The sequence below is a fragment of the Stegodyphus dumicola genome, chromosome 4 (assembly GCF_044657685.1).
Source record: "Stegodyphus dumicola isolate Sdum_Otavi_A_Nest chromosome 4, ASM4465768v1".
Taxonomy (NCBI): Eukaryota; Metazoa; Arthropoda; class Arachnida; order Araneae; family Eresidae; genus Stegodyphus; species Stegodyphus dumicola.
The window spans coordinates 251,911,810-251,982,244 of record NC_140771.1 but is presented as its reverse complement, the minus strand read 5'-3'; the positions used below and the strand labels follow the sequence as shown (position 1 = coordinate 251,982,244).

Genomic DNA, 70,435 nt, shown 5'->3' with positions numbered 1-70,435 from the left:
TTTATCTACATCTTCTAACATTCTCGTCTCCTGTTAATTCTTCAGATTGTAACTTTTTTGTGGCTATATACGGTATAGAAAAAAAGTGTTTCCAATTCTGCAAGATCATTCCAAGGTCTTTCTTTTAGTGAAACACTAAGGTTATCTACACCTTCTAAGATTCTCGTCTCCTGTTAATTCTTCAGATTGTAGCTTTTTTGTGGCTATATACGGTGTAGAAAGAAGGATTTCCAGTTCTTCAAGATCATTCCACAGTCTTTCTGTTAGTGAAACATTAAGTTTATCTACACCTTCTAAGGTTCTCCTCTCCTGTTAGTTCTTCAGATTGTAGCTTTTTTGTGGCTATATACGGTGTAGAAAGAAGGATTTCCAGTTCTGCAAGATCATTCCACAGTCTTTCTGTTAGTGAAACATTAAGGTTATCTACACCTTCTAACATTCTCGTCTCCTGTTAATTCTTCAGCATGTAGACTTTTTGTGGCTATCTACGGTGTAGAAAGAAGGATTTCCAGTTCTGCAAGATCATTCCACAGTCTTTCTGTTAGTGAAACATTAAGGTTATCTACACCTTCTAACATTCTCGTCTCCTGTTAATTCTTCAGCTTGTAGCTTTTTTGTGGCGATATACGGTGTAGAAAGAAGGATTTCCAGTTCTTCAAGATCATTCCACAGTCTTTTTGTTAGTGAAACATTAAGGTTATCTACACCTTCTAAGATTCTCGTCTCCTGTTAAGTCTTCAGATTGCAGCTTTTTGGTGGCTATATACGGTGTAGAAAGAAGAATTTCCAGTTCTGCAAGATCATTCCACAGTCTTTCTGTTAGTGAAACATTAAGGTTATCTACACCTTCTAACATTCTCGTCTCCTGTTAATTCTTCAGCTTGTAGCTTTTTTGTGGCGATATACGGTGTAGAAAGAAGGATTTCCAGTTCTTCAAGATCATTCCACAGTCTTTTTGTTAGTGAAACATTAAGGTTATCTACACCTTCTAAGATTCTCGTCTCCTGTTAAGTCTTCAGATTGTAGCTTTTTTGTGGCTATCTACGGTGTAGAAAGAAGGATTTCCAGTTCTGCAAGATCATTCCACAGTCTTTCTGTTAGTGAAACATTAAGGTTATCTACACCTTCTAAGATTCTCGTCTCCTGTTAATTCTTCAGATTGTAGCTTTTTTGTGGCTATATACGGTGTAGAAAGAAGGATTTCCAGTTCTGCAAAATCATTCCACAGTCTTTCTGTTAGTGAAACGTTAAGGTTATCTACACCTTCTAAGATTCTCGTCTCCTGTTAATTCTTCAGATTGTAGCTTTTTTGTGGCTATATACGGTGTAGAAAGAAGGATTTCCAGTTCTTCAAGATCATTCCACTGTCTTTCTGTTAGTGAAACATTAAGGTTATCTACACCTAAAATTCTCGTCTCCTGTTAATTCTTCAGCTTGTAGCTTTTTTGTGGCTATATACGGTGTAGAAAGTAGGATTTCCAGTTCTGCAAGATCATTCCACAGTCTTTCTGTTAGTGAAACATTATGTTTATCTACATCTTCTAACATTCTCGTCTCCTGTTAATTCTTCAGATTGTAGCTTTTTTGTGGCTATATACGGTATAGAAAAAAAGTGTTTCCAATTCTGCAAGATCATTCCAAGGTCTTTCTTTTAGTGAAACACTAAGGTTATCTACACCTTCTAAGATTCTCGTCTCCTGTTAATTCTTCAGATTGTAGCTTTTTTGTGGCTATATACGGTGTAGAAAGAAGGATTTCCAGTTCTTCAAGATCATTCCACAGTCTTTCTGTTAGTGAAACATTAAGGTTATCTACACCTTCTAAGGTTCTCGTCTCCTGTTAATTCTTCAGATTGTAGCTTTTTTGTGGCTATATACGGTGTAGAAAGAAGGATTTCCAGTTCTGCAAGATCATTCCACAGTCTTTCTGTTAGTGAAACATTAAGGTTATCTACACCTTCTAACATTCTCGTCTCCTGTTAATTCTTCAGCATGTAGACTTTTTGTGGCTATCTACGGTGTAGAAAGAAGGATTTCCAGTTCTGCAAGATCATTCCACAGTCTTTCTGTTAGTGAAACATTAAGGTTATCTACACCTTCTAACATTCTCGTCTCCTGTTAATTCTTCAGCTTGTAGCTTTTTTGTGGCGATATACGGTGTAGAAAGAAGGATTTCCAGTTCTTCAAGATCATTCCACAGTCTTTCTGTTAGTGAAACATTAAGGTTATCTACACCTTCTAAGGTTCTCCTCTCCTGTTAGTTCTTCAGATTGTAGCTTTTTTGTGGCTATATACGGTGTAGAAAGAAGGATTTCCAGTTCTGCAAGATCATTCCACAGTCTTTCTGTTAGTGAAACATTAAGGTTATCTACACCTTCTAACATTCTCGTCTCCTGTTAATTCTTCAGCATGTAGACTTTTTGTGGCTATCTACGGTGTAGAAAGAAGGATTTCCAGTTCTGCAAGATCATTCCACAGTCTTTCTGTTAGTGAAACATTAAGGTTATCTACACCTTCTAACATTCTCGTCTCCTGTTAATTCTTCAGCTTGTAGCTTTTTTGTGGCGATATACGGTGTAGAAAGAAGGATTTCCAGTTCTTCAAGATCATTCCACAGTCTTTTTGTTAGTGAAACATTAAGGTTATCTACACCTTCTAAGATTCTCGTCTCCTGTTAAGTCTTCAGATTGTAGCTTTTTTGTGGCTATCTACGGTGTAGAAAGAAGGATTTCCAGTTCTGCAAGATCATTCCACAGTCTTTCTGTTAGTGAAACATTAAGGTTATCTACACCTTCTAAGATTCTCGTCTCCTGTTAATTCTTCAGATTGCAGCTTTTTGGTGGCTATATACGGTGTAGAAAGAAGAATTTCCAGTTCTGCAAGATCATTCCACAGTCTTTCTGTTAGTGAAACATTAAGGTTATCTACACCTTCTAATATTCTCGTCTCCTGTTAAATCTTCAGCTTGTAGCTTTTTTGTGGCTATATACGGTGTAGAAAGAAGGATTTCCAGTTCTGCAAGATCATTCCACAGTCTTTCTGTTAGTGAAACATTAAGGTTATCTATACCATCTAAGATTCTCGTCTCCTGTTAATTCTTCAGATTGTAGCTTTTTTGTGGCTATATACGGTGTAGAAAGAAGGATTTCCAGTTCTGCAAAATCATTCCACAGTCTTTCTGTTAGTGAAACGTTAAGGTTATCTACACCTTCTAAGATTCTCGTCTCCTGTTAATTCTTCAGATTGTAGCTTTTTTGTGGCTATATACGGTGTAGAAAGAAGGATTTCCAGTTCTTCAAGATCATTCCACTGTCTTTCTGTTAGTGAAACATTAAGGTTATCTACACCTAAAATTCTCGTCTCCTGTTAATTCTTCAGCTTGTAGCTTTTTTGTGGCTATATACGGTGTAGAAAGTAGGATTTCCAGTTCTGCAAGATCATTCCACAGTCTTTCTGTTAGTGAAACATTATGTTTATCTACATCTTCTAACATTCTCGTCTCCTGTTAATTCTTCAGATTGTAGCTTTTTTGTGGCTATATACGGTATAGAAAAAAAGTGTTTCCAATTCTGCAAGATCATTCCAAGGTCTTTCTTTTAGTGAAACACTAAGGTTATCTACACCTTCTAAGATTCTCGTCTCCTGTTAATTCTTCAGATTGTAGCTTTTTTGTGGCTATATACGGTGTAGAAAGAAGGATTTCCAGTTCTTCAAGATCATTCCACAGTCTTTCTGTTAGTGAAACATTAAGGTTATCTACACCTTCTAAGGTTCTCGTCTCCTGTTAATTCTTCAGATTGTAGCTTTTTTGTGGCTATATACGGTGTAGAAAGAAGGATTTCCAGTTCTGCAAGATCATTCCACAGTCTTTCTGTTAGTGAAACATTAAGGTTATCTACACCTTCTAACATTCTCGTCTCCTGTTAATTCTTCAGCATGTAGACTTTTTGTGGCTATCTACGGTGTAGAAAGAAGGATTTCCAGTTCTGCAAGATCATTCCACAGTCTTTCTGTTAGTGAAACATTAAGGTTATCTACACCTTCTAACATTCTCGTCTCCTGTTAATTCTTCAGCTTGTAGCTTTTTTGTGGCGATATACGGTGTAGAAAGAAGGATTTCCAGTTCTTCAAGATCATTCCACAGTCTTTCTGTTAGTGAAACATTAAGGTTATCTACACCTTCTAAGATTCTCGTCTCCTGTTAAGTCTTCAGATTGTAGCTTTTTTGTGGCTATATACGGTGTAGAAAGAACGATTTCCAGTTCTGCAAGATCATTCCACAGTCTTTCTGTTAGTGAAACATTAAGGTTATCTACACCTTCTAACATTCTCGTCTCCTGTTAATTCTTCAGCATGTAGACTTTTTGTGGCTATCTACGGTGTAGAAAGAAGGATTTCCAGTTCTGCAAGATCATTCCACAGTCTTTCTGTTAGTGAAACATTAAGGTTATCTACACCTTCTAAGATTCTCGTCTCCTGTTAATTCTTCAGATTGCAGCTTTTTTAGGCTATATACGGTGTAGAAAGAAGAATTTCCAGTTCTGCAAGATCATTCCACAGTCTTTCTGTTAGTGAAACATTAAGGTTATCTACACCTTCTAATATTCTCGTCTCCTGTTAAATCTTCAGCTTGTAGCTTTTTTGTGGCTATATACGGTGTAGAAAGAAGGATTTCCAGTTCTGCAAGATCATTCCACAGTTTTTCTGTTAGTGAAACATTAAGGTTATCTATACCATCTAAGATTCTCGTCTCCTGTTAATTCTTCAGCTTGTAGCTTTTTTGTGGCTATATACGGTGTAGAAAGAAGGATTTCCAGTTCTGCAAGATCATTCCACAGTCTTTCTGTTAGTGAAACATTAAGGTTATCTACACTTTCTAACATTCTCGTCTCCTGTTAATTTTTCAGCTTGTAGCTTTTTTGTGGCTATATACGGTGTAGAAAGAAGGATTTCCAGTTCTGCAAGATCATTCCACAGTCTTTCTGTTAGTGAAACATTAAGGTTATCTACACCTTCTAAGATTCTCGTCTCCTGTTAATTTTTCAGATTGTAGCTTTTTTGTGGCTATATACGGTGTAGAAAGAAGGATTTCCAGTTCTGCAAGATCATTCCACAGTCTTTCTGTTAGTGAAACATTAAGGTTATCTACACCTTCTAACATTCTCGTCTCCTGTTAATTCTTCAGATTGTAGCTTTTTTGTGGCTATATACGGTATAGAAAAAAAGAGTTTCCAATTCTGCAAGATCATTCCAAGGTCTTTCTTTTAGTGAAACACTAAGGTTATCTACACCTTCTAAGATTCTCGTCTCCTGTTAATTCTTCAGATTGTAGCTTTTTTGTGGCTATAGACGGTGTAGAAAGAAAGATTTCCAGTTCTTAAAGATCATTCCACAGTCTTTCTGTTAGTGAAACATTAAGGTTATCTACACCTTCTAAGGTTCTCGTCTCCTGTTAATTCTTCAGATTGTAGCTTTTTTGTGGCTATATACGTTTGTAGAAAGAAGGATTTCCAGTTCTGCAAGATCATTCCACAGTCTTTCTGTTAGTGAAACATTAAGATTATCTACACCTTCTAACATTCTCGTCTCCTGATAATTCTTCAGATTGCAGCTTTTTGGTGGCTATATACGGTGTAAAAAGAAGAATTTCCAGTTCTGCAAGATCATTCCACAGTTTTTCTGTTAGTGAAACATTAAGGTTATCTACACCTTCTAACATTCTCGTCTCCTGTTAATTCTTCAGCTTGTAGCTTTTTCGTGCCTATATACGGTGTAGAAAGAAGGATTTCCAGTTCTGCAAGATCATTCCGCATTCTTTCCGTTGGTGAAACATTAAGGTTATCTACGCCTTCTAACATTCTCGTCTCCTGTTAATTCTTCAGATTGTAGCTTTTTTGTGGCTATATACGGTGTAGAAAGAAGAATTTCCAGTTCTGCAAGATCATTCCACAGTCTTTCTGTTAGTGAAACATTAAGGTTATCTACACCTTCTAACATTCTCGTCTCCTGTTAATTCTTCAGCTTGTAGCTTTTTTGTGGCTATATACGGTATAGAAAAAAAGAGTTTCCAATTCTGCAAGATCATTCCAAGGTCTTTCTTTTAGTGAAACACTAAGGTTATCTACACCTTCTAAGATTCTCGTCTCCTGTTAATTCTTCAGATTGTAGCTTTTTTGTGGCTATAGACGGTGTAGAAAGAAAGATTTCCAGTTCTTAAAGATCATTCCACAGTCTTTCTGTTAGTGAAACATTAAGGTTATCTACACCTTCTAAGGTTCTCGTCTCCTGTTAATTCTTCAGATTGTAGCTTTTTTGTGGCTATATACGTTTGTAGAAAGAAGGATTTCCAGTTCTGCAAGATCATTCCACAGTCTTTCTGTTAGTGAAACATTAAGATTATCTACACCTTCTAACATTCTCGTCTCCTGATAATTCTTCAGATTGCAGCTTTTTGGTGGCTATATACGGTGTAAAAAGAAGAATTTCCAGTTCTGCAAGATCATTCCACAGTTTTTCTGTTAGTGAAACATTAAGGTTATCTACACCTTCTAACATTCTCGTCTCCTGTTAATTCTTCAGCTTGTAGCTTTTTCGTGCCTATATACGGTGTAGAAAGAAGGATTTCCAGTTCTGCAAGATCATTCCGCATTCTTTCCGTTGGTGAAACATTAAGGTTATCTACGCCTTCTAACATTCTCGTCTCCTGTTAATTCTTCAGATTGTAGCTTTTTTGTGGCTATATACGGTGTAGAAAGAAGAATTTCCAGTTCTGCAAGATCATTCCACAGTCTTTCTGTTAGTGAAACATTAAGGTTATCTACACCTTCTAACATTCTCGTCTCCTGTTAATTCTTCAGCTTGTAGCTTTTTTGTGGCTATATACGGTGTAGAAAGAAGGATTTCCAGTTCTTCAAGATCATTCCACAGTCTTTCTGTTAGTGAAACATTAAGGTTATCTACACCTTCTAAGATTCTCGTCTCCTTTTAATTCTTCAGATTGTAGCTTTTTTGTGGCTATATACGGTGTAGAAAGAACGATTTCCAGTTCTGCAACATCATTCCACAGTCTTTCTGTTAGTGAAACATTAAGGTTATCTACACCTTCTAACATTCTCGTCTCCTGTTAATTCTTCAGATTGTAGCTTTTTTGTGGCTATATACGCTGTAGAAAGAAGGATTTCCAGTTCTGCAAGATCATTCCACAGTCTTTCTGTTAGTGAAACATTAAGGTTATCTACACCTTCTAACATTCTCGTCTCCTGATAATTCTTCAGATTGCACCTTTTTGGTGGCTATATACGGTGTAAAAAGAAGAATTTCCAGTTCTGCAAGATCATTCCACAGTTTTTCTGTTAGTGAAACATTAAAGTTATCTACACCTTCTAACATTCTCGTCTCCTGTTAATTCTTCAGCTTGTAGCTTTTTCGTGGCTATATACGGTGTAGAAAGAACGATTTGCAGTTCTGCAAGATCATTCCACAGTCTTTCTGTTAGTGAAACATTAAGGTTATCTACACATTCTAAGATTCTCGTCTCCTGTTAATTCTTCAGATTGCAGCTTTTTGGTGGCTATATACGGTGTAGAAAGAAGGATTTCCAGTTCTGCAAGATCATTCCACAGTCTTTCTGTTAGTGAAACATTAAGGTTATCTACACCTTCTAACATTCTCGTCTCCTGTTAATTCTTCAGATTGTAGCTTTTTTGTGGCTATATACGCTGTAGAAAGAAGGATTTCCAGTTCTGCAAGATCATTCCACAGTCTTTCTGTTAGTGAAACATTAAGGTTATCTACACCTTCTAACATTCTCGTCTCCTGATAATTCTTCAGATTGCAGCTTTTTGGTGGCTATATACGGTGTAAAAAGAAGAATTTCCAGTTCTGCAAGATCATTCCACAGTTTTTCTGTTAGTGAAACATTAAAGTTATCTACACCTTCTAACATTCTCGTCTCCTGTTAATTCTTCAGCTTGTAGCGTTTTCGTGGCTATATACGGTGTAGAAAGAAGGATTTCCAGTTCTGCAAGATCATTCCGCATTCTTTCCGTTGGTGAAACATTAAGGTTATCTACGCCTTCTAACATTCTCGTCTCCTGTTAATTCTTCAGATTGTAGCTTTTTTGTGGCTATATACGTTTGTAGAAAGAAGGATTTCCAGTTCTGCAAGATCATTCCACAGTCTTTCTGTTAGTGAAACATTATGGCTATCTACACCTAAAATTCTCGTCTCCTGTTAATTCTTCAGCTTGTAGCTTTTTTGTGGCTATATACGGTGTAGAAAGAAGGATTTCCAGTTCTGCAAGATCATTCCACAGTCTTTCTGTTAGTGAAACATTAAGGTTATCTACACCTTCTAATATTCCCGTCTCCTGTTAATTCTTCAGATTGTAGCTTTTTTGTGGCTATATACGGTGTAGAAAGAAGAATTTCCAGTTCTGCAAGATCATTCCACAGTCTTTCTGTTAGTGAAACATTAAGGTTATCTACACCTTCTAACATTCTCGTCTCCTGTTAATTCTTCAGCTTGTAGCTTTTTTGTGGCTATATACGGTGTAGAAAGAAGGATTTCCAGTTCTTCAAGATCATTCCACAGTCTTTCTGTTAGTGAAACATTAAGGTTATCTACACCTTCTAAGATTCTCGTCTCCTGTTAATTCTTCAGATTGTAGCTTTTTTGTGGCTATATACGGTGTAGAAAGAACGATTTCCAGTTCTGCAAGATCATTCCACAGTCTTTCTGTTAGTGAAACATTAAGGTTATCTACACCTTCTAACATTCTCGTCTCCTGTTAATTCTTCAGCATGTAGACTTTTTGTGGCTATCTACGGTGTAGAAAGAAGGATTTCCAGTTCTGCAAGATCATTCCACAGTCTTTCTGTTAGTGAAACATTAAGGTTATCTACACCTTCTAAGATTCTCGTCTCCTGTTAATTCTTCAGATTGCAGCTTTTTGGTGGCTATATACGGTGTAGAAAGAAGAATTTCCAGTTCTGCAAGATCATTCCACAGTCTTTCTGTTAGTGAAATATTAAGGTTATCTACACCTTCTAAGATTCTCGTCTCCTGTTAATTCTTCAGATTGTAGCTTTTTGGTGGCTATATACGGTATAGAAAAAAAGTGTTTCCAATTCTGCAAGATCATTCCAAGGTCTTTCTTTTAGTGAAACACTAAGGTTATCTACACCTTCTAAGATTCTCGTCTCCTGTTAATTCTTCAGATTGTAACTTTTTTGTGGCTATATACGGTGTAGAAAGAAGGATTTCCAGTTCTTCAAGATCATTCCACAGTCTTTCTGTTAGTGAAACATTAAGGTTATCTACACCTTCTAAGGTTCTCGTCTCCTGTTAATTCTTCAGATTGTAGCTTTTTTGTGGCTATATACGGTGTAGAAAGAAGGATTTCCAGTTCTGCAAGATCATTCCACAGTCTTTCTGTTAGTGAAACATTAAGGTTATCTACACCTTCTAACATTCTCGTCTCCTGTTAATTCTTCAGCATGTAGACTTTTTGTGGCTATCTACGGTGTAGAAAGAAGGATTTCCAGTTCTGCAAGATCATTCCACAGTCTTTCTGTTAGTGAAACATTAAGGTTATCTACACCTTCTAACATTCTCGTCTCCTGTTAATTCTTCAGCTTGTAGCTTTTTTGTGGCGATATACGGTGTAGAAAGAAGGATTTCCAGTTCTTCAAGATCATTCCACAGTCTTTCTGTTAGTGAAACATTAAGGTTATCTACACCTTCTAAGATTCTCGTCTCCTGTTAAGTCTTCAGATTGTAGCTTTTTTGTGGCTATCTACGGTGTAGAAAGAAGGATTTCCAGTTCTGCAAGATCATTCCACAGTCTTTCTGTTAGTGAAACATTAAGGTTATCTACACCTTCTAAGATTCTCGTCTCCTGTTAATTCTTCAGATTGCAGCTTTTTGGTGGCTATATACGGTGTAGAAAGAAGAATTTCCAGTTCTGCAAGATCATTCCACAGTCTTTCTGTTAGTGAAACATTAAGGTTATCTACACCTTCTAATATTCTCGTCTCCTGTTAAATCTTCAGCTTGTAGCTTTTTTGTGGCTATATACGGTGTAGAAAGAAGGATTTCCAGTTCTGCAAGATCATTCCACAGTCTTTCTGTTAGTGAAACATTAAGGTTATCTATACCATCTAAGATTCTCGTCTCCTGTTAATTCTTCAGATTGTAGCTTTTTTGTGGCTATATACGGTGTAGAAAGAAGGATTTCCAGTTCTGCAAAATCATTCCACAGTCTTTCTGTTAGTGAAACGTTAAGGTTATCTACACCTTCTAAGATTCTCGTCTCCTGTTAATTCTTCAGATTGTAGCTTTTTTGTGGCTATATACAGTGTAGAAAGAAGGATTTCCAGTTCTTCAAGATCATTCCACTGTCTTTCTGTTAGTGAAACATTAAGGTTATCTACACCTAAAATTCTCGTCTCCTGTTAATTCTTCAGCTTGTAGCTTTTTTGTGGCTATATACGGTGTAGAATGTAGGATTTCCAGTTCTGCAAGATCATTCCACAGTCTTTCTGTTAGTGAAACATTATGTTTATCTACATCTTCTAACATTCTCGTCTCCTGTTAATTCTTCAGATTGTAGCTTTTTTGTGGCTATATACGGTATAGAAAAAAAGTGTTTCCAATTCTGCAAGATCATTCCAAGGTCTTTCTTTTAGTGAAACACTAAGGTTATCTACACCTTCTAAGATTCTCGTCTCCTGTTAATTCTTCAGATTGTAGCTTTTTTATGGCTATATACGGTGTAGAAAGAAGGATTTCCAGTTCTTCAAGATCATTCCACAGTCTTTCTGTTAGTGAAACATTAAGGTTATCTACACCTTCTAAGGTTCTCGTCTCCTGTTAATTCTTCAGATTGTAGCTTTTTTGTGGCTATATACGGTGTAGAAAGAAGGATTTCCAGTTCTGCAAGATCATTCCACAGTCTTTCTGTTAGTGAAACATTAAGGTTATCTACACCTTCTAACATTCTCGTCTCCTGTTAATTCTTCAGCTTGTAGCTTTTTTGTGGCGATATACGGTGTAGAAAGAAGGATTTCCAGTTCTTCAAGATCATTCCACAGTCTTTCTGTTAGTGAAACATTAAGGTTATCTACACCTTCTAAGATTCTCGTCTCCTGTTAATTCTTCAGCATGTAGACTTTTTGTGGCTATCTACGGTGTAGAAAGAAGGATTTCCAGTTCTGCAAGATCATTCCACAGTCTTTCTGTTAGTGAAACATTAAGGTTATCTACACCTTCTAAGATTCTCGTCTCCTGTTAATTCTTCAGATTGCAGCTTTTTTAGGCTATATACGGTGTAGAAAGAAGAATTTCCAGTTCTGCAAGATCATTCCACAGTCTTTCTGTTAGTGAAACATTAAGGTTATCTACACCTTCTAATATTCTCGTCTCCTGTTAAATCTTCAGCTTGTAGCTTTTTTGTGGCTATATACGGTGTAGAAAGAAGGATTTCCAGTTCTGCAAGATCATTCCACAGTTTTTCTGTTAGTGAAACATTAAGGTTATCTATACCATCTAAGATTCTCGTCTCCTGTTAATTCTTCAGCTTGTAGCTTTTTTGTGGCTATATACGGTGTAGAAAGAAGGATTTCCTGTTCTGCAAGATCATTCCACAGTCTTTCTGTTAGTGAAACATTAAGGTTATCTACACTTTCTAACATTCTCGTCTCCTGTTAATTTTTTAGCTTGTAGCTTTTTTGTGGCTATATACGGTGTAGAAAGAAGGATTTCCAGTTCTGCAAGATCATTCCACAGTCTTTCTGTTAGTGAAACATTAAGGTTATCTACACCTTATAAGATTCTCGTCTCCTGTTAATTCTTCAGATTGTAGCTTTTTTGTGGCTATATACGGTGTAGAAAGAACGATTTCCAGTTCTGCAAGATCATTCCACAGTCTTTCTGTTAGTGAAACATTAAGGTTATCTACACCTTCTAACATTCTCGTCTCCTGTTAATTCTTCAGCATGTAGACTTTTTGTGGCTATCTACGGTGTAGAAAGAAGGATTTCCAGTTCTGCAAGATCATTCCACAGTCTTTCTGTTAGTGAAACATTAAGGTTATCTACACCTTCTAAGATTCTCGTCTCCTGTTAATTCTTCAGATTGCAGCTTTTTGGTGGCTATATACGGTGTAGAAAGAAGAATTTCCAGTTCTGCAAGATCATTCCACAGTCTTTCTGTTAGTGAAATATTAAGGTTATCTACACCTTCTAAGATTCTCGTCTCCTGTTAATTCTTCAGATTGTAGCTTTTTGGTGGCTATATACGGTATAGAAAAAAAGTGTTTCCAATTCTGCAAGATCATTCCAAGGTCTTTCTTTTAGTGAAACACTAAGGTTATCTACACCTTCTAAGATTCTCGTCTCCTGTTAATTCTTCAGATTGTAGCTTTTTTGTGGCTATATACGGTGTAGAAAGAAGGATTTCCAGTTCTTCAAGATCATTCCACAGTCTTTCTGTTAGTGAAACATTAAGGTTATCTACACCTTCTAAGGTTCTCGTCTCCTGTTAATTCTTCAGATTGTAGCTTTTTTGTGGCTATATACGGTGTAGAAAGAAGGATTTCCAGTTCTGCAAGATCATTCCACAGTCTTTCTGTTAGTGAAACATTAAGGTTATCTACACCTTCTAACATTCTCGTCTCCTGTTAATTCTTCAGCATGTAGACTTTTTGTGGCTATCTACGGTGTAGAAAGAAGGATTTCCAGTTCTGCAAGATCATTCCACAGTCTTTCTGTTAGTGAAACATTAAGGTTATCTACACCTTCTAACATTCTCGTCTCCTGTTAATTCTTCAGCTTGTAGCTTTTTTGTGGCGATATACGGTGTAGAAAGAAGGATTTCCAGTTCTTCAAGATCATTCCACAGTCTTTCTGTTAGTGAAACATTAAGGTTATCTACACCTTCTAAGATTCTCGTCTCCTGTTAAGTCTTCAGATTGTAGCTTTTTTGTGGCTATCTACGGTGTAGAAAGAAGGATTTCCAGTTCTGCAAGATCATTCCACAGTCTTTCTGTTAGTGAAACATTAAGGTTATCTACACCTTCTAAGATTCTCGTCTCCTGTTAATTCTTCAGATTGCAGCTTTTTGGTGGCTATATACGGTGTAGAAAGAAGAATTTCCAGTTCTGCAAGATCATTCCACAGTCTTTCTGTTAGTGAAACATTAAGGTTATCTACACCTTCTAATATTCTCGTCTCCTGTTAAATCTTCAGCTTGTAGCTTTTTTGTGGCTATATACGGTGTAGAAAGAAGGATTTCCAGTTCTGCAAGATCATTCCACAGTCTTTCTGTTAGTGAAACATTAAGGTTATCTATACCATCTAAGATTCTCGTCTCCTGTTAATTCTTCAGATTGTAGCTTTTTTGTGGCTATATACGGTGTAGAAAGAAGGATTTCCAGTTCTGCAAAATCATTCCACAGTCTTTCTGTTAGTGAAACGTTAAGGTTATCTACACCTTCTAAGATTCTCGTCTCCTGTTAATTCTTCAGATTGTAGCTTTTTTGTGGCTATATACAGTGTAGAAAGAAGGATTTCCAGTTCTTCAAGATCATTCCACTGTCTTTCTGTTAGTGAAACATTAAGGTTATCTACACCTAAAATTCTCGTCTCCTGTTAATTCTTCAGCTTGTAGCTTTTTTGTGGCTATATACGGTGTAGAATGTAGGATTTCCAGTTCTGCAAGATCATTCCACAGTCTTTCTGTTAGTGAAACATTATGTTTATCTACATCTTCTAACATTCTCGTCTCCTGTTAATTCTTCAGATTGTAGCTTTTTTGTGGCTATATACGGTATAGAAAAAAAGTGTTTCCAATTCTGCAAGATCATTCCAAGGTCTTTCTTTTAGTGAAACACTAAGGTTATCTACACCTTCTAAGATTCTCGTCTCCTCTTAATTCTTCAGATTGTAGCTTTTTTATGGCTATATACGGTGTAGAAAGAAGGATTTCCAGTTCTTCAAGATCATTCCACAGTCTTTCTGTTAGTGAAACATTAAGGTTATCTACACCTTCTAAGGTTCTCGTCTCCTGTTAATTCTTCAGATTGTAGCTTTTTTGTGGCTATATACGGTGTAGAAAGAAGGATTTCCAGTTCTGCAAGATCATTCCACAGTCTTTCTGTTAGTGAAACATTAAGGTTATCTACACCTTCTAACATTCTCGTCTCCTGTTAATTCTTCAGCTTGTAGCTTTTTTGTGGCGATATACGGTGTAGAAAGAAGGATTTCCAGTTCTTCAAGATCATTCCACAGTCTTTCTGTTAGTGAAACATTAAGGTTATCTACACCTTCTAAGATTCTCGTCTCCTGTTAATTCTTCAGCATGTAGACTTTTTGTGGCTATCTACGGTGTAGAAAGAAGGATTTCCAGTTCTGCAAGATCATTCCACAGTCTTTCTGTTAGTGAAACATTAAGGTTATCTACACCTTCTAAGATTCTCGTCTCCTGTTAATTCTTCAGATTGCAGCTTTTTTAGGCTATATACGGTGTAGAAAGAAGAATTTCCAGTTCTGCAAGATCATTCCACAGTCTTTCTGTTAGTGAAACATTAAGGTTATCTACACCTTCTAATATTCTCGTCTCCTGTTAAATCTTCAGCTTGTAGCTTTTTTGTGGCTATATACGGTGTAGAAAGAAGGATTTCCAGTTCTGCAAGATCATTCCACAGTTTTTCTGTTAGTGAAACATTAAGGTTATCTATACCATCTAAGATTCTCGTCTCCTGTTAATTCTTCAGCTTGTAGCTTTTTTGTGGCTATATACGGTGTAGAAAGAAGGATTTCCTGTTCTGCAAGATCATTCCACAGTCTTTCTGTTAGTGAAACATTAAGGTTATCTACACTTTCTAACATTCTCGTCTCCTGTTAATTTTTCAGCTTGTAGCTTTTTTGTGGCTATATACGGTGTAGAAAGAAGGATTTCCAGTTCTGCAAGATCATTCCACAGTCTTTCTGTTAGTGAAACATTAAGGTTATCTACACCTTATAAGATTCTCGTCTCCTGTTAATTTTTCAGATTGTAGCTTTTTTGTGGCTATATACGGTGTAGAAAGAAGAATTTCCAGTTCTGCAAGATCATTCCACAGTCTTTCTGTTAGTGAAATATTAAGGTTATCTACACCTTCTAAGATTCTCGTCTCCTGTTAATTCTTCAGATTGTAGCTTTTTGGTGGCTATATACGGTATAGAAAAAAAGTGTTTCCAATTCTGCAAGATCATTCCAAGGTCTTTCTTTTAGTGAAACACTAAGGTTATCTACACCTTCTAAGATTCTCGTCTCCTGTTAATTCTTCAGATTGTAGCTTTTTTGTGGCTATATACGGTGTAGAAAGAAGGATTTCCAGTTCTTCAAGATCATTCCACAGTCTTTCTGTTAGTGAAACATTAAGGTTATCTACACCTTCTAAGGTTCTCGTCTCCTGTTAATTCTTCAGATTGTAGCTTTTTTGTGGCTATATACGGTGTAGAAAGAAGGATTTCCAGTTCTGCAAGATCATTCCACAGTCTTTCTGTTAGTGAAACATTAAGGTTATCTACACCTTCTAACATTCTCGTCTCCTGTTAATTCTTCAGCATGTAGACTTTTTGTGGCTATCTACGGTGTAGAAAGAAGGATTTCCAGTTCTGCAAGATCATTCCACAGTCTTTCTGTTAGTGAAACATTAAGGTTATCTACACCTTCTAACATTCTCGCCTCCTGTTAATTCTTCAGCTTGTAGCTTTTTTGTGGCGATATACGGTGTAGAAAGAAGGATTTCCAGTTCTTCAAGATCATTCCACAGTCTTTCTGTTAGTGAAACATTAAGGTTATCTACACCTTCTAAGATTCTCGTCTCCTGTTAAGTCTTCAGATTGTAGCTTTTTTGTGGCTATCTACGGTGTAGAAAGAAGGATTTCCAGTTCTGCAAGATCATTCCACAGTCTTTCTGTTAGTGAAACATTAAGGTTATCTACACCTTCTAAGATTCTCGTCTCCTGTTAATTCTTCAGATTGCAGCTTTTTGGTGGCTATATACGGTGTAGAAAGAAGAATTTCCAGTTCTGCAAGATCATTCCACAGTCTTTCTGTTAGTGAAACATTAAGGTTATCTACACCTTCTAATATTCTCGTCTCCTGTTAAATCTTCAGCTTGTAGCTTTTTTGTGGCTATATACGGTGTAGAAAGAAGGATTTCCAGTTCTGCAAGATCATTCCACAGTCTTTCTGTTAGTGAAACATTAAGGTTATCTATACCATCTAAGATTCTCGTCTCCTGTTAATTCTTCAGATTGTAGCTTTTTTGTGGCTATATACGGTGTAGAAAGAAGGATTTCCAGTTCTGCAAAATCATTCCACAGTCTTTCTGTTAGTGAAACGTTAAGGTTATCTACACCTTCTAAGATTCTCGTCTCCTGTTAATTCTTCAGATTGTAGCTTTTTTGTGGCTATATACAGTGTAGAAAGAAGGATTTCCAGTTCTTCAAGATCATTCCACTGTCTTTCTGTTAGTGAAACATTAAGGTTATCTACACCTAAAATTCTCGTCTCCTGTTAATTCTTCAGCTTGTAGCTTTTTTGTGGCTATATACGGTGTAGAATGTAGGATTTCCAGTTCTGCAAGATCATTCCACAGTCTTTCTGTTAGTGAAACATTATGTTTATCTACATCTTCTAACATTCTCGTCTCCTGTTAATTCTTCAGATTGTAGCTTTTTTGTGGCTATATACGGTATAGAAAAAAAGTGTTTCCAATTCTGCAAGATCATTCCAAGGTCTTTCTTTTAGTGAAACACTAAGGTTATCTACACCTTCTAAGATTCTCGTCTCCTGTTAATTCTTCAGATTGTAGCTTTTTTATGGCTATATACGGTGTAGAAAGAAGGATTTCCAGTTCTTCAAGATCATTCCACAGTCTTTCTGTTAGTGAAACATTAAGGTTATCTACACCTTCTAAGGTTCTCGTCTCCTGTTAATTCTTCAGATTGTAGCTTTTTTGTGGCTATATACGGTGTAGAAAGAAGGATTTCCAGTTCTGCAAGATCATTCCACAGTCTTTCTGTTAGTGAAACATTAAGGTTATCTACACCTTCTAACATTCTCGTCTCCTGTTAATTCTTCAGCTTGTAGCTTTTTTGTGGCGATATACGGTGTAGAAAGAAGGATTTCCAGTTCTTCAAGATCATTCCACAGTCTTTCTGTTAGTGAAACATTAAGGTTATCTACACCTTCTAAGATTCTCGTCTCCTGTTAATTCTTCAGCATGTAGACTTTTTGTGGCTATCTACGGTGTAGAAAGAAGGATTTCCAGTTCTGCAAGATCATTCCACAGTCTTTCTGTTAGTGAAACATTAAGGTTATCTACACCTTCTAAGATTCTCGTCTCCTGTTAATTCTTCAGATTGCAGCTTTTTTAGGCTATATACGGTGTAGAAAGAAGAATTTCCAGTTCTGCAAGATCATTCCACAGTCTTTCTGTTAGTGAAACATTAAGGTTATCTACACCTTCTAATATTCTCGTCTCCTGTTAAATCTTCAGCTTGTAGCTTTTTTGTGGCTATATACGGTGTAGAAAGAAGGATTTCCAGTTCTGCAAGATCATTCCACAGTTTTTCTGTTAGTGAAACATTAAGGTTATCTATACCATCTAAGATTCTCGTCTCCTGTTAATTCTTCAGCTTGTAGCTTTTTTGTGGCTATATACGGTGTAGAAAGAAGGATTTCCTGTTCTGCAAGATCATTCCACAGTCTTTCTGTTAGTGAAACATTAAGGTTATCTACACTTTCTAACATTCTCGTCTCCTGTTAATTTTTCAGCTTGTAGCTTTTTTGTGGCTATATACGGTGTAGAAAGAAGGATTTCCAGTTCTGCAAGATCATTCCACAGTCTTTCTGTTAGTGAAACATTAAGGTTATCTACACCTTATAAGATTCTCGTCTCCTGTTAATTTTTCAGATTGTAGCTTTTTTGTGGCTATATACGGTGTAGAAAGAAGAATTTCCAGTTCTGCAAGATCATTCCACAGTCTTTCTGTTAGTGAAATATTAAGGTTATCTACACCTTCTAAGATTCTCGTCTCCTGTTAATTCTTCAGATTGTAGCTTTTTGGTGGCTATATACGGTATAGAAAAAAAGTGTTTCCAATTCTGCAAGATCATTCCAAGGTCTTTCTTTTAGTGAAACACTAAGGTTATCTACACCTTCTAAGATTCTCGTCTCCTGTTAATTCTTCAGATTGTAGCTTTTTTGTGGCTATATACGGTGTAGAAAGAAGGATTTCCAGTTCTTCAAGATCATTCCACAGTCTTTCTGTTAGTGAAACATTAAGGTTATCTACACCTTCTAAGGTTCTCGTCTCCTGTTAATTCTTCAGATTGTAGCTTTTTTGTGGCTATATACGGTGTAGAAAGAAGGATTTCCAGTTCTGCAAGATCATTCCACAGTCTTTCTGTTAGTGAAACATTAAGGTTATCTACACCTTCTAACATTCTCGTCTCCTGTTAATTCTTCAGCATGTAGACTTTTTGTGGCTATCTACGGTGTAGAAAGAAGGATTTCCAGTTCTGCAAGATCATTCCACAGTCTTTCTGTTAGTGAAACATTAAGGTTATCTACACCTTCTAACATTCTCGCCTCCTGTTAATTCTTCAGCTTGTAGCTTTTTTGTGGCGATATACGGTGTAGAAAGAAGGATTTCCAGTTCTTCAAGATCATTCCACAGTCTTTCTGTTAGTGAAACATTAAGGTTATCTACACCTTCTAAGATTCTCGTCTCCTGTTAAGTCTTCAGATTGTAGCTTTTTTGTGGCTATCTACGGTGTAGAAAGAAGGATTTCCAGTTCTGCAAGATCATTCCACAGTCTTTCTGTTAGTGAAACATTAAGGTTATCTACACCTTCTAAGATTCTCGTCTCCTGTTAATTCTTCAGATTGCAGCTTTTTGGTGGCTATATACGGTGTAGAAAGAAGAATTTCCAGTTCTGCAAGATCATTCCACAGTCTTTCTGTTAGTGAAACATTAAGGTTATCTACACCTTCTAATATTCTCGTCTCCTGTTAAATCTTCAGCTTGTAGCTTTTTTGTGGCTATATACGGTGTAGAAAGAAGGATTTCCAGTTCTGCAAGATCATTCCACAGTCTTTCTGTTAGTGAAACATTAAGGTTATCTATACCATCTAAGATTCTCGTCTCCTGTTAATTCTTCAGATTGTAGCTTTTTTGTGGCTATATACGGTGTAGAAAGAAGGATTTCCAGTTCTGCAAAATCATTCCACAGTCTTTCTGTTAGTGAAACGTTAAGGTTATCTACACCTTCTAAGATTCTCGTCTCCTGTTAATTCTTCAGATTGTAGCTTTTTTGTGGCTATATACGGTGTAGAAAGAAGGATTTCCAGTTCTTCAAGATCATTCCACTGTCTTTCTGTTAGTGAAACATTAAGGTTATCTACACCTAAAATTCTCGTCTCCTGTTAATTCTTCAGCTTGTAGCTTTTTTGTGGCTATATACGGTGTAGAATGTAGGATTTCCAGTTCTGCAAGATCATTCCACAGTCTTTCTGTTAGTGAAACATTATGTTTATCTACATCTTCTAACATTCTCGTCTCCTGTTAATTCTTCAGATTGTAGCTTTTTTGTGGCTATATACGGTATAGAAAAAAAGTGTTTCCAATTCTGCAAGATCATTCCAAGGTCTTTCTTTTAGTGAAACACTAAGGTTATCTACACCTTCTAAGATTCTCGTCTCCTGTTAATTCTTCAGATTGTAGCTTTTTTATGGCTATATACGGTGTAGAAAGAAGGATTTCCAGTTCTTCAAGATCATTCCACAGTCTTTCTGTTAGTGAAACATTAAGGTTATCTACACCTTCTAAGGTTCTCGTCTCCTGTTAATTCTTCAGATTGTAGCTTTTTTGTGGCTATATACGGTGTAGAAAGAAGGATTTCCAGTTCTGCAAGATCATTCCACAGTCTTTCTGTTAGTGAAACATTAAGGTTATCTACACCTTCTAACATTCTCGTCTCCTGTTAATTCTTCAGCTTGTAGCTTTTTTGTGGCGATATACGGTGTAGAAAGAAGGATTTCCAGTTCTTCAAGATCATTCCACAGTCTTTCTGTTAGTGAAACATTAAGGTTATCTACACCTTCTAAGATTCTCGTCTCCTGTTAAGTCTTCAGATTGTACCTTTTTTGTGGCTATATACGGTGTAGAAAGAACGATTTCCAGTTCTGCAAGATCATTCCACAGTCTTTCTGTTAGTGAAACATTAAGGTTATCTACACCTTCTAACATTCTCGTCTCCTGTTAATTCTTCAGCATGTAGACTTTTTGTGGCTATCTACGGTGTAGAAAGAAGGATTTCCAGTTCTGCAAGATCATTCCACAGTCTTTCTGTTAGTGAAACATTAAGGTTATCTACACCTTCTAAGATTCTCGTCTCCTGTTAATTCTTCAGATTGCAGCTTTTTTAGGCTATATACGGTGTAGAAAGAAGAATTTCCAGTTCTGCAAGATCATTCCACAGTCTTTCTGTTAGTGAAACATTAAGGTTATCTACACCTTCTAATATTCTCGTCTCCTGTTAAATCTTCAGCTTGTAGCTTTTTTGTGGCTATATACGGTGTAGAAAGAAGGATTTCCAGTTCTGCAAGATCATTCCACAGTTTTTCTGTTAGTGAAACATTAAGGTTATCTATACCATCTAAGATTCTCGTCTCCTGTTAATTCTTCAGCTTGTAGCTTTTTTGTGGCTATATACGGTGTAGAAAGAAGGATTTCCTGTTCTGCAAGATCATTCCACAGTCTTTCTGTTAGTGAAACATTAAGGTTATCTACACTTTCTAACATTCTCGTCTCCTGTTAATTTTTCAGCTTGTAGCTTTTTTGTGGCTATATACGGTGTAGAAAGAAGGATTTCCAGTTCTGCAAGATCATTCCACAGTCTTTCTGTTAGTGAAACATTAAGGTTATCTACACCTTATAAGATTCTCGTCTCCTGTTAATTTTTCAGATTGTAGCTTTTTTGTGGCTATATACGGTGTAGAAAGAAGGATTTCCAGTTCTGCAAGATCATTCCACAGTCTTTCTGTTAGTGAAACATTAAGGTTATCTACACCTTCTAACATTCTCGTCTCCTGTTAATTCTTCAGATTGTAGCTTTTTTGTGGCTATATACGGTATAGAAAAAAAGAGTTTCCAATTCTGCAAGATCATTCCAAGGTCTTTCTTTTAGTGAAACACTAAGGTTATCTACACCTTCTAAGATTCTCGTCTCCTGTTAATTCTTCAGATTGTAGCTTTTTTGTGGCTATAGACGGTGTAGAAAGAAGGATTTCCAGTTCTTAAAGATCATTCCACAGTCTTTCTGTTAGTGAAACATTAAGGTTATCTACACCTTCTAAGGTTCTCGTCTCCTGTTAATTCTTCAGATTGTAGCTTTTTTGTGGCTATATACGTTTGTAGAAAGAAGGATTTCCAGTTCTGCAAGATCATTCCACAGTCTTTCTGTTAGTGAAACATTAAGATTATCTACACCTTCTAACATTCTCGTCTCCTGATAATTCTTCAGATTGCAGCTTTTTGGTGGCTATATACGGTGTAAAAAGAAGAATTTCCAGTTCTGCAAGATCATTCCACAGTTTTTCTGTTAGTGAAACATTAAGGTTATCTACACCTTCTAACTTTCTCGTCTCCTGTTAATTCTTCAGCTTGTAGCTTTTTCGTGCCTATATACGGTGTAGAAAGAAGGATTTCCAGTTCTGCAAGATCATTCCGCATTCTTTCCGTTGGTGAAACATTAAGGTTATCTACGCCTTCTAACATTCTCGTCTCCTGTTAATTCTTCAGATTGTAGCTTTTTTGTGGCTATATACGTTTGTAGAAAGAAGGATTTCCAGTTCTGCAAGATCATTCCACAGTCTTTCTGTTAGTGAAACATTATGGCTATCTACACCTAAAATTCTCGTCTCCTGTTAATTCTTCAGCTTGTAGCTTTTTTGTGGCTATATACGGTGTAGAAAGAAGGATTTCCAGTTCTGCAAGATCATTCCACAGTCTTTCTGTTAGTGAAACATTAAGGTTATCTACACCTTCTAATATTCCCGTCTCCTGTTAATTCTTCAGATTGTAGCTTTTTTGTGGCTATATACGGTGTAGAAAGAAGAATTTCCAGTTCTGCAAGATCATTCCACAGTCTTTCTGTTAGTGAAACATTAAGGTTATCTACACCTTCTAACATTCTCGTCTCCTGTTAATTCTTCAGCTTGTAGCTTTTTTGTGGCTATATACGGTGTAGAAAGAAGGATTTCCAGTTCTTCAAGATCATTCCACAGTCTTTCTGTTAGTGAAACATTAAGGTTATCTACACCTTCTAAGATTCTCGTCTCCTGTTAATTCTTCAGATTGTAGCTTTTTTGTGGCTATATACGGTGTAGAAAGAACGATTTCCAGTTCTGCAAGATCATTCCACAGTCTTTCTGTTAGTGAAACATTAAGGTTATCTACACCTTCTAACATTCTCGTCTCCTGTTAATTCTTCAGCATGTAGACTTTTTGTGGCTATCTACGGTGTAGAAAGAAGGATTTCCAGTTCTGCAAGATCATTCCACAGTCTTTCTGTTAGTGAAACATTAAGGTTATCTACACCTTCTAAGATTCTCGTCTCCTGTTAATTCTTCAGATTGCAGCTTTTTGGTGGCTATATACGGTGTAGAAAGAAGAATTTCCAGTTCTGCAAGATCATTCCACAGTCTTTCTGTTAGTGAAATATTAAGGTTATCTACACCTTCTAAGATTCTCGTCTCCTGTTAATTCTTCAGCTTGTAGCTTTTTTGTGGCTATATACGGTGTAGAAAGAAGGATTTCCAGTTCTGCAAGATCATTACAAGGTCTTTCTTTTAGTGAAACACTAAGGTTATCTACACCTTCTAAGATTCTCGTCTCCTGTTAATTCTTCAGATTGTAGCTTTTTTGTGGCTATATACGGTGTAGAAAGAAGGATTTCCAGTTCTTCAAGATCATTCCACAGTCTTTCTGTTAGTGAAACATTAAGGTTATCTACACCTTCTAAGGTTCTCGTCTCCTGTTAATTCTTCAGATTGTAGCTTTTTTTGTGGCTATATACGGTGTAGAAAGAAGGATTTCCAGTTCTGCAAGATCATTCCACAGTCTTTCTGTTAGTGAAACATTAAGGTTATCTACACCTTCTAACATTCTCGTCTCCTGTTAATTCTTCAGCATGTAGACTTTTTGTGGCTATCTACGGTGTAGAAAGAAGGATTTCCAGTTCTGCAAGATCATTCCACAGTCTTTCTGTTAGTGAAACATTAAGGTTATCTACACCTTCTAACATTCTCGTCTCCTGTTAATTCTTCAGCTTGTAGCTTTTTTGTGGCTATATACGGTGTAGAAAGAAGGATTTCCAGTTCTTCAAGATCATTCCACAGTCTTTCTGTTAGTGAAACATTAAGGTTATCTACACCTTCTAAGATTCTCGTCTCCTGTTAATTCTTCAGATTGTAGCTTTTTTGTGGCTATATACGGTGTAGAAAGAACGATTTCCAGTTCTGCAAGATCATTCCACAGTCTTTCTGTTAGTGAAACATTAAGGTTATCTACACCTTCTAACATTCTCGTCTCCTGTTAATTCTTCAGCATGTAGACTTTTTGTGGCTATCTACGGTGTAGAAAGAAGGATTTGCAGTTCTGCAAGATCATTCCACAGTCTTTCTGTTAGTGAAACATTAAGGTTATCTACACCTTCTAAGATTCTCGTCTCCTGTTAATTCTTCAGATTGCAGCTTTTTTAGGCTATATACGGTGTAGAAAGAAGAATTTCCAGTTCTGCAAGATCATTCCACAGTCTTTCTGTTAGTGAAACATTAAGGTTATCTACACCTTCTAATATTCTCGTCTCCTGTTAAATCTTCAGCTTGTAGCTTTTTTGTGGCTATATACGGTGTAGAAAGAAGGATTTCCAGTTCTGCAAAATCATTCCACAGTTTTTCTGTTAGTGAAACATTAAGGTTATCTATACCATCTAAGAATCTCGTCTCCTGTTAATTCTTCAGCTTGTAGCTTTTTTGTGGCTATATACGGTGTAGAAAGAAGGATTTCCAGTTCTGCAAGATCATTCCACAGTCTTTCTGTTAGTGAAACATTAAGGTTATCTACACTTTCTAACATTCTCGTCTCCTGTTAATTTTTCAGCTTGTAGCTTTTTTGTGGCTATATACGGTGTAGAAAGAAGGATTTCCAGTTCTGCAAGATCATTCCACAGTCTTTCTGTTAGTGAAACATTAAGGTTATCTACACCTTCTAAGATTCTCGTCTGCTGTTAATTTTTCAGATTGTAGCTTTTTTGTGGCTATATACGGTGTAGAAAGAAGGATTTCCAGTTCTGCAAGATCATTCCACAGTCTTTCTGTTAGTGAAACATTAAGGTTATCTACACCTTCTAACATTCTCGTCTCCTGTTAATTCTTCAGATTGTAGCTTTTTTGTGGCTATATACGGTATAGAAAAAAAGAGTTTCCAATTCTGCAAGATCATTCCAAGGTCTTTCTTTTAGTGAAACACTAAGGTTATCTACACCTTCTAAGATTCTCGTCTCCTGTTAATTCTTCAGATTGTAGCTTTTTTGTGGCTATAGATGGTGTAGAAAGAAGGATTTCCAGTTCTTAAAGATCATTCCACAGTCTTTCTGTTTGTGAAACATTAAGGTTATCTACACCTTCTAAGGTTCTCGTCTCCTGTTAATTCTTCAGATTGTAGCTTTTTTGTGGCTATATACGTTTGTAGAAAGAAGGATTTCCAGTTCTGCAAGATCATTCCACAGTCTTCCTGTTAGTGAAACATTAAGGTTATCTACACCTTCTAACATTCTCGTCTCCTGTTAATTCTTCAGCATGTAGACTTTTTGTGGCTATCTACGGTGTAGAAAGAAGGATTTCCAGTTCTGCAAGATCATTCCACAGTCTTTCTGTTAGTGAAACATTAAGGTTATCTACACCTTCTAACATTCTCGTCTCCTGTTAATTCTTCACCTTGTAGCTTTTTCGTGGCTATATACGGTGTAGAAAGAAGGATTATCCAGTTCTGCAAGATCATTCCGCAGTCTTTCTGTTGGTGAAACATTAAGGTTATCTACACCTTCTAACATTTTCGTCTCCTGTTAATTCTTCAGATTGTAGCTTTTTTGTGGCTATATACGTTTGTAGAAAGAAGGATTTCCAGTTCTGGAAGATCATTCCACAGTCTTTCTGTTAGTGAAACATTATGGTTATCTACACCTTCTAACATTCTCGTCTCCTATTAATTCTTCAGATTGTAGCATTTTTGTGGCTACATACGGTATAGAAAAAAAGAGTTTCCAGTTCTGCAAAATCATTTAAAGTTCTTTCTTTTAGTGAAACATTAAGGTTATCTACATCTTCTAAGATTCTCGTCTCCTGTTAATTCTTCAGATTGTAGCTTTTTTTCTGGCTATATACGGTGTAGAAAGAAGGATTTCCAGTTCTGCAAGATCATTCCACAGTCTTTCTGTTAGTGAAACATTAAGGTTATCTACACCTTCTAACATTCTCGTCTCCTGTTAATTCTTCAGCATGTAGACTTTTTGTGGCTATCTACGGTGTAGAAAAAAGGATTTCCAGTTCTGCAAGATCATTCCACAGTCTTTCTGTTAGTGAAACCTTAAGGTTATCTACACCTTCTAACATTCTCGTCTCCTGTTAATTCTTCAGCTTGTAGCTTTTTCGTGGCTATATACGGTGTAGAAAGAAGGATTATCCAGTTCTGCAAGATCATTCCGCAGTCTTTCTGTTGGTGAAACATTAAGGTTATCTACACCTTCTAACATTTTCGTCTCCTGTTAATTCTTCAGATTGTAGCTTTTTTGTGGCTATATACGTTTGTAGAAAGAAAGATTTCCAGTTCTGGAAGATCATTCCACAGTCTTTCTGTTAGTGAAACATTATGGTTATCTACACCTTCTAACATTCTCGTCTCCTGTTAATTCTTCAGATTGTAGCATTTTTGTGGCTACATACGGTATAGAAAAAAAGAGTTTCCAGTTCTGCAAAATCATTTAAAGTTCTTTCTTTTAGTGAAACATTAAGGTTATCTACATCTTCTAAGATTCTCGTCTCCTGTTAATTCTTCAGATTGTAGCTTTTTTTCTCGTCTCCTGTTAATTCTTCAGATTGCAGCTTTTTGGTGGCTATATACGGTGTAGAAAGAAGAATTTCCAGTTCTGCAAGATCATTCCACAGTCTTTCTGTTAGTGAAACATTAAGGTTATCTACACCTTCTAATATTCTCGTCTCCTGTTAAATCTTCAGCTTGTAGCTTTTTTGTGGCTATATACGGTGTAGAAAGAACGATTTCCAGTTCTGCAAGATCATTCCACAGTCTTTCTGTTAGTGAAACATTAAGGTTATCTACACCTTCTAACATTCTCGTCTCCTGTTAATTCTTCAGCATGTAGACTTTTTGTGGCTATCTACGGTGTAGAAAGAAGGATTTCCAGTTCTGCAAGATCATTCCACAGTCTTTCTGTTAGTGAAACATTAAGGTTATCTACACCTTCTAAGATTCTCGTCTCCTGTTAATTCTTCAGATTGCAGCTTTTTGGTGGCTATATACGGTGTAGAAAGAAGAATTTCCAGTTCTGCAAGATCATTCCACAGTCTTTCTGTTAGTGAAACATTAAGGTTATCTACACCTTCTAATATTCTCGTCTCCTGTTAAATCTTCAGCTGGTAGCTTTTTTGTGGCTATATACGGTGTAGAAAGAAGGATTTCCAGTTCTGCAAGATCATTCCACAGTCTTTCTGTTAGTGAAACATTAAGGTTATCTATACCATCTAAGATTCTCGTCTCCTGTTAATTCTTCAGATTGTAGCTTTTTTTGTGGCTATATACGGTGTTGAAAGAAGGATTTCCAGTTCTGCAAGATCATTCCACAGTCTTTCTGTTAGTGAAACATTAAGGTTATCTACACTTTCTAACATTCTCGTCTCCTGTTAATTTTTCAGCTTGTAGCTTTTTTGTGGCTATATACGGTGTAGAAAGAAGGATTTCCAGTTCTGCAAGATCATTCCACAGTCTTTCTGTTAGTGAAACATTAAGGTTATCTACACCTTCTAAGATTCTCGTCTCCTGTTAATTTTTCAGATTGTAGCTTTTTTGTGGCTATATACGGTGTAGAAAGAAGGATTTCCACTTCTGCAAGATCATTCCACAGTCTTTCTGTTAGTGAAACATTAAGGTTATCTCCACCTTCTAACATTCTCGTCTCCTGTTAATTCTTCAGATTGTAGCTTTTTTGTGGCTATATACGCTGTAGAAAGAAGGATTTCCAGTTCTGCAAGATCATTCCACAGTCTTTCTGTTAGTGAAATATTAAGGTTATCTACACCTTCTAAGATTCTCGTCTCCTGTTAATTCTTCAGATTGCAGCTTTTTGGTGGCTATATACGGTGTACAAAGAAGAATTTCCAGTTCTGCAAAATCATTCCACAGTCTTTCTGTTAGTGAAACGTTAAGGTTATCTACACCTTCTAAGATTCTCGTGTCCTGTTAATTCTTCAGATTGTAGCTTTTTTGTGGCTATATACGGTGTAGAAAGAAGGATTTCCAGTTCTTCAAGATCATTCCACAGTCTTTGTGTTAGTGAAACATTAAGGTTATCTACACCTAAAATTCTCGTCTCCTGTTAATTCTTCAGCTTGTATCTTTTTTGTGGCTATGTACGGTGTAGAAAGAAGGATTTCCAGTTCTGCAAGATCATTCCACAGTCTTTCTGTTAGTGAAACATTAAGTTTATCTACATCTTCTAACATTCTCGTCTCCTGTTAATTCTTCAGATTGTAGCTTTTTTGTGGCTATATACGGTATAGAAAAAAAGTGTTTCCAATTCTGCAAGATCATTCCAAGGTCTTTCTTTTAGTGAAACACTAAGGTTATCTACACCTTCTAAGATTCTCGTCTCCTGTTAATTCTTCAGATTGTAGCTTTTTTGTGGCTATATACGGTGTAGAAAGAAGGATTTCCAGTTCTTCAAGATCATTCCACAGTCTTTCTGTTAGTGAAACATTAAGGTTATCTACACCTTCTAAGGTTCTCGTCTCCTGTTAATTCTTCAGATTCTAGCTTTTTTGTGGCTATATACGGTGTAGAAAGAAGGATTTCCAGTTCTGCAAGATCATTCCACAGTCTTTCTGTTAGTGAAACATTAAGGTTATCTACACCTTCTAACATTCTCGTCTCCTGTTAATTCTTCAGCATGTAGACTTTTTGTGGCTATCTACGGTGTAGAAAGAAGGATTTCCAGTTCTGCAAGATCATTCCACAGTCTTTCTGTTAGTGAAACATTAAGGTTATCTACACCTTCTAACATTCTCGTCTCCTGTTAATTCTTCAGCTTGTAGCTTTTTTGTGGCTATATACGGTGTAGAAAGAAGGATTTCCAGTTCTTCAAGATCATTCCACAGTCTTTCTATTAGTGAAACATTAAGGTTATCTACACCTTCTAAGATTCTCGTCTCCTGTTAATTCTTCAGATTGTAGCTTTTTTGTGGCTATATACGGTGTAGAAAGAACGATTTCCAGTTCTGCAAAATCATTCCACAGTCTTTCTGTTAGTGAAACATTAAGGTTATCTACACCTTCTAACATTCTCGTCTCCTGTTAATTCTTCAGCATGTAGACTTTTTGTGGCTATCTACGGTGTTGAAAGAAGGATTTCCAGTTCTGCAAGATCATTCCACAGTCTTTCTGTTAGTGAAACATTAAGGTTATCTACACCTTCTAAGATTCTCGTCTCCTGTTAATTCTTCAGATTGCAGCTTTTTGGTGGCTATATACGGTGTAGAAAGAAGAATTTCCAGTTCTGCAAGATCATTCCACAGTCTTTCTGTTAGTGAAATATTAAGGTTATCTACACCTTCTAATATTCTCGTCTCCTGTTAAATCTTCAGCTTGTTGCTTTTTTGTGGCTATATACGGTGTTGAAAGAAGGATTTCCAGTTCTGCAAGATCATTCCACAGTCTTTCTGTTAGTGAAACATTAAGGTTATCTACACTTTCTAACATTCTCGTCTCCTGTTAATTTTTCAGCTTGTAGCTTTTTTGTGGCTATATACGGTGTAGAAAGAAGGATTTCCAGTTCTGCAAGATCAATCCACAGTCTTTCTGTTAGTGAAACATTAAGGTTATCTACACCTTCTAAGATTCTCGTCTCCTGTTAATTTTTCAGATTGTAGCTTTTTTGTGGCTATATACGGTGTAGAAAGAAGGATTTCCAGTTCTGCAAGATCATTCCGCAGTCTTTCTGTTAGTGAAACATTAAGGTTATCTACACCTTCTAACATTCTCGTCTCCTGTTAATTCTTCAGATTGTAGCTTTTTTGTGGCTATATACGCTGTAGAAAAAGGATTTCCAGTTCTGCAAGATCATTCCACAGTCTTTCTGTCAGTGAAATATTAAGATTATCTACACCTTCTAAGATTCTCGTCTCCTGTTAATTCTTCAGATTGCAGCTTTTTGGTGGCTATAGACGGTGTACAAAGAAGAATTTCCAGTTCTGCAATATCATTCCACAGTCTTTCTGTTAGTGAAACGTTAAGGTTATCTACACCTTCTAAGATTCTCGTCTCCTGTTAATTTTTCAGATTGTAGCTTTTTTGTGGCTATATACGGTGTAGAAAGAAGGATTTCCAGTTCTGCAAGATCATTCCACAGTCTTTCTGTTAGTGAAACATTAAGGTTATCTATACCATCTAAGATTCTCGTCTCCTGTTAATTCTTCAGATTGTAGCTTTTTTTGTGGCTATATACGGTGTTGAAAGAAGGATTTCCAGTTCTCCAAGATCATTCCACAGTCTTTCTGTTAGTGAAACATTAAGGTTATCTACACTTTCTAACATTCTCGTCTCCTGTTAATTTTTCAGCTTGTAGCTTTTTTGTGGCTATATACGGTGTAGAAAGAAGGATTTCCAGTTCTGCAAGATCATTCCACAGTCTTTCTGTTAGTGAAACATTAAGGTTATCTACACCTTCTAAGATTCTCGTCTCCTGTTAATTTTTCAGATTGTAGCTTTTTTGTGGCTATATACGGTGTAGAAAGAAGGATTTCCACTTCTGCAAGATCATTCCACAGTCTTTCTGTTAGTGAAACATTAAGGTTATCTCCACCTTCTAACATTCTCGTCTCCTGTTAATTCTTCAGATTGTAGCTTTTTTGTGGCTATATACGCTGTAGAAAGAAGGATTTCCAGTTCTGCAAGATCATTCCACAGTCTTTCTGTTAGTGAAATATTAAGGTTATCTACACCTTCTAAGATTCTCGTCTCCTGTTAATTCTTCAGATTGCAGCTTTTTGGTGGCTATATACGGTGTACAAAGAAGAATTTCCAGTTCTGCAAAATCATTCCACAGTCTTTCTGTTAGTGAAACGTTAAGGTTATCTACACCTTCTAAGATTCTCGTGTCCTGTTAATTCTTCAGATTGTAGCTTTTTTGTGGCTATATACGGTGTAGAAAGAAGGATTTCCAGTTCTTCAAGATCATTCCACAGTCTTTGTGTTAGTGAAACATTAAGGTTATCTACACCTAAAATTCTCGTCTCCTGTTAATTCTTCAGCTTGTATCTTTTTTGTGGCTATGTACGGTGTAGAAAGAAGGATTTCCAGATCTGCAAGATCATTCCACAGTCTTTCTGTTAGTGAAACATTAAGTTTATCTACATCTTCTAACATTCTCGTCTCCTGTTAATTCTTCAGATTGTAGCTTTTTTGTGGCTATATACGGTATAGAAAAAAAGTGTTTCCAATTCTGCAAGATCATTCCAAGGTCTTTCTTTTAGTGAAACACTAAGGTTATCTACACCTTCTAAGATTCTCGTCTCCTGTTAATTCTTCAGATTGTAGCTTTTTTGTGGCTATATACGGTGTAGAAAGAAGGATTTCCAGTTCTTCAAGATCATTCCACAGTCTTTCTGTTAGTGAAACATTAAGGTTATCTACACCTTTTAAAGTTCTCGTCTCCTGTTAATTCTTCAGATTCTAGCTTTTTTGTGGCTATATACGGTGTAGAAAGAAGGATTTCCAGTTCTGCAAGATCATTCCACAGTCTTTCTGTTAGTGAAACATTAAGGTTATCTACACCTTCTAACATTCTCGTCTCCTGTTAATTCTTCAGCATGTAGACTTTTTGTGGCTATCTACGGTGTAGAAAGAAGGATTTCCAGTTCTGCAAGATCATTCCACAGTCTTTCTGTTAGTGAAACATTAAGGTTATCTACACCTTCTAACATTCTCGTCTCCTGTTAATTCTTCAGCTTGTAGCTTTTTTGTGGCTATATACGGTGTAGAAAGAAGGATTTCCAGTTCTTCAAGATCATTCCACAGTCTTTCTATTAGTGAAACATTAAGGTTATCTACACCTTCTAAGATTCTCGTCTCCTGTTAATTCTTCAGATTGTAGCTTTTTTGTGGCTATATACGGTGTAGAAAGAACGATTTCCAGTTCTGCAAAATCATTCCACAGTCTTTCTGTTAGTGAAACATTAAGGTTATCTACACCTTCTAACATTCTCGTCTCCTGTTAATTCTTCAGCATGTAGACTTTTTGTGGCTATCTACGGTGTTGAAAGAAGGATTTCCAGTTCTGCAAGATCATTCCACAGTCTTTCTGTTAGTGAAACATTAAGGTTATCTACACCTTCTAAGATTCTCGTCTCCTGTTAATTCTTCAGATTGCAGCTTTTTGGTGGCTATATACGGTGTAGAAAGAAGAATTTCCAGTTCTGCAAGATCATTCCACAGTCTTTCTGTTAGTGAAATATTAAGGTTATCTACACCTTCTAATATTCTCGTCTCCTGTTAAATCTTCAGCTTGTTGCTTTTTTGTGGCTATATACGGTGTTGAAAGAAGGATTTCCAGTTCTGCAAGATCATTCCACAGTCTTTCTGTTAGTGAAACATTAAGGTTATCTACACTTTCTAACATTCTCGTCTCCTGTTAATTTTTCAGCTTGTAGCTTTTTTGTGGCTATATACGGTGTAGAAAGAAGGATTTCCAGTTCTGCAAGATCAATCCACAGTCTTTCTGTTAGTGAAACATTAAGGTTATCTACACCTTCTAAGATTCTCGTCTCCTGTTAATTTTTCAGATTGTAGCTTTTTTGTGGCTATATACGGTGTAGAAAGAAGGATTTCCAGTTCTGCAAGATCATTCCGCAGTCTTTCTGTTAGTGAAACATTAAGGTTATCTACACCTTCTAACATTCTCGTCTCCTGTTAATTCTTCAGATTGTAGCTTTTTTGTGGCTATATACGCTGTAGAAAAAGGATTTCCAGTTCTGCAAGATCATTCCACAGTCTTTCTGTCAGTGAAATATTAAGATTATCTACACCTTCTAAGATTCTCGTCTCCTGTTAATTCTTCAGATTGCAGCTTTTTGGTGGCTATAGACGGTGTACAAAGAAGAATTTCCAGTTCTGCAAGATCATTCCACAGTCTTTCTGTTAGTGAAACGTTAAGGTTATCTACACCTTCTAAGATTCTCGTCTCCTGTTAATTTTTCAGATTGTAGCTTTTTTGTGGCTATATACGGTGTAGAAAGAAGGATTTCCAGTTCTGCAAGATCATTCCACAGTCTTTCTGTTAGTGAAACATTAAGGTTATCTATACCATCTAAGATTCTCGTCTCCTGTTAATTCTTCAGATTGTAGCTTTTTTTGTGGCTATATACGGTGTTGAAAGAAGGATTTCCAGTTCTCCAAGATCATTCCACAGTCTTTCTGTTAGTGAAACATTAAGGTTATCTACACTTTCTAACATTCTCGTCTCCTGTTAATTTTTCAGCTTGTAGCTTTTTTGTGGCTATATACGGTGTAGAAAGAAGGATTTCCAGTTCTGCAAGATCATTCCACAGTCTTTCTGTTAGTGAAACATTAAGGTTATCTACACCTTCTAAGATTCTCGTCTCCTGTTAATTTTTCAGATTGTAGCTTTTTTGTGGCTATATACGGTGTAGAAAGAAGGATTTCCACTTCTGCAAGATCATTCCACAGTCTTTCTGTTAGTGAAACATTAAGGTTATCTCCACCTTCTAACATTCTCGTCTCCTGTTAATTCTTCAGATTGTAGCTTTTTTGTGGCTATATACGCTGTAGAAAGAAGGATTTCCAGTTCTGCAAGATCATTCCACAGTCTTTCTGTTAGTGAAATATTAAGGTTATCTACACCTTCTAAGATTCTCGTCTCCTGTTAATTCTTCAGATTGCAGCTTTTTGGTGGCTATATACGGTGTACAAAGAAGAATTTCCAGTTCTGCAAAATCATTCCACAGTCTTTCTGTTAGTGAAACGTTAAGGTTATCTACACCTTCTAAGATTCTCGTGTCCTGTTAATTCTTCAGATTGTAGCTTTTTTGTGGCTATATACGGTGTAGAAAGAAGGATTTCCAGTTCTTCAAGATCATTCCACAGTCTTTGTGTTAGTGAAACATTAAGGTTATCTACACCTAAAATTCTCGTCTCCTGTTAATTCTTCAGCTTGTATCTTTTTTGTGGCTATGTACGGTGTAGAAAGAAGGATTTCCAGATCTGCAAGATCATTCCACAGTCTTTCTGTTAGTGAAACATTAAGTTTATCTACATCTTCTAACATTCTCGTCTCCTGTTAATTCTTCAGATTGTAGCTTTTTTGTGGCTATATACGGTATAGAAAAAAAGTGTTTCCAATTCTGCAAGATCATTCCAAGGTCTTTCTTTTAGTGAAACACTAAGGTTATCTACACCTTCTAAGATTCTCGTCTCCTGTTAATTCTTCAGATTGTAGCTTTTTTGTGGCTATATACGGTGTAGAAAGAAGGATTTCCAGTTCTTCAAGATCATTCCACAGTCTTTCTGTTAGTGAAACATTAAGGTTATCTACACCTTTTAAAGTTCTCGTCTCCTGTTAATTCTTCAGATTCTAGCTTTTTTGTGGCTATATACGGTGTAGAAAGAAGGATTTCCAGTTCTGCAAGATCATTCCACAGTCTTTCTGTTAGTGAAACATTAAGGTTATCTACACCTTCTAACATTCTCGTCTCCTGTTAATTCTTCAGCATGTAGACTTTTTGTGGCTATCTACGGTGTAGAAAGAAGGATTTCCAGTTCTGCAAGATCATTCCACAGTCTTTCTGTTAGTGAAACATTAAGGTTATCTACACCTTCTAACATTCTCGTCTCCTGTTAATTCTTCAGCTTGTAGCTTTTTTGTGGCTATATACGGTGTAGAAAGAAGGATTTCCAGTTCTTCAAGATCATTCCACAGTCTTTCTATTAGTGAAACATTAAGGTTATCTACACCTTCTAAGATTCTCGTCTCCTGTTAATTCTTCAGATTGTAGCTTTTTTGTGGCTATATACGGTGTAGAAAGAACGATTTCCAGTTCTGCAAAATCATTCCACAGTCTTTCTGTTAGTGAAACATTAAGGTTATCTACACCTTCTAACATTCTCGTCTCCTGTTAATTCTTCAGCATGTAGACTTTTTGTGGCTATCTACGGTGTTGAAAGAAGGATTTCCAGTTCTGCAAGATCATTCCACAGTCTTTCTGTTAGTGAAACATTAAGGTTATCTACACCTTCTAAGATTCTCGTCTCCTGTTAATTCTTCAGATTGCAGCTTTTTGGTGGCTATATACGGTGTAGAAAGAAGAATTTCCAGTTCTGCAAGATCATTCCACAGTCTTTCTGTTAGTGAAATATTAAGGTTATCTACACCTTCTAATATTCTCGTCTCCTGTTAAATCTTCAGCTTGTTGCTTTTTTGTGGCTATATACGGTGTTGAAAGAAGGATTTCCAGTTCTGCAAGATCATTCCACAGTCTCTCTGTTAGTGAAACATTAAGGTTATCTACACTTTCTAACATTCTCGTCTCCTGTTAATTTTTCAGCTTGTAGCTTTTTTGTGGCTATATACGGTGTAGAAAGAAGGATTTCCAGTTCTGCAAGATCAATCCACAGTCTTTCTGTTAGTGAAACATTAAGGTTATCTACACCTTCTAAGATTCTCGTCTCCTGTTAATTTTTCAGATTGTAGCTTTTTTGTGGCTATATACGGTGTAGAAAGAAGGATTTCCAGTTCTGCAAGATCATTCCGCAGTCTTTCTGTTAGTGAAACATTAAGGTTATCTACACCTTCTAACATTCTCGTCTCCTGTTAATTCTTCAGATTGTAGCTTTTTTGTGGCTATATACGCTGTAGAAAAAGGATTTCCAGTTCTGCAAGATCATTCCACAGTCTTTCTGTCAGTGAAATATTAAGATTATCTACACCTTCTAAGATTCTCGTCTCCTGTTAATTCTTCAGATTGCAGCTTTTTGGTGGCTATAGACGGTGTACAAAGAAGAATTTCCAGTTCTGCAAGATCATTCCACAGTCTTTCTGTTAGTGAAACGTTAAGGTTATCTACACCTTCTAAGATTCTCGTCTCCTGTTAATTTTTCAGATTGTAGCTTTTTTGTGGCTATATACGGTGTAGAAAGAAGGATTTCCAGTTCTGCAAGATCATTCCACAGTCTTTCTGTTAGTGAAACATTAAGGTTATCTACACCTTCTAACATTCTCGTCTCCTGTTAATTCTTCAGATTGCAGCTTTTTGGTAGCTATATACGGTGTAGAAAGAAGAATTTCCAGTTCTGCAAGATCATTCTACAGTCTGTCTGTTAGCGAAACATTAAGGTTATCTACACCTTCTAATATTCTCGTTTCCTGTTAATTCTTCAGATTGTAGCTTTTTTGTGGCTATATACGGTGTAGAAAGAAGGATTTCCAGTTCTGCAAAATCATTCCACAGTCTTTCTGTTAGTGAAACATTAAGGTTATCTACACCTAAAATTCTCGTCTCCTGTTAATTCTTCAGCTTGTAGCTTTTTTGTGGCTATATACGGTGTAGAAAGAAGGATTTCCAGTTCTGCAAGATCATTCCACAGTCTTTCTGTTAGTGAAACATTAAGGTTATCTACACCTTCTAACATTCTCGTCTCCTGTTAATTCTTCAGCTTGTAGCTTTTTTGTGGCTATATACGGTGTAGAAAGAAGGATTTCCAGTTCTTCAAGATCATTCCACAGTCTTTCTGTTAGTGAAACATTAAGGTTATCTACACCTTCTAAGATTCTCGTCTCCTGTTAATTCTTCAGATTGTAGCTTTTTTGTGGCTATATACGGTGTAGAAAGAACGATTTCCAGTTCTGCAAGATCATTCCACAGTCTTTCTGTTAGTGAAACATTAAGGTTATCTACACCTTCTAACATTCTCGTCTCCTGTTAATTCTTCAGCATGTAGACTTTTTGTGGCTATCTACGGTGTAGAAAGAAGGATTTCCAGTTCTGCAAGATCATTCCACAGTCTTTCTGTTAGTGAAACATTAAGGTTATCTACACCTTCTAAGATTCTCGTCTCCTGTTAATTCTTCAGATTGCAGCTTTTTGGTGGCTATATACGGTGTAGAAAGAAGGATTTCCAGTTCTGCAAGATCATTCCACAGTCTTTCTGTTAGTGAAACATTAAGGTTATCTACACCTTCTAACATTCTCGTCTCCTGTTATTTCTTCAGATTGTAGTTTTTTTGTGGCTATATGCGCTGTAGAAAGAAGGATTTCCAGTTCTGCAAGATCATTCCACAGTCTTTCTGTTAGTGAAATATTAAGGTTATCTACACCTTCTAAGATTCTCGTCTCCTGTTAATTCTTCAGATTGCAGCTTTTTGGTGGCTATATACGGTGTAGAAAGAAGGATTTCCAGTTCTGCAAGATCATTCCACAGTCTTTCTGTTACTGAAACATTAAGGTTATCTACACCTTCTAAGATTCTCGTCTCCTGTTAATTCTTCAGATTGTAGCTTTTTTGTGGCTATATACGGTGTAGAAAGAAGGATTTCCAGTTCTGCAAGATCATTCCACAGTCTTTCTGTTAGTGAAACATTAAGGTTATCTACACCTTCTAACATTCTCGTCTCCTGTTAATTCTTCAGCATGTAGACTTTTTGTGGCTATCTACGGTGTAGAAAGAAGGATTTCCAGTTCTGCAAGATGATTCCACAGTCTTTCTGTTAGTGAAACATTAAGGTTATCTACACCTTCGAAGATTCTCGTCTCCTGTTAATTCTTCAGATTGTAGCTTTTTGGTCACTATATACGGTGTAGGATGAAGAATTTCCAGTTCTGCAAGATCAGTCCACAGTCTTTCTGTTAGTGAAACATTAAGGTTATCTACACCTTCTAATATTCTCGTCTCCTGTTAAATCGTCAGCTTGTAGCTTTTTTGTGGCTATATACGGTGTAGAAAGTAGGATTTCCAGTTCTGCAAGATCATTCCACAGTCTTTCTGTTAGTGAAACATTAAGGTTATCTATACCATCTAAGATTCTCGTCTCCTGTTAATTCTTCAGATTGTAGCTTTTTTTGTGGCTATATACGGTGTTGAAAGAAGGATTTCCAGTTCTGCAAGCTCATTCCACAGTCTTTCTGTTAGTGAAACATTAAGGTTATCTACACTTTCTAACATTCTCGTCTCCTGTTAATTTTTCAGCTTGTAGCTTTTTTGTGGCTATATACGGTGTAGAAAGAAGGATTTCCAGTTCTGCAAGATCATTCCACAGTCTTTCTGTTAGTGAAACATTAACGTTATCTACACCTTCTAAGATTCTCGTCTCCTGTTAATTTTTCAGATTGTAGCTTTTTTGTGGCTATATACGGTGTAGAAAGAAGGATTTCCAGTTCTGCAAGATCATTCCACAGTCTTTCTGTTAGTGAAACATTAAGGTTATCTACATCTTCTAAGATTCTCGTCTCCTGTTAATTTTTCAGATTGCAGCTTTTTGGTGGCTATATACGGTATAGAAAAAAAGAGTTTCCAATTCTGCAAAATCATTCCAAGGTCTTTCTTTTAGTGAAACATTAAGGTTATCTACATCTTCTAAGATTCTCGTCTCCTGTTAATTCTTCAGATTGTAGCTTTTTGGTGGCTATATACGGTGTTGAAAGAAGGATTTCCAGTTCTGCAAGATCATTTCACATTCTTTCTGTTAGTGAAATATTAGGGTTATTTTCATCTTCTGAGAATGTTCTTAATCTTAACAACCACTTGTATCATCAAATATGTACTTCTCTGTTGCGTTGCTCCTTTTCCTGCTCGCTTCCTAAGAATGGCATCCATTTTGGGAGTTGTCGCTGCTTACTTCAGTTCACCAATGAGTAACTAAATGAATCAGTTTAATCAATAATGGCAAATATCACATCCTTCCTGCTCCCTTATATTTATTTACTAATATGTCAATAAAATAAAAAATAACTATTTATTGATGTATATGGTTCATAAATAAAAATATTAACTCAGTTTGCATTATTTTTTTTCAGTTCACTTTAATTTCATTTCAAATTGAAACTGTCCAATAAAAACTGGAGTCGGAGTCAACATGTTTTTTAGCGACTCTAACTCCGACTCCTTTTACTGAAAAATCTACCCGACTGTATGACTCCGACTCCACAGCTCTGAATAATAATAAATATAAACTTGCCAGTTTAGAGGAGAAATATTTTTTCTCCAACTTCAATTTGTATTTAAATAAATCAGTTTATACAGATAAACAGAGTTTTTTGATAGTTGGAGTCATATTTAATTACGCACCTTTTCATTAACGCTGATTTTTAGGAAGTTACTGAAAAAATTTAAGAAAAAAAAATAAATATAAAAATAAACACTGAGGGGGTCTGGTATTTAAAGGGGTGTCAAAATTTTTAAAAACCTTTTTATAGCATTTATTATCGTCAGATCATTTCAAAATTTCTCTTTAGTAAGTGTATTGAGGTACTTTTCCAGCAAAAAAATTGAAAAATCGGTAATTTCATTGATTTTGAGGTACCCGGATTTTGACTTGCGGCTGCTTGTTGAGATATATCCTGTTTTTAAAGTCACTGATTTTTCAAAGAAATGTTTCAGATTTTTTTTAAATATAAAGAATATCAACGAAAAAAAAAATCTTTATATAATTTTGTTGTTCGTATGCTAATCTGCCTATTCTGTATTACTTTTAATTTTCATCTTCGAAATATTGCGTATAGTGAAGCCGTCAGTGTATGGTGTGTTCGGACTGAACCAGTGCTTCAGTGGCGTAGCTAGGGTGGGGCAAAGGGGGACATCTGTTCCCGGGCACAGCATCCAGGGGGCGCCAAATTGATGGTACGAAATTTTAGAATGAAGTGTTTTCAATTCATGGCACACAGAAAGGGGCGCAAAATCTTCAGTTGTCTCCGGGCACTGAAAACCCTAGCTACGCCTCTGCAGTGCTTCCTAGTAAATCTAGGAGGCACTGACTGAACACACTCAGTGGCGTATCTAGGGTGGGGTATCTGTCTCCGGGCGCAGCATCCAAGGGGCGCAAATTCTTCAGTTGTCCCCAGGCGCTGGAAACTCCCTGAACACGCTGTACTGGTCCTGTCACGTGGGTGTGAGTCACAGAATCTGGTCTTGTGCTTCAAACATGGGGGAGCCTAAGAGCCAGATTTATTTATATTTGTTTTTATTCTTTTCTGTTTTTGGTTTTGAAGACATGAGCGCTTTTTTTTCACTTAGCTTGATTAATGATTGATGCAGTTCTGCTGATTGACAACCCTGTGTTTAACCCTTTCCGGCACGCTACTCTTTAAAGTTGGAATTTTACCAAAAACATTTGTAGGCAGTCTATTTAGGCCTAGGAGGGTATGCAGGTATAATTTTACAAAGACTGCACAAACCGTTTCCGTTTTGTGGGTGTATCCGAAGCGCCCCACAAAACTGAGCCGCACGAGCTGTGATAGGTGAGCAGTGCTGTGAAGCACGTATTACAGTAAAATACTTTGTCTATGATTTAAAAACAGTCGAATCTGATCTCTGTAGCAGATTTAGCATAACCCAGGAAACTCTCATTGCTTCGGCAATGCTGAGGCCTCTCCTAGCCATTTACACAATTTTAAAATTTATAAGAAAAGTAATTAAAATACTATAATATTTACAATTAATTATTGACTAGGAAAAATAATTATTAAATATATATACAAATAAAAATCTACAGAAATCAAAACTGAGCAAACTACGCACGGTGAAAGCAAGAGAAAAAAAGGGACTGCTCTCGCTGAAAATCAAAAAGCTAAGTGAAAAAAAAAGCGCTCATGTCTTCAAAACCAAAAACAGAAAAGAATAAAAACAAATATAAATAAATCTGGCTCTTAGGCTCCCCCATGTTTGAAGCACAAGACCAGATTCTGTGACTCACACCCACGTGACAGGACCAGTACAGCGTGTTCAGGGAGTTTCCAGCGCCTGGGGACAACTGAAGAATTTGCGCCCCTTGGATGCTGCGCCCGGAGACAGATACCCCACCCTAGATACGCCACTGAGTGTGTTCAGTCAGTGCCTCCTAGATTTACTAGAAAGCACTGCAGAGGCGTAGCTAGGGTTTTCAGTGCCCGGAGACAACTGAAGATTTTGCGCCCCTTTCTGTGTGCCATGAATTGAAAACACTTCATTCTAAAATTTCGTACCATCAATTTGGCGCCCCCTGGATGCTGTGCCCGGGAACAGATGTCCCCCTTTGCCCCACCCTAGCTACGCCACTGAAGCACTGGTTCAGTCCGAACACACCATACACTGACGGCTTCACTATACGCAATATTTCGAAGATGAAAATTAAAAGTAATACAGAATAGGCAGATTAGCATACGAACAACAAAATTATATAAAGATTTTTTTTTCGTTGATATTCTTTATATTTAAAAAAAATCTGAAACATTTGTTTGAAAAATCAGTGACTTTAAAAACAGGATATATCTCAACATTAATGATTTGCTTGTGTGGTGCTGCCATCTATTATTCATAAAAGAGACTAAAAGTAATCATTAGTGTAGTTTTCGTGATATATATCGATTATTTTCAGTGTCTAAAGAGGGAATATTTTTGGTGTGTTCACACCGAACACACTGCGCTGGAAAGAGTTAAAGAGAAGTTACTTCATATTTAAAAACTGGGTATAAAATATGTTCCTGATAATATGTCGAGTTGATCTCAACATCTTCACTCTTTTTATTTCTAATTTGCCGTTATATGAAAAACCAACAACAATCATAAATCCCTTTGAAAAACTTTCGTTAGTTTCTTTGGACATGTTTTAAGATATTTTCTCCTCTTTGATGATCATTAATGTATCTCTTTTTATTGAAATTATTTAAATATACCCAAAATTCATCTATTGGGACAACATTTTTCCATTTCTTTCGGGATAAATATTTCTTACAAAGAATTCTACAGCGCGTTCTGCGTTCGGGATACGTCGTGAAGAAAGACAATGCACATTGCACATTGCCTTTTTAAGATTCAAATCAGCATTAATCACTTTGTTTATAGTTGACATGAGCATTTTAATTATTTTGCAAGTGACCTTTTTGACTTGCCGGATTTTCTTTTCTTATCTTTTCAAAATTCGGTATCCGTTTTATCTTTGGATTTGCATTTAGAACAATGTTTCCACTTGAAGGCAACTTTCACTGGTTTTGTTTTTCTTTCTCGTTGTCAATATTACCTCTCGTAGCTTTAGTAAGAAAAGAAAAAGAAAAACATAAAAAGCGTGGCTTTCACGACACTGGATACGAATAACTTTCATCGGAAAGAGCACAAGCATAACCTTCCATTCATTACTCTTTTAAAACAGCCATTTTACATAAAAACAAAACTATTAAACAGCAGACGATAATTTGTACTTTTAAAAATATAGTTGCAGTTGAAAAACATTTCTAAGCACACGGTTTTTTTTATAGCAAAGCAAAATCGTCCAAAAATTGTGCGAACACTCTCTAAATGCATAGCAGTTATTTAAACTAGAATCTGAAAAGAAATTTTAATAATATATGTAATGCGATAATAAGCTAGTTCAATGAATGAAACGCATGTAGGATGCTTTTTGTTTTATTTTTTACATCTTAGGTCATTTAAATATTTTCTTACAATGAGTTCCGCGAAATTACATTCAAATTTTTTGAAGCAAAATAAACTGTATCACTCTTCCATTGCTTTTTTCATAATAACTTCAGTTAATCAATTTACTCACATCTAATCTAAAATCCATTGTAGGGTGCTCCAACTAACTCATCGGTGGATTTTGTTGGCGGTGGTTCATCCAGCTAAATAGAATAGAGAATAAAACATTTCCTCCATTATATAAGGCGAGTTTAACATTTTGAAATTTTAACTTTATGATTTGAAATGAAAAAATAAATTTCATCACGTTTATATGAAAATAATTATTACTAAAGCTTTTATGTTTCGTGGAAATCAGAATGGAGAAACTTTTAGAGCATCTCTCTTTAACAAAGTTAAAAAAAAAAAAAAAAAAACAGCTCTTTTGGAACAGCTTTCATCTCAAGCAATAGAAATCATGTTTTCATGCTTTTGTTAAAGAAGAACTTTACAAACACATAAGATGTAAGATAAAGAGTTTAAAATTAAATACGCCAATCGTTAGCTAATCAGCTACTCTTAATCAACATGATGGATGCGATATTTCCATACCACCTGAATTATAAATTAACCCAGTTTCTTACTGGACATGGGAATTTTAAAAGTTATTTGAACAGATTTAAGTTGAGTCCTGAGTCTGTCTGTGACTGTGTCCTCGGCGGCGAGGAGAATGTAGAACATGTGCTTCTTCTATATCCTAAATATGAGAACGAAAGAAAAGTCTTGAAACTGGGACTGAAAAATTTTAATATTAACTGGCCTCCAGAGTTTTACCAATTTATTTCCGAGAGAAGTGCTTTTAACACTTTTTGTCAATTCATTGTAAAACTGTGTAATCATCCTTAATTTTATTTCAATTTTCTCTTCTGTTTAGTTTGTATTGTGTTTCTTACTTACTTCTGTAAGCCCCATGTGATACTATGTGGTACATGGGGAACTTATTATGTTTCTTTAATAAAAAAATTATTGCCACCAAATACTATTGCCCCGTATTATCTTTAAAGGAGTTAAATAATGAAGAATCCGCATGTATGTATGTATGTATGTACAGTAAGATCCCGCTTAACGCTGTTTCGTTTAGCGCTGTTTCGGTTTAGCGTTCTTTTATTTCAACCCAGGGATTCCACGAAATCGCTCGCAGCATACGGGGATTCCCCGAAATATTATGCAGCGATAGGTTTCAAATACATATCCGAAAGAGTGTACTTGTACTTCTTGTTTGGTGCGGTATTGTACAGACATATTTTGAAGGGGTAAATGTGGAAGATGTCGAAGAAATAATTCAAGAAGCAGCGGCTAGTCTTTCTAATGATGAGCTCAAGGAATTAACTGAACAAGAAGAAAACAAAAATGTTGACAGCAGTGATTCAGAAGAAGAGCAAAAAGAACTTTCGATGGCGTTTGTAAAAAGGAGTTTGTCTATCATAACTGAAATAATGGATCAATTCATTGAAAATGATCCGAATTTTGACAGGAGCTCAAAAGTAAGGCGTGTTTCTTTTAAGAAAAAAAAAAAAAAAAAAAAAAAAAAAAACTAGCAGTTTTTATCCAGTAGAAAACAGTTTGTTCTATTTGCGATAGAAAGTTAGTAAATTTTTTTCTGTATTGGAAATTTCATTGAAGGATTATTTCGTTACTATTTATTATATCCACATTTTTTTTCCATTGAAAAATGCGTATTAAATTATTTTGTTAAATTATCTAGTTCAAAATACTGCATTCAATAATAATAACCAGTGTATTGTAAAATACGCTGGTTTTCCAAAAATTAAGGAAAAATCACAAAAACACCGATAACTCCCTCAAAAATTAGCCAAGCCGTATAAAATTTGAATATGTAGTCAAATAAGAATTGATGAGTAAAACTGCAGTATGTAAATTAGTGGCACTGCAATCGGAGTACGTTACCTGCAAGGCGACTAAAACTGCATGTTTGAGAGCAAGATTTCAAATTTCGCTGTGATACTGAGATAAAATCTGGGACAGCCAATTTGCAACAATGACCTCCAGGCGCATTTTCTCGAAGAACTGCGATGGAGAGCATATGGGAGACTAGAGGCAGGTCAAAGTCGGGCAGAAGTGGCTAGACGGCTAAGTAGGAGTCTTTCTGAGGTTCACAGACTTTGGCAACAATTTTTACCACAGATTCGGCATCCAGGAGTTTTAGCCAAGGACGGCCAACTACTACGGCGAGCAGTTATGACGATATTTGTTGTTATGCGCACTAAAGAATAGAACCTCAACTCTGGCTCAACTGAGATCTTTTCTTGCTGAAGCCACTGAAAGGTTGGTGTGACTGTCAACCGTGCGTAGAAGGCTTCCCAAAGTAGGTATGTATGCGAGGCGTCCTAGCCATTTACGTTCCCTTTTCGTCATGTCATAGAAGGGAATGTTTGAGGTGGTCACGTCAGCATGTCCACTAGACGTCTGATCAGTGGGAGCTGCACTCTTTACGGATGAGTCCAAGCCCCAAAGTGACAGTAAGCGTTACATGATTTGGAGAGAACCTGGAACCCGTTATCATCCATCAAAAATCCGTGAAAGAGATGCATACGGAGGAGGCAGTGTCTATGTTTGGGGAGGTATCTCTTTGGGAGGACGCATAGACCTCCATGTCTTTCCATGTGGAACCGTGAATGATCAGGTCTATAGAGATGATACCCTTGATGCTTAGGGCAGGGCAATAGGTGATGATTTCCTGCTGCAGGACCACAACGCTAGACCGCACAGGGCTTGCATCGTGGATAATTATCTTAAGCAGCAAACAATTCAACGCATGGAGTGGTCAGCTCAATCTCCGGACCTGAATACTATCGAGCAAGTTTGGGATGCTTTAGGAAGACGTATAGCTACTCTCAGTTCTTCTCTTCAGACTCTTGCCATGCTTGCAACTGCTTTGCAAAAGAAATAGTTCTCACTTCCTATGGAACTGATAGACCGCATAAAAGATAGCATCGTACAAGGCTGTACTTGCTGTATTGCTTCTAGGGGAGATCATACTCTATACTGAAGGTAATTTTCTTATACCAAACTCTGACACGTACGATTTGTTCATTTTATACATATGCTAATCTTATAACACCATAATATTCTAGCAATTTCTTTCATATTATTTTATACCTTACTATGTGTTGTATATTGTGAATGAGTTTCATTAAATTCTACAGGTAACTTTTTGAGTAATCGTTCTTTTTGTGATTTTTCCTTAATTAATGATAACTGATAACCAGAGTACATATAGTAACTAATAGGACATGCCCAAAATCAGTATTTAAGGGGACTCATACACCTTAAACCCCTTATGATCTTCGAATATGTGACTGTTGCAAGAATTGGGATATTTTATTTATTTTAAAAGCAATTACTTCCAACTTTTTACATCTGACTACATAATATAGCTGCTTTGGAAAATAGTAACCAGAAAGTTTGTGTTGCCACAAATATTTTTGTAATTTAATCCTCTTTGTGACAAAATATTTCGCCATGTTTCCACCTTGCGCGCATGATATTTTAAAAATGGCTAATGGTACATACTTGAAATTGGACGGAATTCTTTATATGGGCACTACTTTCTAACTGAACCAACAATCTAACGAATATTTTAATATTGAAGAATTTTATGAACGAAAACATTAAAAATTTTTTTAATAAAATACATTTTATAAACTTAACACAAAATAAAATAAAAATTTAACATGAAATTTTTAGAATTTTAGGTTCACAGTAGTTTCCAAATGTTATAAAAGCTATATATTAAATATGGAATTAAATTACGCAACAGAATGTTTTAAACTGTGTGCGCAAGGTGGAAACATGACGAAAAATTTTGTCACAAAGAGGATTAAATTATAAAAATATTTGTGGAAACACCAACTTTCTGATAACTATTTCAAAAAGCAGCTATATTATGTAGTCAGCTGTAAAAGGTTGGAAGTCATTGCTTTTAAAATAAAGAAGTTATCCCAATTCTTGCAACAGTCACATATTCGAAGATCTTATGGTTTTTAAGGTGTATCAGTCCCCTTAAGGTAACCACCGGTAGCTTACTGTTTTGAACGCTTGTATAATTCTCTTCTAAAATTTCTTTTCATTCGGCTATGGGTTAAAAATTTCAGTTTTTAAAAAATGCTTTTTCAATAAATAATAGACAGTAAAACAAAAAAAGTGTTTTTTTTTTTTACTGCTTTCTTTGCTGGAGGGCGCTGTAGTTGTTTTTTTATTTACCACTGAATTTTCTAAATACAGATAGTATGCATTGGCATTTTATTAGATTTCGATGGATTATTTTTGAAAATTTCGTTGACTAACTTGAGTTATATATATAAATATTGATAACGACTTGATTTTAACGTTATATATATAAATTTATAATTAATGTCTGATATGACAAAATGTCGTTTTCACTAATTTAATCTTGAAAAATATGATTACGGTATATTTGATGTAAATAAATAGTAATAAATATTATTTCTAGCCATTAATTGCGCTAAGTAATTACGTCATTCAAAAATGTATGAATCTACTTCTGTGATGGAATTTTAAATTAACCTGAAATAATTAAAAAAAGTAAATGCTATAATAACAACCATATCGTTTCCACAGTTTATAATGTTGAATACGTTTCATTCTTTATCTCTTGTTTGTGTCAGTAAGCTCGTTTTTCACTGTTGCTTTCCAGTTGCTTAAATTCTATATACAAACTTATATAGAAAACAAAGAACTTCTCTGGTTAATTCTACATAAGTTTAATGTCTATGTAGAAAGTTAATAAATATTAATTAAAATTTGTTAAGCCTTTCGAATAAATGTTACTTTATTGATATTCATACATACATAGGTCACACTGAAATTTTTTAGATACGCGCAGACGGTAAGTGGCAGAAAAAAATTAACAGTTAAATTTAAAAATATGAACTGTTTTAGCCTAGTAGACCATTTTTTATTGGCTAATTGCAAGTAGTTTAACGTAGAATAAATTTTAAGGAAAAATGGAGTTGACGCGATAACATTATTGAACTATGACTTTCTATGATTTTAAAATGGGATTAAATCAAGAAGAATGCGTTCATTTCCACATTTTGAAGTGAATCTTCACTTCAACATTTTAAAGTGAAGATTCTTCTCGTGCTACTGTATTCAGATGGTTTACAGAATTTCACAGAGATAGCAACTCGCTTCAGAATGAAGAATACACAGGAAGGCCATTGTCAACTGTAATGTCAGATAATGTGCCTGCCATACGGAAAATCTTAATCGATGATTATCGCTGCACCTACCAAATGATATAGAAGGATATTTGCATTGGATCCACCAATATAAAATTATTTATGAAGAACTGCATATGAAAAACTAGTTTATCATTGGGTTTCTCCATAATTTAACTGAGTACCAAAAAGAGGAGTGTGTCAGAATCAGGAAAGAAACCCTTAAATTACTTAAAGTTGGTGGCCACCGCCTTCTTTCTAAAATCGCAACTAGTAATGAAACGTACATACCATTTTTTGACGTTCCGACACGTCAAGTGAGTAAAGTATGGATCTTTGAAGATGATCTCACAGCCACAGTTGTGAAAAGAAAACGTGCCATGAAAAATGTAATGTATGATGAAGACCCTTAAATTCAATCAGGAAAGAAGTTAGGAAATCAGAAGAAGAATCAGGAAAGAAACGCTTAAATTACTTAAGGTTTGTAGAGTCATTAGGTTAATTGGAAGCAGAAAAGATGAGAAATATGCAACCGCCTTCGCCGTGAATCGAACCACGGACCTCTGGAATACCGGCCCAGCGTGCTACCGTTACACCACGAAGGCACGCTAGGGAAGTGGGAGAAATACCTTATAAGGTTGGTGGCCACCACCTTCTTCCTAAAATCGCAACTAGTAATGAAACATAGTACCATTTTTTGACGTTCCGACCTGTCAAGAAAGTATGGATCTTTGAAGAGGATTTCACAGCCACAGTTGTGAAAAGAAAACGTGCCACGAAAAAAGTAATGTATGATGAAGACCCTTAAATTCAATCAGGAAAGAAATCAGGAAATTACAAGAAGAATCAGGAAAGAAACGCTTAAATTACTTAAGGTTGTAGAGTCATTAGGTTAATTGGAAGCAGAAAAGATGAGAAATATGCAACCGCCTTCGCCGTGAATCGAACTACGGACCTCTGGAATACCGGCCCAGCGTGTTACCGTTACACCACGAAGGCACGCTAGGGAAGTGGGAGAAATACCTTATAAGGTTGGTGGCCACCTCTTTCTAAAATCGCAACTAGTAATGAAACATACATACCATTTTTTTGACGTTCCAACCTGTCAAGATAGTAAAGTATGGATCTTTGAAGAGGATTTCACAGCCACAGTTGTGAAAAGAAAACGTGCCACGAAAAAGAGTAATGTATGATGAAGACCCTTAAATTCAATCAGGAAAGAAATCAGGAAATCAGAAGAAGAATCAGGAAAGAAACCCTTAAATTACTTAAGGTTGGTGGCGACAGCCTTCTTTCTAAAATCGCAACTAGTAATGAAACGCACATACCATTTTTTGACGTTCCAACCCGTCAAGAAAGTAAAGTATGGATCTTTGAAGATGATCTCACAGCCACAGTTGTGAAAAGAAAACTTGCCATGAAAAAAGTAATGTATCACTTCAGAAGTACAATACTGATCAAAGCTAGAAAAACAGAGGTCAGTCACAGCTGAGTAGTACACCCCTAAGTGCCTTCCAGAAATTCTTCAAGAAATGAACGTTAGAGGATTTATGCTCCACCATGACTATGCATCTTCTCGTTGAACAAGATTGACAGTTGAGGTTCTTAAACAAAAACACACCAAAATGATAGACGATCCACCATGTTCACCCGGTATAACTTTTTAATCTAAAAAGAACTTACGTGGACGTCATTTTCACCCCGAAAATAAGATTGATGGAGCTATAAATGCATTTTTTCATCGACTCCAAGAAATAAATGATTTGAGGCATTTAATCTTTGTAAAATTCCCCTACAGTTAATTGACACTTACCTGAAATATTTGGAAACCTTCTCCATCGCATTCTTCTTCGTCACAGTCATTTATGTCGACTTTTGAAAGAGTGTGACAAGTTCTCGTAAAATTCTCTTCTTCAATGAAATTCTGAATCGCCAAACCGGTGCAGTCGCTATTATGTGAGCAATTTTGGAGACACGTTATGAAGTAGCTGTCGTAGACACTTTCAAGAATCCATTTTTCGTGCAGTTTTCCTTCAAATGAAAATTTGTAAAAAAGCATAGAAACATTAAATGTAAGAACACAAGTTGAAATACACAGAAATATCGTAAGATGAAATAATGTTTTCTTCATGTTTTTGATTAAATTTTATACATCTAATGTTGAATTATTCTCGTGTATTTGTGTATTTGTGTATTCTCATATATTCGTGAATAGAATTAACAACTTAGCTTAATAAATTAATAATAATTAAATCGAAAAAGTTGTGCTAAAGGCAATTCAGAAATATATTAATAAAAATACTAATTTCTAAAATTAACCCTAAATCAGCAAGTAAGTTAAAATAAAGACCGTGGGAATCTGCAAAAATCTATGATTGTCTGTGAAACGCTTAAAGTAGGGAAAACAGCAGCTGTTAACGACGCAGATGATAGAACATCTCTAACCGCACAATCTGCCTTCTCTGTTGATATCCGTGACCCTCTCATATTTCCGTGACAGACATTCACTTAGCAACATTGGCAACTCTGTCTGTTTCATATTTCAAAACTATGAGAAAATATTTGCGTGAGGATCTTCAATACAGAAAAAATCAGCAGAATGTTTGGATATGAATAAATTTGTATTCTGTTTACAAAACGATATTTCCCCTCTTTACTATCTCCATAGCAATGTAAAAAGTGTGGCATAAAATGTCTAATCGGAACTGAATTTTAATTTTTGATTTCAAACAAGCTCATAGAAATTAGGGAAAACAGTTCACCTCTATCTATTAATTTAAAAATGGCTGCCTACATTTGAAATTAAACCTTACGTAAGGTACGAATACAATTCAAATTTTGTATCTCTAAAATATATATCGTACGCAAATGATTCAAACTATAAGAAGTGATGAGTACTAATAGTCCGTCTCGTTCTCCTTTTGATAAATAATTTGGCCAAAGGAAAAGAGAGTGTTTTCCTTAGAAAGTCCTTCATGACACCACCAGTTCGCAGACAAACAGCCCATACCCAACAATCAACCAGACAACAAACAAAATAAAGACTACATCAACTATGCGGAAGTAGAGCATTCCTATGTAACAATCATAAAACAAAACTGCTTAATGTGGCGAAACAATTAAGGTAAATTTATTTACATTGGAAAAAAAAAAAAAAATTAGTATTTCCAACCTCCAAAAACTCAGATTTCACTAAACAGAATTTAAAACAAATAAATAAATAAATATATATTTTTTTATAAACTTTCAGATTTTATATTACGCCCAAAGGTTTTTTTTTTTTTTTTTTTTTTTTTTTTTTTTTAACGTTTCGTGTTGTAATTTAAATTTAGGGGTACTCCTGAAACAAAACTTAAAATTTTAAAAGAATGGTATAACAAAGGGACGAGAACAGTATCGTATAAATTTCCCGTTTCCAATATCATCTTTTGGGTATTGTCAAAAAAAAAAAAAAAAAAAAAAAAAAAAAAAAGAGAGAGAGAGAGAAAGAAATGTCGTTACAAAATAAAATAAATAAATAAAAAAACAAAAAGAAACGAACAAAAAAATCTCCTTGCTATTCGTAATTAGGGTTTGTCGACTGATAACGAGATTTCGTCCTTCAACTTGGAGTTCGAAGCGGCCATGGAACTTTAATGCCACCAACCTAAAAACAAAAGAATTCTACCGCTCAAAGAGGCGGAGATCCTAGGATGACACCGCCGCGCGCATCTCACATCCGAGTCCACTGCACCGCGAAGGTTACCGAAGGCCCAGTTTAGGAAGCGAAAGTCGAAAAAGCGTTTTGGGACCTTGAAACTGCCGGGTTCTGTCCTTGAGATGCTCCATTTTGACCTGCGAGCTGCCTTGGTTCAATGTTTCGGGAAGCTAAGGTGAATGAAACAGCGCAGTTCGTTTCACCTTTATTTACTAAACATCATTTTCTTCCCACTTAAACCATAAAATTCAGTTCAAGAGCAATATCGCAAAGTAATTTAAAAAGAGCATATCTTTAGAAGTATTTGATTTGTTAGATATTTGATTTTGAAAGAGCATATTTTTGAAGTTACTTATTGCCATTATTGTTTATGTTGTTTGTAATGTAATGTTTATGACTGCATATTTGCCTTGGTTGTAAGTTTGATTTCCTGCCCAGGGAATGTACTGCCCGGGACGTGCAGTCCTTGAATAGGGGGCAATCAGTACTTTTCTCTTGAGAAGAGATTTGGTGATACGTTTTATCAGGGAAAGTGTCCGTCACTTCATAAGACCTTGAGATGTTAGTAATATTAGGAAGAGCGTTATGTTGTTGACATGGAGGACAGGGTCACAAGAGCGTTATGTTATTGACATGAAGGACAAAGTCACGCCTCAAAGAACGTCATCAGTGTATCACCATGGACCTTATAAGAAATAGACTAACCCAGTGGGCGGGGCGAGCGTCACCGACATCTCCGCATGAAAGAGTAGAGACGATCTGGTTTACTTTAACATTGAAACCTATGGCGGTTGTATCACATAACTGTTTTTAATTATTAAATGCGATACGTTGTATAGTGATGATATTATGCAAGCCACAGTTTTTTTCAAATAGGATTTAATATATATCATTAAAGCACTTTTTACTGCATTTCGTGCATTTTTTCACGTGTAATTCTTATACAAACATCTTTACTTTGGTAAAACGGTAAAAACTCTAAGCACAAAATTTATGAACTTAATTTTGCGTAAAAATAAAGTAAAATTAAATAAGACTGATAGTACTTGATGCTTTGAAATAAATAAGGTATAATTAAACAAGATCTGATAATTAAAAAAAAAAAAAAAAGTTAATGAACATTTTCAGGTAGTGATTTTCCAAACTATAATGACATTACGAAACGGTTATTTATTTGATTATATTATCATTAAATTATTAACATTAAAGTGGATTAGTTATTTTAATAATTCATAAATTTCGGAGCATAAAATTTTCTGAGCGTAATGAAGGGAGAGAAAAAAGATAAAATAAAATCTAGAAGCACTCAGATTTTATATTACGCCCAAAAGGAACCTTTATTTAAAATTTTGTGTGTTACCTATATTTATTGAATATCATGTTCTTCGCCAGTAAACCACATATATTTGAAAACAGCACATCTTTAGAATTTCCGCACTGGAAATAAAACTGTTAATTTCCGTATAGTGCTCGATCTGAACTCGTTGAGTTTGTTAATCAAAAATTCATTAAAGTTTTACAAAATATGAACTAGATTAAAACAAATTCGAAATTCGGCCGTCCAGATGTCTATGTTCGGGTGGAGGATTACATTATTCAAAATTTTATGGCTCTTGTTACAGTCGTTTTTGTGCAGTGCGAGAAACATACATGCATTCATGCAGATTCTTTATCATTTAATTTCTTTACATATAATACAAGGCGATAATATTTGATAACAACAATTTGCAAGGAAACACGGGCATTTATAGTAAAACAGCGCAAAATGCCACTTCGAAACTAACAGCCTTTCTAGGCTACCGCCGCTTTGGGCTAATAAATTAAATTAACAGTAAATTAAAAAAAACCTGATGCAGAACTAAAAATATATTAAAAAAAATTAATTACTATAAAAAAAAAATCTGAAATGTTTCAGATTTTAAATTACGTCCAAAGGGGCGTTTTTTAACATATTGTGTGTTACCTTTCTTTATTAAATATCATGTTCCTCGCACTTAAACCATAAGATCCAGTGCAACAGCAATATCGCAAAATAGTTTTAAAACGAGCATATCTTTAGAATTTCCGATACAGAGACTCACGCGCTGGAGATAAAAATGTTTTTTCTGCACAACGTTGCCATTGCTCGCTTTGAAATCCTTGAGTTTGTTAATCAAAAATTCGTCAAAGTTTTAAAAAATAGGAAATCGATCCTAAAACAAATTTCAAATTTCAAATTTGGTCTTCCACATGCTCATATTCGTTGGAGGATTACGTTATTCAAAATTCAATGACTCTATGTACCGTTGTTTTATCACAATGCGAGAAATATACATACATTTATGCAGATTTTTCATTATTTAATTTCTTCAAATATAATGCAGGACTCTAACATTTTGTGGCAACAGTTTGAAAAGTGAACCGACATTTATGAGTCCGACGCAAAATGCCAAAACGAAACTAATAGTCCTTCGGGATTCAAATCCCTTTGGACTAAAAATACAAGCAAAATTAATTATTACGGTTAAATACAATTTTAATATTAGAATTAAATGTATAAAATTTTTAAGGAGTCAAAAGTGTTTATCACTATGATGTATTATGAAATATAATTGAAATAAAATTCCTTTATAGAAATTATGCTGTAATAATAATCTATAATTTTAAAAAAGCAGCACAATTTAGAATTTTTAACAAAACTTTCGAAAATTCGTTTTTAAATATTTTAGTACTTTTTACTTATTTACACCAATAAAAAGCATAAAAATTACAAGATAAAATTGTTTGTTTGAAATTTTCTATTAGTTCAGATTTAAAATATTTTCTCAAAGAAGTAGTTACAACTTTCCTTACAGTATGGGAAAAGCTAAAAAAATATCCAGCCCTGAAAGCATGCAATAGCTTTATAATTATTGGCAACGTTAATTATGCTTGATAAATATGCTAAATTTTTAAAAATCAATCTTAATTTCAAAAATAAAAATATGTAGAAATTCTGATTTGTGAAATGGGGCGCTACAACCAGCTTTTTCTTGACAATTATACACGTTGAAATAGGCAATTAATGTTAAATTTCTACAAGTCGTCCCTACTCCTCCGGATGTGATCAACGTGACAGACGGCAACGCCTCAGACGAGGAAGAAAACCCGTTTGGGTTAGTCTATTTCTTATAAGGTCCATGTGTATCACTGGGCAGTCAAAATGTCGTGATAAAAAACAACAGCGATCAGGCAGTATAGGAAATCGCACCCATACCATCATACTCATCCGTTTGGAGGTGTAATGCACGACAACAAAAATTTTAGCATTCGACAGAAAGAAAAAAAAAAAAAAAAAAAAAAAGAAATTCATATTGATAACAGAACATGGCATCAGAAATGTACTTACCCGGCGTTGCTGTATGCAATAAGATTAAGTAAGTTTGCTTTGGTATATGTGATGACACAAGGCAATGTAAAGGCCTTGCGTGCTATTTATTGCCTAAGGACAGGGATGCCTTCCTGGAGGACTTTCTAAAGGAACTCGCTTGTATATATGTTACCATGAAAGACCGAAGTTGGAGAATGTCGACTTTCACGGGAGAATATCAACATTCACCAAATACGTCGGTGAAAGACCGAATATTTCACTACATTCTTGTATATTCGGACCCTCACCGATGTATATCGACAATCACAGATATGCTCTGGTGAAAGTCGAAAAGATAGGTCGTAAAGTGCCATAATAGTTTAAGTTGTTGCAATGAATAAGATTTGAATCACATAATTTAGTAAGTTTTTTATCACTGTTATTTTATTTTCTCATTTAGAACGTACTGTATAATTAAGTAAGTTTTTAACTTCGATTATTTTCCTTTCTCGTTTTGAATGTATTGTGTGTTTTAGGTTCTCATGTTCTAAAGTTCTTATTTCAAGTTTCAAGTGCGTTTATTCGCGACTGAATCACGGAGAAGAAAATATAATATTGTTATATGTTCAACATTCACCATTAGTACATGGTGAATGTCGACATTGACCGGTGTAGGTCAGAAATAAGAGTATTTGGAAAATATTTCGGACATACACCAAGAGACTATGTGAATGTTGACATTCACCGGTGAAAGTCGATATTCTCCAGATTTCGGTGTTTCACCGTAACATATATATATATAATTATTGTTTGCTTATGTTTATCTCCTAGGAAAGGAAGTGTAAAACTATAGCAAAATTGAATCAAGAAATTTTGTATTTAAGATTATTAAAAATTGTTTGTAATAAACTTTTAAAATTAGTAATGAGGCGCATTAATACCGCACATTTTAAAAGGAAAAGAATAGTACTTGTATAAAAAAATAAGGCAGAACAGTGCATACATAAAAAAAGAAGTTAAGTCTTGCCGATTTACCTTAAGAGGGCTCAATATCAAGGAGTATTAACCCTTCCTAAAAAAAATTCGCTTACCAGCGGCCGAGCGGTAAGCGAATACATTACATTACACATCTACACATAGGGAAAACCGCGAAAACGCCCATGCAGCCACCTGTTCGCGGTACCAGTATTTAGGTGTTGGTGTTGGTGTATTCAATTATGTTAAAGCACACGAGGGCTATCTGGCTAGGGGAAGGGATGCCTTCGTGGAGGACTTTCTAAGGGAAACTAGCTCGTATACACGTTACACATGGGGAAAACCACCAAAACACCCACGCAGCCAGCCCGTTCACGGGATTCGAACCTCGGACGGAACTACTAGTGTTCAGCGACTTTACACCGCTCGGCGGCTGGTGGGCCTACCAGTACTCAGGAACTGAACAGTGAGGTAGATGACAATAAAGATGATGATAAAAACTTAAAGTTGTAGCAGACGACGCAACTAGCAGTTCCATCAACATTACATGATTTAAGACCGAGAGAATAGCAGTGGGCAACAGTAAGAGAGGGAATGATTCATGATACAGGAAGTAGAAATGAAGGTATAAGATCTGGCACTATTAATATTACTATGTGTTCTTATTAGAATGTATAATAGGTTTCTTTTAAATAAATAATTTAGTGATAGTTTGTGCAGGAATAATTTAAGGGGACTCATACACCTTAAACCCCTCATGATCTTCGAATATGTGACTGTTGCAAGAATTGGGATATTTTATTTATTTTTAAAACAATTACTTCCAATTTTTTACAGCTGACTACATAATATAGCTGCTTCGGAAAATAGTAACCAGAAAGTTTGTGTTGCCACAAATATTTTTGTAATTGAATCCTCTTTGTGACAAAATATTTCGCCATGTTTCCACCTTGCGCGCATGATATTTTAAAAATGGCTAATGGTACATACTTGAAATTGGATGGAATTCTTTATATGGGCACTACTTTCTAACTCAACCAACAATGTGATGAATATTTTAATAATGAAAAATTTTATGGACGAAAACATTAAAAATTTTGTTAATAAAATACATTTTATAAACTTAACTCAAAATAAAATAAAAATTGAACATGAAATTTTTAGAATTTTAGGTTCACGGTAGTTTCCAAATGTTATAAAAGCTATATATTAAATATGGAATTAAATTATGAAACAGAATGTTTTAAACTGTGCGCGCAAGTTGGAAACATGACGAAAAATGTTGTCACGAAGCGGATTAAATTATAAAAATATTTGTGGCAACACAAACTTTCTGATGACTATTTCAGAAAGCAGCTATATTATGTAGTCAGCTGTAAAAAGTTGGCAGTAATTGCTTTTAAATTAAATAAGTTATTCCAATTCTTGCAACAGTCACCTATTCGAACATCTTATGGGTTTTAAAGTGTATGAGTCCCCTTAAGGAACATTTGCTATGTTATTACTGTAATCCCATTCTGCGGAAATTGAATTATTCGCATAATTTTCTCTTCTCGATTTTTCTACCATAATATTAGCGGGGAAAAAAACACAGAGAGAAGAATACGAATAAATATAATGCTCAAGGCCAGCTTGCTTTTCCCTATGCTGCCCAGACGGTATAGTGATTAGGGTAGCCGACTGCGATACCAAAGGGCCCCGATTCGAATCCCGGAGAAGGGTTGGATGAAAATTGTCTGTCCCTTCATAGGAGGTAACGGTAAACGCCTATTAGGTGCCTCCATAATAAAACCACTACTTCCGGCCTTTGCAGTGGTGAAAATAGCTACTATCCCCCCCCCTTTAGCTACTAAAGCTCTTTTAGCAACTAAAAGATTTCAAGGGTATACCGTACGTTAAAGATTATATGAATACTAGCATGACTGATATATACACTGATGGCTCCGGATATGAAGGTGGAACTGGTTGCGCTTTTGTTATTTTTTATTACGGAGTCGAGATCTATACTAGAAAAATACGATTAGACGGAAATAAATCAGTGTATCAAGCTGAAGCGGTTGCAATTAGAGAGGCACTGCGGTGGAGTTATAAAAACTTAAAACAGTACTTTACAATACATGTTTATTCTGATGCTCTCTCGGCCCTACAAGGCTTGGCAAGTCTGGAACCAAGCAATAGACTTCTTTTGGATATATAAAAAACATTTATAACAAAATAAGAGAGAAAAATGGTATATATTTTTATTGGGTCAAAGCACATATTGGTGTTATCGGGGGTGTCCGCCGATAACATCGCGGACGAAAAGTCGCGGAGAAAACAACGCAAAGCAAAAACGTCGTGCTACAAAATATCGTGGGAGAAAACATCGCAAAGAGAAAACATCGCAGTTCTAAAACATCGTGGTACAAAACGTCGTCGTCGAAAATAAAGCGGTTCAAAAACTTCGCAGTTTAAAAACATCATCGTCAAAAATATCGCTTTAAAAAATAAAGTGTCTACAAATCATCGCATGACGATAACATCGCAGACATGTTTTTTTCAGCTTTTAATAATTGTAAATGCATATTTCCATAATGATTTGTGAACGCAAGATGTGAAGAAGGATAATTTTTACTTTTACAATTTTTTATTAATTAATAAATTTTTGCTTAAAAAGTAAGAAGGAAACTTAAACATAGAAAATTAAATGCAGCTTATAGATTATACTTTTTATGAAAAATTACCAGTAAAAACTTTATAAAAATGACTTATTAATGACCTTTTTTAGTTAAGTATGTCGGTTTAAAGTTCTATTAAGTGCTGTAAGTTGCATTAATTTTCTATACTTAAGTTTTCTTATTTTCTCAGCAAAAATTTATTAGTCAATAAAAAATGTGAAAGTAAAAATTATCCTTCTTCACATCTTGCGATCACAATTCATTATCGGAATATGCATTTACAATTATTAAAACCTGAAATAAGCATGTCTGCGATGTTATCGTCATGCGATGATTTGTAGACACTTTATTTTTACCGCGATATTTTTGACGACGATGTTTTTAAACTGCGAAGTTTTTGAACCGCTTTGTTTTCGACGATGATGTTTTGTACCGCGATGTTTTAGAACTGAGATGTTTTTTCTTTGCGATGTTTTCTCCCACGATGTTTTGCAGCACGGCGTTTTCGCCTTGCGTTGTTTTCTCCGCGACGTTTTCGTCCGCGATGTTTTCGGCTGTAACCGTTATCGGGAATGAAAGGGCGGATATGCTAGCTAAAGAGACTGCCCTGGGAGAGGATGATATTTATGAGGCTATTAATGATTCCAGAAGAATTACCTTGAGAAAATGAAAGCAAGTATAATTGGGCTCGGGAATGGAATGGTTCAAATAAAAATAAGGGTTACTTGAGGATTTTGACCATAAAAAGAAAAATGGATCTATATAATAATATAGATACTATTCAAGTTATCACGGATCATGGTAGATTCCCGGCCTATTTAAAACGTTTTAATCTCCAGGGCAATGATCAATGCTTGGCTTGTGGGAAGTACGGAAATGCAGTCATTTCATGGAAGAATGTAAACTGACCGAGAGTGTGAGGACGAGATTTGGAAAAATAAATGAACACAATGTAATTGAAAAAAGAAAATTCTTGAATAGCTATGCAACATTATGAGGATTGTGAATGAAAACAAGACTATCATAGGAATAGGACTTTAAATATTTTAATCTTTTATTTATTTGTTTATTTATTTCATTATTATTATTTTATTATTATTTTGTTGTTGTTTGTCTGCGTCGGGTGCGCTGCGTTCACCATGAGGCCGATTATTGTCGGCCAGGAGGGTTGCAGCCTACTCGTAAACTAAACTAAACTAAACTACTCCCCCAAAAGAACCTTTAAATAAAAAAATAATAAAAAAATAATAATAATCTGCAAGTTTTCAGATTTTATATTATGCTCTAAGGAGCTATTTTTTTTACGGGGGATACGAAACGGGATTTGAAAAGGAACATAGACATTCAAAGCCATTTGACGCAAAATACCGTTAGTCACTGTTACGTTTTTGCGTTGCTACGCTACCAACATAATACCAGTAATAAATGGAAAGAAACTTCGAGCATAAGATATCCGTGCTTGGAGATGCACGCTATGTTAATGTTAATGGAACGCTTTGAAATCGTCCAGTTTGTTAATAAAAAATTCGTTAAAGTTTTACGAAGCATAAAATAGATAATACAAATATAAATATAAATAGATAAAACAGAATAATGATAAATGCTTAATATGTGATAAGTTTGGGAACTTATCACACTTCGTCGATGAATGTACGCTTACCCGGAGTGCAAGAGAGAAATATCGAAAGAATTTTAAGGAAGATTTTAAAAGAAACTATTCAAATTTGAAAGATTTTGCAATAATGAAGACAATAATGAAGATTATAAATACGAACAAAGATAGAACTGGAATTCGGCACTGAGAATCAGATCTTGGACTTTATATGTTTTTCTTATATATATACTAGCAGCTTCGCTGCCAGCCTTCGTCTGGCTTTTAAATGTACCGAAAAAATGGCTGAAGTCAACACCAAATGTTAAATTTAAAAACTGCGTAGAATTTTACTCTGCAGAACAACTTCATAAAAAAAAGTTGTTACGTATAACAAAATTACAATGAAATAAGCAATATCCCTTAATACAAATAATAATTATCCTAATAAATAAATTAACCAACTTCTCTTTGCAAAATCTTAAGAACTCAAATGGTATAAAGGAGGTTAAGAACTTTGTTTCCTAAAAAAATCACTCAAAACTTTTCAATATCTTAAAAGCAGTGAAATGAGCAATAAATAACATAAAATAATACAAAAATAAAAAAATTCTGAAAATTAAAGTATAATTAATGATATTTTATCTTATATTTTCAAGAGAAAAAAAATTACAATGAAATAAGCTATATCCCTTAATACAAATATTAATTATCCTAATAAAAAAATTAACCAACTTTCCGTTGAAGAAAAGAAATCATGCAAAACCTTTCAATATCTTACAAACAGTGAAATAAGCAAAAAATAACATGAAAGCAACTCAAAAAACATTAAATTCTGCACAGAATTTTACTCTACAGAACAACTTTATAAAAAAAATCAATAAAAATGTATTATATATATATATATATATATAAATGACAACGAAATATGCCAATCTCTTAAAAACAGTGACATAAGAAATACGATGAAAAATTGTTGCCAAACCCATATTTCTAAATGAATGAAACTATTCAAAATGATGCGATTTCACCAAAAATCTATCAACAACAAAAAGACAGGAAAATTGTTGCCTAAATCGCATTTTTAAAGATGTGAGATGTGTACTCGGAAGCTTCATTTAAAAATATTTTTAAAAATACAAAATATTATCATTTTTCCAAAATTTTTTTTTTTTTTTTTTTTTTTTTGTAAAAGCAGTCGCAAGGATGAAAGTTTAACGTATCCAAAAATCAAAAGAAAAATAAACTGTACATTTTTAAAAATAAATTTTTTTAGAAAAAATCCCGTTGAAAAGGTGTTAAGCTCCCTTTATTAAATAAATTCGTATTGAATCGATTTATTGAAACACGAAATTCATTTTAAGTTCGTAAAATAGTTAAGTGCCTACGTTTCATGACGATGTGAAAATGGAGTGCGTAGAGTAAAATCTCGCTTTCCTATAGCCCATTATGTCTCAAAATGACGCGATTTCGTCACAAAACATAAAATAAAAAAAATTCGAATTCGAATTTCGAAAAAATCGCTTCGAGGTGCACTGGCTCTTGTCTAGATGCACCTATGTATCAAATTTCGTAGCCGTGGGTCTATTAGCTTACGCGCAGCGCGAACGAAAGACACACACACACACACACACTGACTCTTTCTTTTATTATATGTAGAGAAGATATATATATTATATTTTTTTTCCTGGCCAGTTCCATTATTTGAACATACGGCCGGCTAGGAGGATCGGGGCCGTGCCCTTATAATAATAATAATAATAATAATAATAATAATAATAATAATAATAATAATAATAATTAAGTATGAAATAGTATATAATAAAACAAATTCCAAATTTGGGCTTCCAGATGCCCATATTTGGGTGGCGGACTACGTTATTCAAAATTGGATGTCTCTAGGCACCGTTGTTTTATCACAATGCGAGAACACATACGTACATTCATGCAGATTCTCCACTATTTAATTTCCTGAAATATAATACAGGACTCTAATATTTGGTGGCAACAATTTGAAAAGTGATTCCGACTTTTGTAGTGACCAACGCAAAATGCCAAATCGAAATTAATAGCCCTTGTGGGATTTGGGGTAAAAAATGGCCGTATAATTATACAAAAGTAAAATAAAAACAAAACTTTCAAACAAATGCTTTGAACATACTGTTAGTAATCGCTGATATGTCTGTCGGTTGCACTGGCTTTCTCTACCAGTGAAGAATATATATGTATGTATGTATGTTCCTCTCGTTGTTGGAAAATGGCGGTACTTAGAGCAAACAAATTAGGAAACTACGTAGTTCTCCATCCAAACATATGTGCATCTGAATTTTGAATTTATTTCGTATTTTGCGCGAAATTAAGAAAATTTTTGATTAAAAACATAGCGATTTATAAATTTTGTGTTTCCACTCTGCAAAGCGTAAGATATTTATGCTTCGAATTTAATCAGAAACCGTATGTCGAGAAACGCCAGCACGTACAATCACCCACGTTTTAATTCATAATCTTTCACCTGAACATGTGCACCTCGAAGTCCAAATTTTGAGTTTCGAATTTGTTTTTCATTTATTTCATATTTTGAGAAAATTTAAGGAACTTTTGATAAAAAAACTCAGCGATATAAAAGCTATGTGTTGTCACCTGGCAATAGAAAACTTAGGAAGATAAAAGAAGTGTTTTTCTACTTGACAAAACGCAATATATTTGTCTTCCGAATTTAATCGACAAAATCAAGGATTTAAAAGAAATGTGTTGCCGCTGTCCGAATTTTATCTTCCGCGGTGCGGTATGTGGTCGTTCATCAAAACGTAAGATATTTAATTTTTCTTTCAAATTTATAGTGTTATTAAGTAATAAACTAAGCAATTTAAAAACACTATAAGGAGATTCTTTTCCTTATTATTAATTACTAAACTTATAAGGTATTTATTTCTCCCGCCTTCCTAGCATGCCTTCGTGGTGTAGTGGTCAGCACGCTTGACGAGTATTCGAGAGGTCCGTGGTTCAAGTCCCGGCGAAGTTGCTCATTTTTCATCTCTCCTGCTTTAGTGGTCAGCACGCTCGACGCGTATTTGAAAGGTCCGTGGTTCGAGTCTCGGCGAGGACATTGCTTATTTTCCATCGTTTCTACTTCGAAATAACCTAATATCTCTGCAAGCTGGATCGATAAAAGTACGTTAGGTACATTCATTAAAATCATATGACATATACATAAATTCTTTTTTCATAATAACTATTTTCGGCCGCTAGACAAAAAAAGGAAAAAGGGGGACCCTTAAACATTGAAATTGCAATGTCCATATTTTTTCCCTAAACCTTATGCGACCCTAGAGATATTTTTGTTGAATGGTGCGATTCTCTTAATACCTTTGCAGGGTACCCTCTGATAAACCCCTCTTTAGAGTTCAGTAGCAGTCGATCAGTTTTTGTTGGGGGTTCATTTTTATGGTATGCTTACGTTATATATGTATGTATTATGCATTGGTCGTACTCGTCAATTGCAGCTTTTAATATTTTTTGGAAAAAAATCAATATGAGAATCCAGAAAATGATTCTTAGCGACGCTAAAACTATTATTACTAGGCACTCTCATGCCACAGTGTTTAAATAAAATCCCATTGTTTAAAGGTAGATTCTATGCTCATATTTTAGTCTAAAATTAAAAGCTGCGAGTCAAAATTAAGGGGGTTGCTCTTAGAAAGCCTCAGTTAGAAGTAGTTATAGGAAATGTTAATCAATACTTATAATTTTACGGATTAAACACTTATTCCCTATTTGATCACGTGTATGGCAAACAGATATTCGTCATTCATAAAGAAAAAAAAAGGTGAATCAAAATGAGTTATATTCTTGTTTTTCCAACTGCAAAAACATCTTAAGATACTATCGGATTTAATCTTTAAATTATTCCAGTAATAATCAGAACAATGGGGGCCATTATTCTTTACTATAATTTACTAATGCAAATCCTATTTTGGTTTCAAATAGCTTTCATTAATTACGTTAATGATATACTGATATACTGATACTGAATGAGACCAAAAAACACTTTTCTTTTAAAATATATCTCCCCTTATGATCCCTGACACAGCCGTTTACTTTCCCCTTCCGTAATTAACGACAGTCTCCTGCTCTTGACCGCATTTGCCAAGCCACCCATACGAAGACCCAGAAGGTTAGACACGCCTAGTATAGGTAAAAACAATGTGACTAGAAATTTTCAGTTGATTAACGAACAAACGATGTGTCTGGCAGTGCATTTATGTGTGCAATAGCTAGCAAAATCTGTATGTAATATGTTCTGAAGAAATTATTCAAGAAAATATAAAGAAAATTATACTTTTTTATTATTTTTTAACTTCAATAACTGTTTATAAACATCACCATATAAGAAATTTTATTTGCAAAACTACTATGCAAGAAATCTTGGTTTTGGATAATGGACTTGACATATCCGCCCCTCTTTTAATTTAACGTTATTATGTTGAAATTACCTGTTTAACTCGGAGTTAATAAAAATTATCAAACAAGATTCAAACAATTCCAGGATTCATTCATTGCAAAATATTAATTTTTTTTTTCATCTTCAGTCATATTTCGTTATAACCTATCAGTTACAGTACGTTCTACAGAAATATGACAGAAGAGGGGGGGTAAGAAGCAGATGACACACTTTTTCTTTATTCTGAACGGACTTTCTTTAATTCTCTTCCCGGATCACAAACGTGGTTTGTAAATGTAAAGTTAATTAAACTAACAAAAGCAGAAACCAGCAATCTAGACTTCAAAAACAAATAAGTTCACGGGTCAAGACACATCTAGTTCTTTTAAATTGTTCTAAAAGCATAATCAAGGCCGATCGAAAATGGAACAACAAAAAGGTTCTCTGTATCACGAGAAGCTTTATCGAACAAGTTGCTAACTCTCAGATTGAAACGAAATAGATTTTCTTTTCTTATTTTATATGAGTTTTGGCCACTGCTAAGGACAGAAGCGGTGGTATTGTAGAGACATCTAACAGGTGGCCACCGTTACATCCTATGAAGGGTCAGACAAGTTTACATCCATGCCTTCTCCGGGATTCGAAACCGAGCCCTTCGACGGACCAATACTGTCAAATAAAAGTTACGACTATATTCTAAACTCATTAATAGACAGCAGTAGTGTTTTATTGTATATCTGAACTGTCCTTGTACCATGGCTTATGCTTCGATACAAGTTGCGTACTTGTACTAGGCCATATGTACAATTCACAATATACACTCTTAGTATGCACAATATATATGTTTTTATTCAACCTTGTTTATTTCAGTTAACATCATCAAGCTTCTAAGCATTATTGTCATGAAATGAATCTGTAATATAAGTACCATTCCCTATGATTCTTTGTTTTATACTCCATGCTTATCTGTACCGTAATTGTAAACATATTTAATGATACTGTGCCCTATGTATGCACTATGTGTTTTTAAGTGATTTATGTCATTTGATCCTAAGCGTTATGTGCTCGTTTTTATTACATGTTTTATGTTATATGTTTAGGTGTTTAATTTTTTTCTTTTGTTATAACCTATTAAGTGGTTTTTTTTTTTTTTTTTTTTTTTTTTTTTTTTTTTTTTTTAACCATGCGTGTATCAAGTTAATTCAAATGTTCCTCAAATGCCAGATGTTCAACAGTTGGCCCTGTATGGCCATGTATCCACACTTTTAATTATTAAATAAACTCCAGGGGAGGACGCGGGACATATGCTTGCTAACCTCTGTTAAACTTCAGGCGTCCCCGTCCTCCGTCACCTGCATATCTGAACTGGGATGTCACGTTTTGCAATTAGACCAGCAGGCCTAGAGGGATTGTTAATAAATATTGCATTGAAAACGATCTATGCTTATTATTACTTCTATCACATTCTAAGTTTACGGTTTATTATACACTTTCTTCAAGCAGAAAATATTCACATTTCTTAGAATATCGTAGTGGTATATAAGATGGCATGTCACATCAAGACAGATACTAAAGAGAAACCATTTGTAGCGTCTTGTCCCTTCGGTTTGACAGCAGAGTCATCTCTCTTCCGTATAACTTTTAGTTATTATATTAAAATCTTAGTACGATAAATATCTGACTTTGGAGAGAAAAAAAATCAAGTTAATTAATTAAGCAGGAAAAGGAGTGACGAGGAAGAACTGTTACATTGAAAGAATATGATATACCATCTACGGCATTCTGTCGTGATCCCTCAACAATAAATATAAAATCATGGACTGCTACAAACAAATAAGATGGAGTAAACAGAAAACGAAAGAGGGAATATGTACATCCTGGCTTTTTTTTTTTTCCCAGTGGCGGATTGTGAACAATTACAAATGTAACACAGTCCATTAATCTTATACAAGGCCGAATGTGGTGGTCTTTTTATTATACAAGCACCTAATAGGTGGCCCACCATAGCCTTTCCTATGAATGGATGGACAGGTACAACCACGCCTTCTCCGGGATTCGAACCCAGGCCATTCGGCACCGCAGTCAGCTTCCCTGACCACTATACCGACTGGGCGGCTGCATATCCTGAAATTAATAAGCACATTTTTCAATGAATTTAAGTAATCTTTCCACCACAACACCTTCACACGGCACAGTGATACAATCGGTACTTTCTGTAGATAAAGCTCCAGAAAGCAAAAAACGAATGAAGGGAAATGTACATCCTTGAAATTAATAAGCACATTTTTCAATGAATTTAAGTAATCTTTCCACCACAACACCTTCACACGGCACAGTAATACAATCGGTACTTTCTGTAGATAAAGCTCCAGAAAGCAAAAAACGAATGAAGGGAAATGTACATCCTTGAAATTAATAAGCACATTTTTCAATGAATTTAAGTAATCTTTCCACCACAACACCTTCACACGGCACAGTGATACAATCGGTACTTTCTGTAGATAAAGCTCCAGAAAACAAAAAACGAATGAAGGGAAATGTACATCCTTGAAATTAATAAGCACATTTTTCAATGAATTTAAGTAATCTTTCCACCACAACACCTTCACACGGCACAGTGATACAATCGGTACTTTCTGTAGATAAAGCTCCAGAAAGCAAAAAACGAATGAAGGGAAATGTACATCCTTGAAATTAATAAGCACATTTTTCAATGAATTTAAGTAATCTTTCCACCACAACACCTTCACACGGCACAGTGATACAATCGGTACTTTCTGTAGATAAAGCTCCAGAAAACAAAAAACGAATGAAGGGAAATGTACATCCTTGAAATTAATAAGCACATTTTTCAATGAATTTAAGTAATCTTTCCACCACAACACCTTCACACGGCACAGTGATACAATCGGTACACGACTGTAGATAAAGCTCCAGAAAACAAAAAACGAATGAAGGGAAATGTACATCCTTGAAATTAATAAGCACATTTTTCAATGAATTTAAGTAATCTTTCCACCACAACACCTTCACACGGCACAGTGATACAATCGGTACTTTCTGTAGATAAAGCTCCAGAAAACAAAAAACGAATGAAGGGAAATGTACATCCTTGAAATTAATAAGCACATTTTTCAATGAATTTAAGTAATCTTTCCACCACAACACCTTCACACGGCACAGTGATACAATCGGTACTTTCTGTAGATAAAGCTCCAGAAAACAAAAAAGGAATGAAGGGAAATGTACATCCTTGAAATTAATAAGCACATTTTTCAATGAATTTAAGTAATCTTTCCACCACAACACCTTCACACGGCACAGTGATACAATCGGTACTTTCTGTAGATAAAGCTCCAGAAAACAAAAAAGGAATGAAGGGAAATGTACATCCTTGAAATTAATAAGCACATTTTTCAATGAATTTAAGTAATCTTTCCACCACAACACCTTCACACGGCACAGTGATACAATCGGTACTTTCTGTAGATAAAGCTCCAGAAAACAAAAAACGAATGAAGGGAAATGTACATCCTTGAAATGAATAAGCATATTTTCAATGAATTTAAGTAATCTTTCCAGCATAACGTCATCACGCGGCATAGTGATACAATCGGGTCTTTCTTTAGATAAAGCTCCAGAAAACGAATAAGCGGAGATATACACCCTGAACTTAATAAGTGCATTTTCAATGAATTTAAGTAATCTTTCCAGCATAACACATTCACGCGGCACAGTAATACAAGAGGTACTTTTTTTCGATAAAGCTCCAGAAATAGTTAACTACATTATGGAAATAACATTTATTGAGATAAGTGATTATTCTTTAACATTAATTTCGTTGAAGTTCGATTATCGGCAGAATTCAAAAAGTTAAATTTCTCTATAGATACAGGAGCAGTATAACCCCCACGTGGAAGATCTTTCAGGCTTAAAATTTCAATTTATTAAAAAAATATAGCTTTTTTAATCTCCGATGGCAAAATTTTTGAGAAAGTTTGACAAAAGTTTAAAATTTCAAGAAATTTTCGAAACAAAGCTGTGTCAGCAAATAAAATAAAGTTTGTATTTTTTCAGTTTCCCGTTTACATTAGGACCACCAGCAGCCGAGGGGTAAAGTCGCTGAACACTGGTATATTTTGACCCGCGGCTCGAATCCTGGCAATCGGGCTGGCCATAGAGGTGCTTTTTCGTGCATATCTCTGATGATTTAATGAACACCACGCATGCGCACTTTAGCCCTTCTCTCACGTGACACAGAGTCGGGGTTATAGAACAAGAAGAGAATGTGAAGATAACAGATGTTACACGCTGTACGCTAGAGTAATATTATGTTGCTAACTTTATGTAAATTTATATTTGTTTTATTCGTGTTGTAATAACGTGTTAGCCCTATTCGTACGTATGCTATACGAAAATGCTCACATCAGGTCCACGTTAAATATATCAAGAACTCACCTCACGACGGATATACGACAGTCCCCATGTGTACTGAATGTATATACGAGCCAGCGTCCCTTAGAAAGTCCTCCACGAAGGCATCCTTCCCATTAGGCAGATACCCTTCGAGCGTTTTAACTAAACCAAACCAAAACCCGTTTAGACTGTTCCAGCAGATAATTAATTTCTTTACTTATTTCTTAAACGAGCAAAAACATATACAGTTTTATAAGCGCGGCTTTATTTTCAATAATTTCAGTGTTCATCGAAAATGCTTCATCACTTTTTGTCAACAAAACTACAGTCCGCAACTACCCGAACTTTAAACTGATTCAGAAGGAAAAAAAGTACAACTGATTCTAGCCCCTTAGAAAAATATAAATTAAAATTAATTGCTAAGTTCCTATAGATGAAACAAAAAACGAAATTAAGGTTTTAGTCCAAAACGCAAGCTTTCCTCAGGATTCGTCACGTTTCGAAAACTCTTTACCTTTAATAGTCTTAGGCGAAGAAAATAACACAAAGTTTGGCTTTGCAGAACATTGCAGTTAATTATAATCAAATTCTTAACGCTCTACTTATATTTTACATATTCACTTAAATACAAATAGCTGTTACCATTTTTGCAAATACAGTGTACTCTTGATTATCCATACAAGGCGGTGCCCACGCATGCACACTCCACGCTTTTTGCGACAGTGTGTAAAAAAACAAACACGAACTTGCTCTAAAATCCACTGAATTTCGTCTTTAGGCTTAGTTTCAACGATTTAAATCATACAATTCGTTTTGCATGTCTACAGCAGAAGCAAGGCTGGATGGATCATCAAGAAAGAGGATTGGATTATTCAATTATGGCAAAGCACACGAGGGCTATCTGCCTAAAGGGAGGGATGCCTTCGTAGAGAACGTTCTAAGGGAAACTGGCTCGTATACACGTTACACATGGGGAAAACCTCGAAAACGCCCATGCAGCCAGCCCATTCGCAGGATTCGAACCTCGGACCGAACCACCAGAGTTTAGCGTCTTTACCGAGCGGCCGCTGGTAGCCTCAAGAAAGAGGACACCAAAAAAATTCCGATTGCCAATTTTACCAGAGAATGTAACCAAGAGAGAGAGAGAGAGAAGGAATAAAAAAAGAGCTGTGAGGGCGCCAAAATCTTTTAAGTGCTTAGGGCTTCTAAAGCTCTTAATCCGGCCCTGAGTGAAAGGATCACTTGAGTTAAAAACTGGGAAATTTTTCCCGTACTATTTTATTCTTATCCTTTTAAAAACTAATTTTTAAAATTTTAGAACTAAAAAAAATTAATAAAGCATACACTACAAGTACTAAGCGCAAGAAAGTTAACATTAAACAAAAACTTACATTAATCGAAGATTTGCACATGACGGATCGACAATAAAAGCTCGCCAAAGAATATGGAATTGGCGCAAAGATTCTTTATGTTCGTTCGAAGCAACATAAACTTATATTGAAACTCTATAGGACGTCGACTACCAAAGGAAATTCGAATGCGTGATAAAAAGGCACTTTGAAAAACACACGCAGGGAAATTCGACAAATATTTAAACGTTCTGAAAACAAAATAAAATTACTGAATTTTTTTATTTATTTAACTTTTTTTTAAAGAAATAGACACATCCAGGATGCACGAAAATTGTTAGTTTGGATTTCCGTGACATACTTCCCTAGCAATAGCTCGGATAATGAGGAATACATTTCAGTTCTACTTTTGTAAGCCATAAATAACTGTTTGAACTTGCAGCTGTACTCCAATTTGCATGTTGTAAAATGAATATGATACGTCTTTCGACAGTAAGCGTGATTTCAAGAATTTCTTGTATTCGGATCTAATTTTTCAGAGATTAAATGTCAGCTCTATTACACTTTTCATTTTAAGTTACTGTGCATTGACATTAAAATATATATGTTTCGCTTTTATAACTGCATTTAATACTCTTTATTTGCGTTGTAGACATTGATCAATTTGAAGTGTTCCCAAATTTTCAAACTGAATCTTGAAAATTCCGCAAGTATA

The 70,435-nt window shown here is 35.4% G+C and overlaps 1 protein-coding gene across 1 annotated transcript; it reads right to left on the bottom strand.

The window, feature by feature from the left end:
- Positions 1-41,995: 41,995 nt before the first annotated feature.
- On the bottom strand, positions 41,996-49,778 carry LOC118189754 (uncharacterized). Its single transcript, XM_035360416.2, has 2 exons — positions 49,080-49,778; positions 41,996-42,226 (listed from the first exon to the last, which is right to left on the bottom strand). Exons 1-2 carry the CDS (start codon positions 49,395-49,397, stop codon positions 42,161-42,163), a joined length of 384 nt encoding a protein of 127 aa, XP_035216307.1. The 5' UTR covers positions 49,398-49,778; the 3' UTR covers positions 41,996-42,160.
- Between the last annotated feature and the right edge of the window lie 20,657 nt (positions 49,779-70,435).

Coding starts and splice junctions, on each gene's coding strand:
- LOC118189754 (XM_035360416.2), bottom strand. CDS start 49,397: ATGAAGAAAACATTATTTCATCTTACGATATTTCTGTGTATTTCAACT. Junction 42,227..49,079: donor AAGGTTTCCAAATATTTCAG/GTAAGTGTCAAT, acceptor TATTCTATTTAG/CTGGATGAACCACCGCCAAC.